Here is a 60,948-nt window from a genome sequence, read left to right on the forward strand (position 1 = left end):
TAGGACTTGTGCCTTGCGTCTGTTTGTCTTTGGTTTGGGAAACCAGTGAATCCCCTGGTGGCCACACTGCAAAGAAACTCACATAGGAAAAACTGGGTCATGACACCAAGAAGGTTTAGAGCAGGGGTCTCCAATTCCAGTCCTGGGGCCTCATGCATAAATGGTGTGTACGCACAGAAATGTTGTGTAAGAACGTTTTGACGTTCAAATCACGATGTATAAAACCTACACTTGGCCACGCACTTTTCCACGGTACCTCATACCTTGTCGTACGCAAGTTCTCCACTCAGTTTTGCAGACTGGCGGCACCCAGCGTCAAAGCAATGCTACTGTTCCTGTGTGGTTAATCTTTATTTTCCAGACGCGGCTTTATAAATACACTGAAATTAACCGCATATTGTTTATTAGTGTAATGCATCTGATTGTAATTAACTTGTAACAATCTAATGATCCAGGGAATAGCCATAGTATTCCAAATACCATAACTGCTTTAGCGTTGTTACTCTCACTGCACCATCTTCTTCTTCTTTTTCTTCTTTCAGCTGCTCCCGTTAAGGGTTGCCACAGTGGATCATCTTTTTCCATATTACTCTCACTGCAGCACTCGGAGTATTTATATCACTGTATCTGAGTGTGAATCACAGCAGCAGCTAATTGGAAAGAGAATTATTGGTATACAGCATCAAGCACACGCTGCCTCTGCCACGGCAAAACGTTTTAAAGCCTTTCCTGTACGGACCTCGAGGTTCAGAAACAGTTTCGTCCCAAGAACTATAAACGCACTCAATCAAGTACTCCTTGTAGAACGGTTTGTACTTATAAGTAAAATTACCTCACTGTAAACTTGCACTACAGTTATAATATTGCACAACCTGAGCCACTTTATAAAGTGCGTATTCACATATGATGACAATATCATTTTTAAGATGAAATGCAGCAAAATATGTTTATTATATTATACAGGTAAAACTTTAACTTCATTTAAATAATCTATATTCTTCACTGGGACTGGCGTGAAGGATAGAATAATTAAACATGTACTACGAAGATATTTCAATGTTCCTTAAACTTTTTAAAGAATCAGCGCTCTAAGTTTACAGATGGCTTAACATCTATTACAGAGCTGATTGTGTGGCAATCGGTTACTTGGAGAAAGAAAAGCAAGAACTGCATGGGCGGCCACGTCAATACATATTGAATATAAAGCAGAAAGAGAAAATAACGACACAGCTAAAAATGCAGCGGCAAATTTCGACAAAAGTTAAATGCTTGTGTCATGAGCACGAGGTGGCTAGTGTCTGCAACGGACGTGGCCATCTGCCGTGCATAAGCTACCTCACTGACATTGGCGGGCGAAGGAGCCACCGATTCTTTTTCTGCCCAGTGCCACCACAAACCTAGAGCCGCCCCTGAGTATTGCTGCAATAAATAATTTCATCAATGGTCGTGCACAATCGCTGCGCTGTAAAACCCATGTTTAATAACGTGCTTTAACTCTTAATGATATCACGGATACATCTCAGTATTTTAGTTATTCAGAGAGCTGTAATATCACGAATGTAATGGATTATGTGTACAGTCGGAGGAAGAGAGCCGGTTTAAGAAGCAAGTAGTGATTCACACACATAGGCACATAGAAGATCAAATACAAAACAAAGCATTTAACGTGCTACTTTAATTACGATGTGATTTGAGCAACTGGTTAAGTAAATGATTTTAAGATGACGTTTATGATGTTCTACTTTAATGACAAAATAAACTACGTGATTAAAGTGGAAATTTCGAGATTGAAGTTGACATTTCGTGCTTTTTTTCCCCACTGTGCCTATTTTTTCTCTCTACCCTAAAAAGCTTTCATATGACACTCAGACGGTATGCTACGACTCGCCTTTTCACGGCGACTGATATCTGAGCTTTCAAGTTTCTCCAACACGCTATGTCACTCGATCAACTAACTTCCTTTTGTTGATTATACCACGGTTTAATTAAACAAATAGTATTTTTTTCCTTTGCCTCCACTTGGTATTCGCTTAAATTGTTATATTTTCCCCCGTGCTTTTCCCATTGTCTTTTCACATAACATGGCGTAAGCACAAAAGCCGAAATGTGCTTATGCACAGAAAAATCCAGATGCAGGAATCTTTGCGTACTCCAACTTCCACGTTCTTCCGCTACATAAATCCCGATCAGCGTGAAAACTAACGCTCGTGCATGCGCTTTATGTAACGCCCCAATTCCTCCCAGAATTACGCCTCTTTGAATATGCAAATGAATATAAATCACCCTTAAACTCAGCCTTCTGTGAAAAGACAATGGGAAAAGCACGGGGGGAAATATAAGAATTTCAGCGAATACCAAGTGGAGGCAAAGAAAAAACATAGTATTTGTTCAAATAAACCGTGGTATAATCAACAAAAGGAAGTTGATCGAGTGACATAGCGTGTTGGAGAAACCTGAAAGCTCACGTTCACAAAGTTGCACAGTGCCGGAAATAAAAAAGAAGTCACATATCAAAGTCGCCGTGAAAAGCCGAGTTGTAGCCCACTGTCTGAGTGTCATATGAAAGATTATTAGGTACAGAGAAAAAAAGCCACACGGTGGGGAAAAAGCACGAAATGTCAACTTCATTCTCGACATTTCCACTTTAATCACGTAGTTTATTTTGTCATTAAAGTAGAACATCATAAACTTCATCTTAAAATCGTTTAATTAACCAGTTTCTCAAATCACATCGTAATCAAAGTAGCACGTTAAATGCTTTGTTTTGTATTTGATCTTCTATGTGCCTATGTGTGTGAATCACTACTTGCTTCTTAAACCGGCTCTCTTCCTCCAACTGGACACAGAATCCATTACATTCGTGATATTACAGCTCTCTGAATAACTAAAACTAGCCAACCCGCGCATAGCATACGCTGCATAATCAGGCCGCTTTTTAAATGATTTTTAAGCACAGAGGAAAAAATAAACATTTGAAAAATCCGTAATTTAATAAACCACCAAGAAAAGTAACATTGCAACAATGCACGCTACGAACCAACATACAATTGTCCGTGACTGAAAACCAGAGGAGCGCCGTCGCGCTTTCTCCTTCCAAAGCGAAGGATGGGGTTGAACGGCGCTCGTTCAGTACGCACTGCCCACTTATGTGCCCGCCCCAAGTCCCTACCTGAGTTGCTTTCGTCTGTGTACAGTCCACACGCACCTGTGAGTCACGTTGACTGTTAATTTTCCAAACACGTTGATTTTTCATTGTTCTTTGCGGTTCCGGCTGCTTTTTTTATATATACAGTATAATCCACCATGTCACCTGACCATGGGGGGCTTTGCAAAGGGCAGGGACGTAATCAGTGCGAGCGTATGACCCGCACGTACTGGGAATTTCTCGTTCGTGGGGAACAATTGGAAGCCACGGTCTCCATCACGAATGGGGTTCAACAGCTTACCCACGCCGGGTAGACACACGTTGATCCATTCAGTGTAGCGCGTGTGCAGTACCGGACATACAAGTGCATCACAGAACTGTTAATGCTCAATCTCACGTGGCTGAAAGCCACTTGTCCCTCTAAGAATTTGGACGCCAACCGCTGTTGGGTCATGTAACTATTTAGCAGACGGGAGTCTCGTTCGTTTTCGGAAACAGCCAGCCAAATTGTTCCACCAGGTAAGAACTGCCATGCACCACCACCCACAGAATCGAGAAAGAGCTATCAATCTGTCAATCCTGTCCGTGTTCGGGCCGGGTGAGGTTTCCTGTGTTGAGTCAAATGAAGCGAAAGGCTCCACACCTGGTGGTGCCCTACCGTCAATTCCTTTAAACTTCAGCTTTGTAACCATACTCCCCCCTGAACCCAAAGACTTTGGTTACCCAGTTGGCTGCCCGGCAGGTCATGGGAATGGCGCAGCCGGATCGCCTGTTGCGGGGCCTGCATTGGTGAAGCAGGTGAGACGGTAATGAAACAGAGGCACAGGGCTTATTGGTTTTTAAAGACTGCTTCCTTCATTGGGTTTTAACCAATGCACGGAACGAACCAACACACAATCGTCCGTGTGGCGCTTCTTGGGATGAAACTGTTTCTAAACCGCAAGGTCTGTACAGGAAAGGCTTTAAAACGTTTTGTAGTGGCTGAGACAGCGTGTCCTTGAAGCTGTATACCGATAATTCTCTTTCCAATCAGCTGCTGTTGTGATTCCCCACTCAGATACAGTGATATAAATACTCCGAGTCGTGCAGTGAGAGTAATATAAAAAAAGATGATCCGCTGTGGCAACTCCTAACGGGAGGAGCTGAAAGAAGAAGAAGGAGAAGTGAGAGTAACAACGCTAAAGCAGTTTGGTATTTGGAATACTATGGCTGTTCCCTGGACCATTATATTGTTACAAGTTAATTACAATCAGGTGCGTTACACTAATAAACAATATGCGGTTAGATTCAGTGTATTTATAAATCCGCGTCAGGAAAATAATGAGTAACCACACAGGAACAGTACCATTGCTTTGACGCTGGGTGCCGACAGTCTGCAAAACCGAGCGGAGAACTTGCACGACAAGGCATGAGGTATCGTGGAAAAGTGCGTGGCTTTATGCCAAGTGTAGGTTTTATACATCGCGATTTTAACGTGGAAAAGTTCTTATGCAACGTTTCTGTGCGTACGTTTATACATGAGGCCCCTGGTCTTCTGTTAAAAAAGGAAGGAGTTGTACTGTATATACAGTATTTCTAATCTTCATGTTAGCAAGTGGGATTAGCAATTACAATGAAAGATGCACTTGTTTTGTTGTAGAGCCCTTGAAAAGTACTGAAGTGAAAGACCTGGCTTTTGTACTGAAAAGCACTTCAAGGGCCACTTTTATTATTTCTTTAAACTCAGTATTTATTGTTCATCTGTTACAAAAGTGCTCTTTAAAATGGTTTTTCTTAAGTTGATATTGATTTTTTTCTTTATTACACTTCTGGTGTTAGCCTTCCAATGTTGCTCTGGTCCTGTTACTAGACCTCCTGCTTAAATGTTAGAATGTTAGAATGAATGTTACACTGTAATTGCAAAAAAGAGTCAACCTATATGATGCTTGCCTCACATGTTACATATATCTTATTATTTGTATGCTAATTGTGTAATAAATAGAGAAATACAGTGGCTAAGTGAAAGCACTGAGGTGCTGCAATGAAATTGTATTCACTCACTCAAAAAACACAAATAAGTTGACACACTGCCCAATCCCAATAGGAGTCTGAGCTACTGTGTGTTTGGACAATATCGTACCACCTCCAGCCCCCCATCACTGCCAACAAGAAAAACAACTATCGACAGACTGAAAGTGGAAAATAGGGAATATATTATGTTAAGTAAAGGATGACAAACAAAACATAGATATACATACATACACATATATTAAACACTGACCACTCAAATAAGCCGATCATGAGAGACAATAACTAATGCACAAAAGAAATTTCCCCACTAAAATCCTACCACTCATATACACATATAATCAATAAATCACAAAGACAAAGTCCACCAGGTATGCACAAAAAAGACAATCCGGTTTAAATGGTTAATGAAAGAAATATGCACCACTAGGGGTGTAACAGAGCCCCAAATACTAGGCACAGCTCAACCACATACACTCTCAGGTTCAAAATGAGTCCCTTTATTTAAAAGAATATCTTTGGCAGGGTTGAGGTTAGGGTTAGATTGAGGTTACGGTTATTCTCACTACAACACAGCACCTTCCTTCTGTTCTCTCTCCTCCACTTCTCCCAGATGAGTGTTGTTCCAGCTCCTCTGATGACTTTACATCCAATTTCTGATATTTCCTGTGCCAAACCATTATCTCTGGCAAGCACTTCCAGGTCAGGCAGAACCTGAGCAATCATTTCCCAATAGCGCCCATGCTGGCCTTCATGGAACCCAACAGAGAAACTCTATGAGACCTCAACTGCAGGCTTCCATATTGGCACCAACTTCAAGGAACACTGCCACACAGTATATGGGTGAACAACCTGCGCATGTGAGGCAGTCTCCCTCTGTCCCACATACGTGGCCTCCCAACCGGGGAAGGGATGTTTCTCCAACCAGTTTGTTGGTCCACTATTCTGGCCTGCCAGCTGGGTGAATGATTTTCATCCATCGTTGCCGGGATGCCCGTCCCAGTGCACCAGTTGCCACACTGCCCCATCCATGAATGATTGTCATACCTTACTTTCAGACCATCAGTTGTACTGTCTTCCAAGCCATTAAGGGAAGGATGTATATCCCAGCTGAACACCGGTCCATCCATTACAGAAGCAATGTTGGTTTGTTTGTAAAGCCAGTGTAATCCACTCTTTAACTGCAAGGGATGTAACTGTTTAAAAATGAATGGCAAATGGCACAATCCTTAGGAAAAGTAACCAGAATGATCTCACTGTGTGTGTTTTGAAGATGAGGCAAGGGAAGTCATGGGAGCACTGTTCAAAATGTTAGTTAAGTGTTAGCAAGATAAAACATTAAACAATGGCAAGATGAACAAGGGTAAATTCCTGGGCTTTGGATTGCTGATGTCTGGACATTTTCAGGATTGGAAAATAGTTCAAGCTCTCATTATTTTGGTGATCAGATAAAACAATGCTTTGCTGAGAGGCATTTTAAATCCTATTGAACAGAACAGACGTATGAGGCAAACTTGAAGTTTCATCATAAAAGAGGGAAAATGTTGTAAGTACTGCCATCCCATTCCATCTCTTCTTAATGGACAATGACCTTTACATATACATGCACATTCATATACATGCAGCTATAGGCAACATTTATACACTGGACATAAATATTTGTATTTATATTGCACTGATACAAAGTATTTAGAAAAGTAAGTAACAGCCAAGAAAAGAAGTTCAGATTTATCACAGAGGCTTCTACGTCTGTAAACTGAGAGGAAGACCAGAGAAATAAATTTGTGATGGGTGTCTGGTTGCAATTACAGATAATCTAACCTAGATACAGTTAAAATATCTGAATACACTGCACAGTTTTATTAGGACACTGAGAACACCTGTGATTTACAGGAAATGGCACAGAGGCTTCTAAAAATTGGGCAATGAGTAAACACACAATAAAAGACATGGCAGCAATTTCAGTAAAAACAACAGTAACTTTTATTACACCAGACAATATAAAATACATTAAGAGAAAAAAAAAAAAGTAGACAATAATTTAAAAATATCAGGAGTGGAAACCTTTAAAAAACAAAAATTCACAGTCCACACTCTAAAAGTCTTTTAAAAACATAACAGTGGAGGATACAACCATTAGTGTTGTGAAGTCCAGCTTGCACGCTGTGTTACTACCAGCAGCCTTCCAGCAGAACTTTATTTTTATAAAAGCTGTTTCACTCAAAAAACAAACCAACTTCCAAGGAAGTGCCCTCCATGCACCCAAAAAAACAATAACTGCCAACCCCCACAAATAATAAAAGAGCACATACAGAAAATGATCTGCTATTACGCCTACACTTGATTGCCCCCTGGTGATTTCCCTTTACAGTGCTCCTTAATAATACTACAGTAAGGAACAAAAACAAGACACTCGGTGTCCTGTTCAGTCAGCAAACAGGTATGATTTGCAGAGTAAGACTAATTTAAGCACATTCAGCTAATAAAAAAATGTCCTGTAAACTACACAGGCATGGGCCTGAAATTGGCAGTTACATTAAGTGTATAAACTTATAAATACCAAAACTGCTAAAATAATCAAAATGACTGATTCTTCAACATAAACGTAAATGTTCATGTTTATTAAAACATTGCACTTCCCAATGCATGATGATAATCAATAGTGTTATAAAGTTTTAAAGGCATCTGGCATGTAAAAGGTTCTGAACAAAGAAATTCGTTCTTATGGTCATCACAAAACTTTTCTTGCACAGATGTAAAATGGGTAAATAAAGAATGCTGGAAAAAATAATATTCTTTTCTTCAAGAATTCAGACCTAAAACTAGATATTACAAATATGTTTTCATTTTTACGATGAGTATCCATCAAAAAGGAATGCAAACTTACTGTGCCTGTAGTCAATGCCGAGTGGGCACCAAAGCAACCAAACCAGGGAGAATCAAAATGATTTTAAGGATAGCTTGCTAATGGTTTATATTACAGAAAAGAGGGTGTGAAAGATAATTTACTCAGACCTTTCTTCGTCTATAATACGCTACCGTGACTGTCCATTTGTCTGTCCAGGATTTTAAATCACCTGTAGCTCTGAAACCGTTTGAACTACTGACCTGAAATTTGGTACACATATACTACATGACCTCTACTAACTGTTTTTGGGGTAATGATTGACCTCCACGGTTATTCCTCTTTTTATTTTTATTTTATTGTATTGTAGAATGAACTGTCGGCAGTGATCAGCAGGGTGGCCATGTGGCCCACGTGTACGGATGGCGTTCTCATTCCCTACCTCCTTTGCTGTCACTTCCCAACCCTCTTCATACCTTAACTCATTCTTGAGGCAGATTGAAGATTTAAGTTCCAGCTTAAGTGAAAAATTAAAGAAAACCTGCTAAGTAATTCCAACACAAAAACTGACGTAATCAGTTTTAACGTGAAAAGATGCCGACGGAAGAGGAGAAGAAGTGGGCCGCTAGGGTGGAGAAAAGAAGAACTGCTCAGGAAGCAACAAGCGCCTCAACCTCTGAGCAAACGAATGCTAAACGTACAAAGAAAGAGGATGAGAACTATTGTGCGTTATTGTGCAGTCCGCCGTTACTGGTATTTAATAATAGGTATATGACATATGCTACAGGCAGCTGGGGTTGAGACTTGTGCCACATACTGTATTTTAAGTTCCATGAAAATGACTCACACACACTATTCATGGAGTATGCGTTTACAATTTATACATTGTTATGTCAGTACATTAAAATTTCTATAAAGTAATATACAGCAATATATGAAAGAAGAACCGTTGGATATAAAAATTGAGTCTCACTGGAGTCAACAACAAAGGTATGTGGTGCCTCTTTGAGTCATCTACAAAGTACAATATTTGGAGACCATACAGCTGCTAGACTACAAGGCACATTTGTGAAGTTTCAAATAACATTTTCATTTTAAAATGGATTCAAAGGAAACATCCAGTGGACTTTATTAGCAGTTTCTCACATTTTAGTTCTAAGATACACTGACTTTCTCTATCGTCTCCACTCTAAGGAACACCGAGTTCAACCAAGATGAGCTGTTTCATGGCCACAGAAATGATGATAATAGGTAGTCACAGGTTTGTCTAGATGATGAGAGATGGTTGCCAGTCAGATAGTGACCATGTCAAAATTCAAACCCAGATTTTTGGAGCTACAAAATAGCTCCTTTTATTACTATGTCACTGTGATTTACAGAATGAATAAACTTAATATTAACATAAACTTTTCTTGCCTGGTTCCTTGGGGACAGATTCTACTCCAGCAGCAATGGGCACAAGCCAGAAGCCAATCATGGACAGGGTGCCAGACTGCATAGGACCCACATGGTACTGCTTTGGAGCTGCCAGCTAGCCTAGCCAATAGTGACGTGGAAAGAAATAAAACTCACACATACACAGTGTCACAAAAATGGCACAAACTCATCAAGAAAGTTTGGGGCAGCCTCCCATATTATTGGTTTCCTGGCTGCAAAGTTTCAAATAAATAATAGCACTGATGTGTATAAAACTGAGTCTTAAACAGAACTGAGGGAATGGGGAAAAGGTGGAGGCTTTTAAAGGTCAGGGTAGGAAGTGATGTCAAAGGGGCCAGGATCGGAAAGGTCTTCTGGCATAGGCTTGAGCCCGGATGTGACATCATGGGGAGCTGGCAAGGCCTTCCTTTATAGGTCCGAACCTGGAAGTAATGTCAACTGGGCCAGGTGGCACTTCCCATGAATGGTCTGCAGAAAAGCGAGGAAAAGAGTCAGTGCACTCTGCCACATTCTGGTCAGATTCAGAATTGTCCTCACTCAATCCTTTTAGCTGCCTCCCAAGCGCACGTGTGTGGCAACGGATAACATGCAAAAATGAATGGGCATGGGAATGATGAAGTATGATGGATCTGTGAGCAGCAGCTCCAAGTATGCCACCAAGGCTGAATAAAGAAAACTTAAGCACATTATCAAAGCAGCTTGTACAAGACTGAATATAAAACTGGACTACCATCCATTACAGGACAGACCCATTCACCAGTTTTTAGACTGTGAGAGAGAACAATTATTTGCAGGTTATGATTTTTCTATTCCAAGAAATTCAGCTTGATTGGTAAAGTAACAATAAAGTATGAGTAATTAGCTTGCAGGTATTACCCAAGTGAAGGATATTCCAGCAATGTTTATTTTTAGTATTACCTTTCAGGTTGAGCAACATTCTTAATAATTCTACACAGAATCATACAAGCATTTTGTACAAGTTACACGCAGGAGATTTTTGATGACGTCCTCTTTAAAAGATATTTCTGTACAAGTGTACTTGTCATTCGTTTGTTAGGATATAATGACACGTCAAGCAAAATGACACATTTTATTGGCTAACTGAACAAATTACAATAGACAAGCTTTTTGACTAGAACTTGTCTGAAGAAGGGGCCTGAGCTTGACTTCTCATTGCATCCATCATGACTACATAGATAGATAGATAGATAGATAGATAGATAGATAGATAGATAGATAGATAGATAGATAGATAGATAATTTATTAATCCCCAAGGGGAAATTCACATACTCCAGCAGCAGCATACTGATAAAAACAATATTAATTAAAGAGCAATAAAAAAAAAAGCAGTGCAAGTTAAAATATGCAAGGTGGAGAGTGCGAGGTAGGTATAACAGAGAGTAACTTTATATAGTGTTAACGTTTACCCCGCCGGGTGGAATTGAAGAGTCACATAGAGTGGGGGAGGAACAATCTCCTCACTCTGTCACTGGAGCAGGACAGTGACAGCAGTCTGTTGCTGAAGCTACTCCTCTGTCTGGAGATGATACTGTTTAGTGCATGCAGTGGATTCTTCATGATTGACAGGAGTTTGCTTAGTGCCTGTCGCTCTGCCACAGATGTCAAACTGTCCAGCTCCATGCCTACAATAGAGCCTGCCTTCCTCACAAGTTTTTCCAGGTGTGATTCATCCCTCTTCTTTATGCTGCCTCCCCAGCACACCACCGCATAGAAGAAGGCGCTCGCCACAACCGTCTGATAGAACATCTGCAGCATCTTATTGCAGATGTTGAAGGATGCAAGCCTTCTAAGGAAGTATAGTCGGCTCTGTCCTCACTTGTACAGAGCATCAGTGTTGGCAGTCCAGTCCAATTTATCATCCACCTGCACTTCCAGGTATTTATAGGTCTGCACTCTTTGCACACAGTCACCTCTGATGATCACAGGGTCGATGAGGGGTCTGGGCCTCCTAAAATCCACAACCAGCTCCTTGGTTTTGCTGGTGTTCAGTTGTAGGTGGTTTGAGTCGCACCATTTAACAAAGTCTTTGATTAGGTTCCTATACTCCTCCTCCTGCCCACTCCTGATGCAGCCCACGATAGCAGTGTCGTCAGCGAACCTTTGCAAGTGGCAGGACTCTGAGTTGTATTGGAAGTCCGATGTATATAGGCTGAACAGGATCGGAGAAAGTACAGTCCCCTACGGTGCTCCTGTGCTGCTGACCACAATGTCAGACCTGCAGTTCCCGAGACGCACATACTGAGGTCTGTCTGTAAGATAGTTCACGATCCATGCCACCAGGTATGAATCTACTCCCATCTCTGTCAGCTTGTCCCTAAGGAGCAGAGGTTGGATGGTGTTGAAGGCACTAGAGAAGTCCAGAAACATAATTCTTACTGCACCACTGCCTCTGTCTAAGTGGGAGAGGGATCAGTGTAGCATATAGATGATGGCATCCTCTGCTCCCATCTTCTCCTGATATGCGAACTGCAGAGGGTCGAGGGTGTGGCAGACCTGCGGCCTCAGGTGGTGAAGCAACAGCTGCTCCATGGTCTTCATCACATGTGATGTCAGTGAGACAGGCCTGAAGTCATTCAGCTCACTAGGACGTGATACCTTTGGGACTGGGGTGATACAAGATGTTTTCCAAAGCCTCAGGACTCTCCCTTGTTCCAGGCTCAGGTTGAAGATACGCTGTAGAGGACTCCCCAGCTCCAATGCAGAGGCCTTCAACAGTCATGGCGGTACTCCATCTGGACCTACTGCTTTGCTGGCACAAATTCTCCTCAGCTCTCTGCTTACCTGTGCTGCTGTAATTGTGGGTGGAGGGAAATTCTCTCTTATGCTGGTATCAGCAGAAGGATGGGTGGAGGGTGCAGTACTCTGAGGTGAGAGTGGGTTAAGGTGGTCATACCTGTTAAAGACTAACGCGGTACAACACCCTACTACTGTACTATGTGAGGATATGAAATCAACAAATGGTGGTCTGAGCTGTGCTGCTGCAGTGCTTCATAACTTGTACAATTGCTGCAGCTGTTCTTATTATGCTACTGTAAAAAGGACAGGTCATTAGAACCCTGTCTAGTCCTAGTGCAACAATCAGTCTGCATTTCAATCCCCTTGGGTTTCCATCCACTCTCTGTTTATCCAGCAGTGTTTCAGATATGTGGCATATTAACTGACATGACTAATATTGTTACTGTTACACCTACAGCTTGTCTGCTGGTGATTCATAAACCATCAACACAAATTATGATCCAGTAGATGTGTTAAAAAAAGACTTGCTGTACTCCTAGATTTATAATTATTTTCTAATTACCATCAGCAGTGGTGTTTTTGGCAAGAAAATTATGCTGAGGCCGTACAACAATTTACATTTATGTAATATTATATATGTACATTAATGAACCAAAACATTATGACTACCTGTCTAATATACTGTTGCTCCTTTATGTGCCACCATTTCCAACCTGCTGAGGCATGGACTCTACAAGATAGCAGAAGGTTCCCTGTGGTACCTGACACTACAATGTTAGCAACAGATGTTCTAACTCCTGTAGATAGATCTGCTGCTGTGGATCAGACAGATGGTCTATTTGTCTGTGATCAGGGGATTTGGAGGCCTGGGCAACACCATGAACTCTTCATTATGTTCCTCAAACCAATGTGGCAGGGCACATTAACCACCTAATGTCCCATCCATCCATCCATTTTCTAACCTGCTGAATCCAAACACAGGGGTCTGCTGGAGCGAATCCCAGCCAACACAGGGCACAATGCAGGAACCAATCCTAGGCAGGGTGCCAACCCACCGCAGGACACACACAAACACACCAAGCCCAATTTAGAATCGCCAATCCACCTAACCTGCATGTCTTTGGATTGTGGGAGGAAACCGGAGTGCCCGGAGAAAACCCACGCAGACACGGGGAGAACATGCAAACTCCACGCAGGGAGGACCCGGGAAGCGAACCCAGGTCTCCTAACTGCGAGGCAGCAGCCCTTGCCACCGTGCCGCCCCACCTAATGTCATTTCAATGAAATGCTGTACAGTACAAGGTCTGCAACAATGTTTAAGTGCATTAAATTATCATCCACATTAATGAGTGGAGTAAGGGATTCCCAGTAGAATATTGCTCAAAACATCACACTTCATCCACAGGCTTTTCTTTTTCTTTTGCATCCTGTTGCCAACTTTTTCCTAACTAAACAATGAAGCTGTTCACATAATGCAACATAAAATGGGATTCATTTGACCAGATAACCTTCTTCCATTGATCCAAGGTCCAGTTGTGACGCTTGCATGCCCTTTGTAGATGCTTTTGATAGTTTAAAAGTGTTAGTGTGGAAGATGTCACTCTTTCAAAATAAGCCATGGTCAGGGATCTTGGTGTGACTCAGGACTCCTCATTTTCATTCATTGAACACATATCTTCAATGATGGGTGTTGGGAGGCCAATACTCATCGATGCAAAATGTCATCAAAGGCTTTCCTGTCTAGTACAAACCAACAGAAGGGCTACTGTGGCACAAATAGCAGATCATTTTAATGATAGTTATGGTAGTAATTTGTCACAACACACAGTGCCTGGAACACTGCTTCATATGAGACTGTGTAGCCGCAAAGTCAGACTGCCCAGGTTGATGCTTAGAGACAAATCTGAGGAAGGAGAATCAGAGGGCAAGTGAAAAATATCTGACTTTCATGTTTAGGTAAACTGGGGATGTCACAAGTCCCACTCCAAAATGTGTCATTTGCACTCTGGTTTTGGCCAACATCTTTCACAAGCATCTTTGATTAACAGTAACACTTCTTAATGGCTTCTTTACACAATTTGAATATAAACAGAGAGGAGCCCACTATGACTCTTACGTCATTCTCATAAGGTGCAGTTTTAGGTTTCAATCAAACATGATTGCTTCGCGTGTGTAATACTTTATATTTACATTAATTGAGTTTTGCAAAGAATGGACAAGATGCCTGGGAGTTCACATATTGATCTGCTTCTTCCCTATAGCTCTAAAGCCATTGACCAGGATAAAGAACCATGACATCCGGCTTGTTCCACCTATCAGACATACACAGGTCATCTAATAATTACCGTTAGAAGACAGTAAATTTACTTTTCAGTTGTAATAATGAGACAAAGAGAGATTAGAAATCTTTGGGACACCACACGGGCCAATCCCATATTTAAATAAAAGAACCATTGGATATGTAAACCGAGTCTCAGTGGAGTCAACAACAAAGATATGTGGTGCCTCTTTGTGTCATCTACAAAATACGATATTTGGAGACCGTACAGCTACTAGACTACAATGCACATTTAAGAAGTTTCAAATAACATTTTAATTTTAAAATGGATTTAAAGGAAACTTTATCAACAGTTTCTGACATTCGAGTTCTAAGATACACTAACTAGGATACATTATCAGTGATAGCTCCTGGAGTCATCAAATGTTTCGGGTCTTTTAGAACTATCATACACCCTGCTCCAGACAGGACGATCAAACCTCTGCCTGTGTCTAAGTGGCATGTTACACCCCACCGTCGCCCTCTTTCCTACCAAAGTTATCTGGAGACTCGTTCTGTACCCTTTATGTTGCTTCTAATTGTTCTTGCCCTGCTTGCCTAGATGATGCCACAAATCCCAAAGGCTTTACGCAGCAATTGACCTATGAATCTCCCCGCTACTGACAACCATCTTGTCCACTAGCAGCCCTCAACCTGCTCTTTGTATTTTGCCTCCTTTCTCTGTCGTCTCCTCCCAAGGAACACTAAGCTCAACCAAGATGAGCTGTTTCATGGCCTCAGAAATGAAGATGATAGGCAGTCGCAGGTTTGTCTAGATGATGAGAGATGGTTGTCAGTCAGTGTCAAGATTCAAAACCAGATTTTTGGAGCTACAAGACAGGGCCTTTTATTACTATGTCACTGTGATTTACAGAATGAATAAACTTGACATTAACATAAACGTTTCTTGCCTGGTTCTGTGGGGACAGATTCTACTCCAGCAGCAATGGGCACAAGGCAGAAGCCAATCATGGACAGGGTGCCAGACTGCATAGAACCCACATGGGACTGCTTTGGGGCTGCCAGCTAGTCTAACACATAATAGCAATGGGGAAAGAAAAAACTCACACAGACACGGATAACATGCAAAAATGAATGGGCATGGGAATAATGAAGTATGATGGATCTGTAAGCAGCAGCTCCAACTGTGCCACCAAGGCTGAACAAAGAAAACTTAAGCACATTGTGGAAACAGGTTGTGCAAGACTGAATATAAAACTGGACTCCCGTCCATTACAAGACAAACCTGTTCACCTGTTTTTAGGCTGTGAGAGAGAACAATTATCTAACTTAGGATTTTTCTATTCCAAGAAATTCAGCTTGACCGGTAAAGTAACAATAAAGTATGAATAATTAGCTTGCGGGTATTACCCAACTGAAAGATATTCCAGCAAAGATTATTTTTACTATTACCTTTCAGGTTGAGCAAAATTCTTAATAATTCTTTACAGAAGCATGAAAGCATTCTGTAAAAGTAAAATGTACAAGTTACACGCAGGAGGTGTTTGATGACGTCCTCTTTTCAGAAGATATTTCTGCACAGGTGTACTTGTCATTTGCATGTGAGGATATAATGACACGTCAAGCAAAATGACACATTTTATTGGCTAACTGAACAAATTACAATAGGCACGCTTTTTGACTACAACTTGCCTGAGCTTTATTTCGCATTGCATCCATAATGACTAACACGGTACAACACCCTATTACTGTACTATGTGAGGATATGAAATCAACAAATGGTGGTCTGAGCTGGGCTGCTGCAGTGCTTCATAACTTGTACAATTGCTGCAGCTGTTCTTATCATGCTACTGTAAAAAAGGACAGGTCATTAGAAGCCGGTCCAGTCCTAGTGCAACAATTGGCCTAAATTATAAGCCCCTTGGGTTTCTATGTACTCTCCTTTCACCCAGCAGTGCTTCAGATATGTGACATATTAACTGACATGACTAATATTGTTACTGTTACACCTACATCTTGTCTGCTGGTGATTCATAAACCATCAACACAAATTATGATCCAGTAGATGAGTAAAAAAAGACTTGCTGTATTCCTAGATTTATAATTATTTTCTAATTACCATCAGCAGTGGCGTTTTTTGCAAGAAAATTATGCTGAGGCCATACAACAACTTACGTTTATGTGTACAAACTACTGTAATGTACATTAATGAACCAAAACATTATGACTACCTGTCTAATATACTGTTACTCCTTTATGTGCCACCAGTTCCAACCTGCTGAGGCATGGACTCTACAAGATAGCAGAAGGTTCCCTGTGGTACCTGACACTATAATGTTAGCAACAGATGTTCTAACTCCTGTGAGCTGCAAAGTGATGCTGCTGTGCATCAAACAGATGGTTCATTCAACTGTGATCAGGGGATTTGGAGGCCTGGGCAACACCATGAACTCTTCATTATGTTCCTCAAACCAGTGTGGCAGGGCACATTAGCCACCTAATGCCATTTCCATGAAATACTGTACAGTGCAAGGTATGCAACAATGTTTAAGTACATTAAATTATCATCCACATGAATGAGTGGAGTAAGGGATTCCCAGTAGAATATTGCTCAAACCATCACACTTCCTCTACAGGCTTTTCTTTTTCTTTTACATCCAGTTGCGAACGTTTTCCTAGCTAAACAATGTAGCTGTTCACATAATACAACGTAAAATGGAATTCATTCGACAAGTAACCTTCTTCCATTGATCCAAGGTCCAGTTTTGATGCTCGCATGCCCTTTGTAGATGCTTTTGTTAGTTTATAAGTGTTAGTGTGAGCGGTCTGACTTTGCGGCTACACAGTCCCATATGAAGCAGTGATCCAGACACTGTGTGTTGTGACAAATTACTACCATAACTATTGTTAAAATGATCTGCTATTTGTGTCACAGTAGCCCTTCTGTTGGTTTGTACTAGACAGGATTGCCTTTGATGACATTTTTCATCGATGAGTACTGGCCTCCCAAACCCCATCATTGAAGATATGTGTTCAATGAATGAAAATGAGGAGTCCTCAGTCGACACCAAGATTCCAGACCATGACTGATTTTGAAAGAGTGAGCTTCCAAGTTGATGCGTAGAGACAAATCTGAGGAAGGAGAAAATATCTGACTTTCATGTTTACGTAAACTGGGGATGTCACAAGTCCCACTCTAAAATGTGTCATTTGCACTCTGGTTTTGGCCAACATCTTTCACATGCATCTTTGATTTAGAATAACACTTCTTAATGGCTTCTTTATATAATCTGAATGTAGAGAGAGAGGAGTCCACTAAGACTTCTAGGTCATTCTCATAAGGAGCAGTTTTAAGTTTCAATCAAACATGATTGCTTCACGTGTGTAATAGTGTATATTTACATTAATTGAATTTTGCAAAGAATAGACAAGATGCCAGGGAGTTCACATATTGATCTGCTTCTTCCCAACACTGTAAATCTATAGGCCATTGACAAGGATGAAGAACCATGATGTTCCGGCTAACTCCACCTACCAGATATATACAGGTCATCTAATAATCACCATTAGAAGACAGCAAATTTACATTTAAGTTGTAATAATGAGAGAAAGAGAGATTAGAAATCTTTGGGACACCACAAGGGTCAACCTCATCTTCTTATATAATACGCTACAATGGCTGTTTGTTTGTCTGTCCAGGATTTTAAATCACCTGTAGCTCGCAAACCGTTTGAACTATTGACATGAAATTTGGTACACATATACAATGTGACGTCTACTATCCGCTTTTGGGCTAATGATTGACCTCCAAGGTTATTCCACTTTTTATTTTTATTTTATTTTACTGTAGAATCAACACTTGGCATTGGCCAGCAGGGCAGCCATGCAGCACATGCGTACGGGCGTCGTTCTTATTCCTACCACCTTCACCATCACTTCCCGTACCTCTTTATATCTTAAATCATTCTTGAGGTAGATTGAAGACTTAAGTGTCAGCTTAAGTGAAAAATTAAAGAAAACGTACTAATTAATTGTAACACAAATGCTGACTTAATCAGTGAAAAGATACAGATGAAAGAAGAGAAGAAGCAGGCCACTAGGGTGAAGAAAAGAAGAGTTGCTCAGGAAGCAGCAAGTGCATCAACCTCTGAGCAAACTAATGCTAAATGTACGGAGAAAGAGTATGAAAACTATGAATACTCAAGTCAAGTGTATGGTGTACTGCGCCGTTACTGTAGTTAAATAAAATGCATAGTATAAGCGCTATGAAAAACATCAAAACAATGCAAGTTTCCATCAGACTAATTCAAGATGGTGTTGATTCCAGAGATAAAAGTCCTGAGTAAGAAAAGGTGGGTCTAGGTGGGTGGAAACCGGAAGTGACGACAGAAGTGTCATGGTTGTCAGTCTTCAGGCATGCAGAGAGAGGAAGAAAAAAGGCACTAGTCAACAGTGCCTCCTGGCTTTCCAGAGGAATAGTACAACCATCCATGCCCTTAAACTGTCTCCTATTCACACACGTGTGACACAGTGTGTGTTTTGTTAAACATTGATGGCTTCTTTAAGCACCTTCTACAAATAAGCACTACGTCCCTGTCACACTAAATGACTTTTCCAGTGATTCCAGCCTTCAATTACCTGGTGTGCAAATAAAAGCATAGCGTTTGTGAAAAATTGGGATGATTTTTGGGAACGGCCTCGATTTTTCAAAAGAGATGGCCTTTATCATAACTGGACGGGATTTTATGTATTATCCCAAAATATGGCAGCAAAACTGCCTGGTTGACTGATCAGAGCTCCATTCAGGCCGCAGTCATGTGATCTTAAATCAAAGGCTGTTGTTTATCCCACCTGTTACTATCCTAAAACTGTTACCCATATTCCCTGTTGTGGGGCATCCAGTAAATTTAGTCTTGATGTAATCCTTAAATTACTTGATAACCAAAAAATAAGGTGTATAATTAAACCAAGAGATATAACCAGACCCCCTACCAGGTGCATCTGTAATAGAAATTTACTTCAAATTAAAACAAAAAATATATCACCAGTTCAGAAAGAAGCATGCAGTTTTAAATGCTGCTTATTGAACATTCGCTATCTTGGCAGTAAAGCTGTTTTGGTAAATGATATCATATTAAGTACAAAATCTGATCTGTGTCTTCTTACTGAAACCTGGCTTAGCAAATGTGACACTGTTCCCTCAGCTGAAGCGTCACCAGATGGATACTCTGAGAGAGATTCTGGTCGAAGAACAGGCCATGGAATTCATTGTAGCAAAATGCAAATCACGTGTAAAAATTTAGGTGACTTTACATCCTTTGAGGCAATTATTTTATATATTCAAACAGATTCCAACACAATTATAGTGCTAGTCTACAGACCACCAGGGCCATATTCATTGTTCATGGCTGAATTTAGCAACCTTTTATCTGATTTGGCTATAAATTATGATCACGTAGTACTGATTGGGGATTTTAATATACACATTGATGTGGAAACTGACACTTTTAGCAAACGCTTTACTTATTTGTTAAATTCAGTAGGATTTTGTCAGATTGTCAAAGGTCCAACTCATAATCATAACCACACATTAGATTTAATTATAACTTACAAAGTTGAAATTCAAACTTTAAATATTACTCTATTAAATGAAGTTATTTCCGATCACTACTTAATTACATTTGATTTAGTCCTGCCCATGCCAACGCACTCACAGATTAAAACAAAGACAGTGCAACATCTAGATTGTAATTCTGTTTCAAAATTTATAGATCCTTTGAGAAAGTTGAGTGTAATGATCAGTTAACATCAAATGTAAATGTGGAAAACAATTTAGATGAGCTAACATCACATCATGATGTGACCTTGAGAGATGCTCTGGACACAGTGGCGCTTTCTAAATAAACAGGATTCTGAGAAATTAGTTCATGCATTTATTTCTAGTAGGATTGACTATTGCAATGCAGTGTTCACTGGATGTTTAAACTGTTCTTTATACAGCCTCCAGTTAATCCAAAATGCTGCTGCAAGAATTATTACAAGAATAAGAAAATACAAACACATAACTCCAGTTCTTAAATCCTTACATTGGCTCCCGGTTAAGTTTAGGACAGATTTCAAAATCCTCCTTTTAACATATAAAGCATTAAATGGCCAAGGTCCGGCTTACTTGTCTGAACTTATCATGACTTACAAACCAGAGTGCACATTAAGATCTCAAGATGCCGGTCAGCTTATGATTCCAAGAATTAATAAAATAACAGTGGGAGGTCGAGCTTTTAGTTACAGGGCCCATAAACTGTGGAATGGTCTGCCTGCTACTCTAAGAGATGACCCTTTGGTCTCAGCCTTCAAATCCCAGCTGAAGACTCACTACTCCAGTTTAGCATATCCTGACTGGAGCTGCTGATTAACTGTTCTCTGTTGTTAGTCATTAGCACTAAAACATAAGTAACATGATTGTTATAATTGGATAATAACCCTTACCTATTGTGTTTCTCAAATGTGGCACTTGGTGCCATGGCCCACCTGCCAAGTTGTTTTGCCTGCCTAAGGTAAAGTCATCTCTGATGGAGGATCGCTGGAATTGTCGGGTATAGGGGTCCTTTCATCGGATTGGCTGTTTCAGTTGTGGAATGGCCAAATGGGGGAGGCAACTTGATGGTTGAGGTCTCCAGGACTCTAAACAAATCCAAATCATATTATGTGATATCATCTAATGTTAAATTCTGCTCCGTACTTCTAAAATGTTTATTTTTATATTGTATTGAGGATTTGTTCTGTTCTGTGTATTGTATTGTATTGTATTGACCCCCTTCTTTTTGACACCCACTGCACGCCCAACCTACCTGGAAAGGGGTCTCTCTTTGAACTGCCTTTTCCAAGGTTTCTTCCATTTTTCCCTACAAGGGTTTTTTTGGAAGTTTTTTTCTTGTCTTCTTAGAGAGTCAAGGCTGGGGGGCTGTCAAGAGGCAGGGCCTGTTAAAGCCCATTACGGCACATCTTGTATGATTTTGCGCAATACAAAAATAAATTGTATTGTATTGCATTGTATAATCTTAGTGAGTCGTGGCAAGTGACAGCGTATATGTGACCACCAGTCATGTTCCATGACACCGCCAGCGACTGCCCACAACAAAGTCGTAGGGGTGGGTTCTTGTGTGTACTAGAATTGACAGCGAATAAGCATTCAGCCAGAAGTAAAGATGGAAGGAATGCAGGCATTTTGGACGGCATATACAGCAGACATGCTCACCTGTCTGATGTAGTTATACCTAAAGAGTGTTCCTCCCCTGGCTCGGATCCAAATTCATGTTTTATGTTCAGAATTGATTCTGTATGTATCAGTTTTATTTGTGTTTATTTACTATTGATTTAGTTTATGTTCCAGTACTTCTATAATGTTTCATGTATGTTGTGGGTGGTCCCTCAAGAAGCAGGGCAGATAACTGCCATGAAGTGCCCTCTGCCTATAAATCTGGAAAGGAAGCAGGTTAAGATGATTGCACAAAAGAAAGAAGTAGCCTGTTCACAGTTAGAAAACTTGTCAGAGAGTTAAAAGCTTGTACTAATCCCCCTACCATTGGCCTCAGATACTAGAGGCAAGAGTTAGCATTTAAGTCGCAGATGCAAGGGCACTGCACCCTGAATGACAATTGATTGCTATTGGGCCGGAAGTTTCTGGTATAAGGAAGTAGACAATTCATGTACATTTCAAAGCCAGTCATTGAGCTGTCATTGCGTCATTTATATTATACTAACCATCCCACGCGGCTTCACCTGCATATTAGTGAAACAGGACTGTGAAGAGGGTCTCGCCCAGTTCTCTACTCCTGACGTCACTCTTCTTCCTCCCCTTGACCTGCAGCCTCTGTCTCAGATTAGCACAAATGTATCACTCCTGCAAGCGAACTATGATTCTTAGCGCAATGAGATTAGTCACAAAATTAACCAGAATGTTCAAGCAAATTATAGGAAAAAAAAGAACTAAACCTGATGAGCAGTTCTCTCATTCGCTAACTAAGCGGAGTTAAGGTTATGCCCTGAGGCAGACGCATAAGCCCTCATCCCTTCAGCCCGATGAGTCTCTCTAAGTTTCACGCTAATAAATCGTTACCGCATGTGAACTATGATACTTAGCGTGATGAGAAAGTCGTAAAATCAATGGAATGTCCAAGCAGATTATAGAAAAAAACCAGATCTAAATCCATTAAGTAGTTCTCTTGTGAAAAGTGGACAGACATATAAATGGGTCTATAAACTATAAGAAATTTCGCACTTGGACCACAAAATGTTTAAAACGATTTCTTAGCGAGCACCTATGGTCAAGGGTTACCTACATTCCAAATTTCAAGTGCCAAGATCTCATGGCTCGGGAGATTTTGTGATGAGTGAGTCAGTGGTATTTGGCATTTATATATATAGATTGTTACTCCACTATATTAGACCCATCTTTTTAACCGTTGATCACCTAGTGAAGCTCTTATGGCTGATTATTTCCACTTTGTATAATGTGGGCTCCTTTAAGAACACCAGCACAATAAAAGCAACTTTGTAAGTAAAAAGAGCCAAGAACCATATGAAACATGGCAGACAACAGACTGGAAATAAACACTCCCCATTATTCTCATCTGCATTTCACGCTGAGGTGGTGGCCCAGAGTGTGAAGATACACGTGACGGAACACTAACACATCTAAGACTCATTTAACAAGTATGAAAAAAAGTGTTTAATATAGTGCAATCTGAGGCAGATGAGAATGTGCTATCTTTGGCTAAAAAATGAATTGATTTCTGGAGCTAACAATGATATTTTTTTCATTTACATAAGCAATTAGAACATTAGTCGATGCTATAGCATCTTCTCTAACACAAATGCACTACATGTACATAAAGCTGACCTCAAAATGATAATTGATTCATTTTTTCATGTTTTCATTCTGGTTCAACAGTTGTCACTCTGTTATCTGGCAGCCGTTCAAAGGATTCTGATGCAGTCAAGTGCCAGTGCTCAGCTACTGCTGCCAACCAGTAACAGCATCCAGACTCAAGTATTTCTTTCAAAAGCCTGCATTTCAGTTTTTTACCCATCAGGTAACTCCATTACTCCACAGTCCTTAAATATGCGTCATCAAGTTCAGGGGTATGTGTTCCTTTACTCACTTCTTCACAATTCATAATGATGCATGTAAAATGTGTTGCTTTGGGCTGAATTTTGCACTTATTCATCTAAGATCTAATACTGATAAATGTCACACTGAGTGAAAAAAGTGTGTGGGCATAAAATATTCAAAAATCTATGAGTGCGCCAACTTAATAAATAGCAACCCCAGTTTGGAAAGTATAATGGAGGTGGATAGTATTATTTGGGAAAATGAAAAGCTGCTCTAACTGATGGAGAGAAGGCTATTACCAGCTCAGCCAGACCAATTCAGGACGATTTTTTTATTATTTGTTATTTATAATTAGGGTGGCATGGTGGCACAGTGGGTAGCGCTGCTGCCTCGCAGTTAGGGGACCCAGGTTCACTTCCCAGGTCCTTCCTGCATGGAGTTTGCATGTTCTCCCCATGTCTACGTGGGTTTCTTTTGGGTACTCCGGTTTCCTCCCATAGTCCAAAGACATGCAGGTTAATTGCATTGGAGATCCTAAATTGTGTTTGTGTGTACTCTGCGGTGGGCTGGCGGCCTGCCCGGTATTTGTTTCCTGCCTTGCTCCCTGTGTTGGCTGGGATGGGCTCCAGCAGACCCCCATGACCCTGTAGTTAGGATATAGCAGGTTGGATAATAGATGGATGGATGTTGTTTATAATTTGCATTTTCTACCTTTGTCTTTATGTGTCATTGAACCACTTAGAATTTAATAAAAAGAATGAAGTGTTCATTTAAAAGGTGAGACTGATGGTGGTCACATTTAAATTTATAATATAACTCCTTAAACTAAATCAGAAATGTCCATCTCATCACACTCACCCAAGGCTGCTGTGGTGGAATGATTGCTTAACACCCATTTCATCCATCTTACAACTCAAAGTCATGAAGATCCAGAGACTATCTGGGCAGGAATAAGCCCAAATGGGGAGGCCATGTTACTGTTGTAATTATTGCCTTTTTAAATCACTTGTAACCAATATCTTTAACTGCACTAGTTTTCCCAAATTTGTATAAAATGTTTATTTTGCCCTCACTGAAAGTACCCCCTTTATTCAGTTAGACAGAGATGGATACAGTCAGGTCCAAAGGTATTTGGACAAACTAACATAATCATAAATATAATGATCATTTTTCATATTTGGTTGAAAATCCTTTACAGTCAATGACTGCCTGAAGTCTAGAACCCCTGGCCATCTCCAAGTTCTGAGTTTCCACCATAGTGATACTTTGCCAGGCCTTTACTGCAGCTGTCTTCAGATGCTGCTTGCTCGTTGGACTTTCTACCATCAGTTTTGGCTTCAGCAAGTTAAATGCATTTCCAATTGGGCTGAGGTTAGTTGATCGATTGGCCATTGACGAATATTCCACCACTTTGCGTTGAAAAGCACTTGGTTTGCTTTCACAATATGTTTTGGCTCATTGTCCATCTGTACTGTGAAATGTTGTTCTATCAGTTTTACTGCATTTGGCTGATTCTGAACAGATAGTATAGATCTGTACACTTCAGAATTCATGCTGCTACTTCTGCCAGCAGTCATATCATCAATAAACACTAGTGACTAAGTCCATTCGCAGCCATGCATGATCATGCCGTAAAACTGCCTCCACCATGTTCCATAGGTGATTCATTCAGGAAGTGGTCCCCTGAGGCAGAGCAGGCTCTGAGAGACTGCTTTGGAACTGCAGACTGGCGGATTCAGCGGATTAGAAAATGGATGGATGGATGGATGGATCTTATAGTGAGAACATTGAGGAGGTTGTTGACTGCACTACTGACTACATCAACTTCTGTATGGACATTGTAGTTCCAGTAAAAACAGTATGCTGCTATGCTAACAACAAGCCATGGATTACAAGTGACATCAAGGGCCTTTTGAACCAGAAGAAAAGGGCTTTTAAAGGCAGTGATCAGCATGAGCTCAAGCGTGTGCAGAAGGAACTCCGAGTCCAGTTCAGGGCAGGGAAGGAGCAGTACAGGAGAAAGCTGGAGCAGAAGTTGCAGAATAACAGCATGAAGGCAGTGTGGGATGGGATGAAGATCATTACTGGCTGCAGCTCAAAGTGGGGTGCCACCATCAAGAGAGACGTGGAGAGAGAAAACCAGTTGAACAACTTCTTTTACAGGTTTGACCACCCTAACCCACTCTCACCTCAGAGTACTGCACCCTCCACCCATCCTTCTGCTGATACCAGCATAGGAGAAAGTTTCCCCCCACCCACAATTACAGCAGCACAGGTAAGCAGAGAGCTGAGGAGACTTTGTGCCAGCAAAGCAGCGGGTCCAGATTATCGCCATGACTGCTGAAGGCCTGTACTTTGGAACTATGGAGTCCCCCATGGTGAATCTTCAACCTGAGCCTGGAACAGGTGAGAGTCCCAAGGCTTTGGAAAACATCTTGCATCACCCCAGTCCCAAAAGTATCACGTCCTAGTGAGCTGAATGACTTCCGGCCTATCGCTCCGACGTCACATGTGATGAAAACCATGGAGCAGCTGCTGCTTCACCACCTGAGGCCACAGGTCTGCCTCGCCCTTGACTCTCTGCAGTTCGCATATCAGGAGAAGGTGGGAGCAGAGGATGCCATCATCTATATGCTACACCAATCCCTCTCCCCCTTGGACAGAGGAAGTGGTGCTATAAGAATTATGTGTCTGGACTTCCCTAGCTCCTTCAACACCATCCAACCTCTGCTCCTTTGCGACAAGCTGACAGAGATAGGAATTTTTGTGAATTTCCCCTTGGAATTAATAAAGTATCTATCCACAGTGGAACCTCGGTTCACAACCATAATTCATTCCAAAACTCTAGTCGTAAACCGATTTGGTCATGAATCGAAGCAATTTCCACCATAGGATTGTATGTAAATACAATTAATCCATTCCAGACCATACGAACTGTATGTAAATATTTTTTTAAAGATTTTTAAGCACAAATATAGTAAATTATACTATAGAATGCACATCGTAATAGTAAACTAAATGTAAAAACATTGAAAAACACTGAGAAAACCTTGAACAACAGAGAAAACTAACATTGCAAGAGTTCGCTATAGCCTTACGACCTGATCACTGTAAACACTATTTTTTAAAAAGTTGTAAGCACAGGGGAAAAAGGAACATTTCAACAAATCCAAACTTTATTTAAAAACAAAACCATAAGCAACCACGAAATTAACATTGCAGGAGTTCATGCTAATAGCCTTACAACCTGATCGCTGTAAGCACTTTTTAAAAAGTTGTAAGCACAGGGAAAAAAGGAACATTTGAAAAAGAGAAAAGTAACATTGCAACAATTCACGCTACAAACCGAAAAATGAACATTTGAAAAATCAGTAATACAATAACTAACAATAAACCACCAAGAAAACTAACCTTTCTGGCATGAAGTGAGGAGGAACTGGGTGGAGAGCAGGTTACAATTTTGAGGGAGAGTCTGGCTCTGCGATGGAGGGATGTTTTCCTTCAGGTGTTTTTCTCTGTTGTGATTTCTTGGGTTTCTGGTTTTTAGCTGTTTAGCTGGTGGATCAGATTTGGAGGGTGTGCCGTGCATTGTCCATTAGAAGAAGGCATTTTTAGGCAGGTTATTCTCTTTGAGAAATTGCTTCACGCTGGGAGCGAAAGCCTTGTGCAGCCATTCCAAAACAAGGTCATTGTGACCCAACCCTTCGTGTTTACCCTCTACATCACAGGCAGTCTGGCTGCTTGAAAGCACGAGGGTTCTCAAATTGGTAAACAGTAGCGCTTGCTTTTTATGTCGCCACTAGCGTTAGCACACAGCAAAACAGTTGACCTGTCCTTCATTGGTTTATGGCGGGCATAGCCTTCTCTTTCTGGGTAATGTAGGTCCTTTTCGGCATCCTCTTCCAGAACAATCCAGTCAATCGCAGAACAATCGCAGTTGAAGACTTGTTGCGGGATGTAGCCTTCATCCTCCACTAATTTTGTGAAATTTTTCACTAATTCTTTCGCAGCTTCAGCGTCAGAACTAGCCGCCTCTCCATGCCTTACCACACTATGAATGCCACTTCTCTTGTGAAACCATTCAAACCATCCTCTATTGGCTTTAAATTCCTCACTTTCACTACTCGTAGAAGGATAGTTTTGCAGCAAATAGCCATGAATCTCCCTGGCTTTCTCGCATAACATCGCCTCGCTTACGCTATCCTCTGCAAGTTGCTTCTTGTTCAGCCACACTAGCACCAGTTTTTCCATCTCTTCCAGCACTTGAGGCCTCTCCCTGGTTAATGCTGTAACTCCTTTTGCAACATCAGCTGCTTTAATAGATTCTTTCTGCTTTAGAATAATCGAAATCATAGATTTTGATTTCTTGTACTCGGCGGTAAGATCAGTAACACGAACGACACGCTCATACTTTTCAATAATTTCTTTCTTTACTTCGATTTCAATTTTCTTCAAAACTTTCTTCTCACCACTCTTCACTTGCTTAGAAGCCATGGATAACTGCGAAAGCACACAAAATACTGTAGCGCACAAAGAGTTCACAGGTAAAGCACACACGTCAGACTGAGAAAAATGCACAGGGAGTGGCTGAACACATGCTTAAATACAGTAATCTGTGCATACAAACTGGAAGGGAAATGAAATAGAGCACAAATAGTTCACAGCGAAAGCATACACGTCTGATCGAGAACAATGCAACACGTGAGGAAATCATCAGTGAGCACAAGCTGAAAGGGAAACTGGCTTGTTCATATACCGAGTGTGTGATTGTGAACCAAGGCAAAAGTTTGGCAAACTTTTTGGTTGCAAACCGAGTTGTACGTGTATTGAGACGTTCGTGAACCGAGGTTCCACTGTATCTATCTAGATTCATACTTGGTGGCATGGATTTTGGATTATCTTACAGACAGACCTCAGTATGTACGTCTCGGGAATTGTAGGTCTGACATTGTGGTCAGCAACACAGGAGCGCCACAGGGGACTGTGCTTTCTCTGGTCCTGTTCAGCCTATATACATCAGACTTACAATACAACTTGGAGTCCTGCCACGTGCAAATGTTCGCTGACGACACTGCTATCATGGGCTGCATCAGGAGTGGGAAGGAGAAGGAGTATAGGAACCTAATCAGGACTTTGTTAAATGGTGTGACTCAAACCACCTACAACTGAACACCAGCAAAACCAAGGAGCTAGTGGTGAATTTTAGGAGGACCAGGCCCCTCATGGACCTCGTGATTATCAGAGGTGACTGTGTGCAGATGGTGCAGACCTATAAATACCTGGGAGTGCAGGTGGATGATAAATTGGACTGGACTGCCAATACTGATGCTCTGTGTAAGAAAGAACGGAGCCGACTATACTTCCTTAGAAGGCTGACGTCTTTCAACATCTGCAATATGATGCTGCAGATGTTCTATCAGATAGTTGTAGCAAGTGCCTTCTTATACACGGTGGCAGAGCAACGGGCGCTGAACAGGCTCCTGTCAATCATGGAGAATCCACTGCATCCACTGAACAGTATTATCTCTAGACAGAGGAGCAGCTTCAGCGACAGACTGCTGTCACTGTCCTGCTCCACTGACAAACTGAGGAGATCGTTCCACCCCCACACTATGCGACTCTTCAATTCCACCCGGGGGTTAAACTTTAACATTATACAAAGTTATTGTCTGTTATACCTGCATTTTTATCACTCTTTAATTTATTATTGTTCTTTATCAGTATGCTGCTGCTGGAGTATGTGAATTTCCCCTTGGGATTAATAAAGTATCTATCTATCTATCTATCTATCTATCTATCTATCTATCTATCTATCTATCTATCTATCTATCTACAGTGCATCCGGAAAGTATTCACAGCGCATCACTTTTTCCACATTTTATTATGTTACAGCCTTATTCCAAAATGGATTAAATTCATTTTTTTCCTCAGAATTCTACACACAACACCCCATAATGACAACATGAAAAACGTTTACTTGAGATTTTTGCAAATTTATTAAAAATAACAAAATTGAGAAAGCACATGTATATACAGTAAGTATTCACAGCCTTTGCCATGAAGCTCAAAATTGAGCTCAGGTGCATCCTGTTTCCCTGATCATCATTGAGATGTTTCTGCAGCTTAATTGGGGTCCACCTGTGGTAAATTCAGTTGATTGGACATGATTTGGAAAGGCACACACCTGTCTATATAAGGTCCCACAGTTGACAGTTCATGTCAGAGCACAAACCAAGCATGAAGTCAAAGGAACTGTCTGTAGACCTCCGAGACAGGATTGTCTTGAGGCACAAATCTGGGGAAGGTTACGGAAAAATTTCTGCTGCTTTGAAGGTCCCAATGAGCACAGTGGCCTCCATCATCCATAAGCGGAAGAAGTTCGAAACCACCAGCACTCTTCCTAAAGCTGGCCAGCCATCTAAACTGAGCGATCGGGGGAGAAGGGCCTTAGTCAGGGAGGCTACAGACTTTATTGTACAAAACAAAAACAGCCCACTAGACACTCACATTTTAATTTCTCTAGTGATTTCACACAATAGCACAGAGAACGTCTCATCCCTCTTCACGGACCTATCACAGATGAGCATTTGAATTTTGGTTCTGGTGCTCAGACATGTGCTGATATGGTCATGACATTGGACAGAGAGGGGTTAGGGTGTTCACCTTGGCCTTGAAAAGCTTTAAAAAGTCAGCTTCAAGCAGGAATGGACACTGAACAACCAGGAAGGAGGAGATGTAGGATGAACACAGCCATGGAGCAATGTAACCTTAAGAGAATTAATGTAACATTAAGACTATGTAAGAAATGTTAAACTATCATGATTTAATGAAAGTTTATTGCCTGCTCTCCTTGCTTGCATTTAGTAGTTACCTTTTTAGGTTGTGGAAAATAAACCATCCTTTTGAAAACTTTGGTATCCTTGGCATTATACCATGTGGTGCATGAAAAAGCAGCTTGCAAGTCAAGTAAATGGTGACATCACCTACATGACAATGTCATCTGTTGTGACTTATGAGGACTTCTTTCCATATGACTAGTAATGGGGTAAAGAAAGCAGTATGTCTTGGTTTCAGTGTGCTACTCCCTGAACCAACAGTATGCCACTTTTTCACCAGTTGCTGAATTGTACACTTCATGAATCGATCGCTTGTCAACTTCAAGGAGCCTGTATGAACACACAGCTCCACAATCAAAATATGCTTTGCAGTAAATATGATCTGTATTCTATCCAGCAAGCAAACACAGATAGCAGAACTAACAAAATGGTAAAACACACACATGGGGACTTCCTGCTAGCTTCACAACACAGTGGTCTAAAACTGGGGCATAGCTGCTAAATATATATAGAGCTTCTGTTTCAAATGCCACCCCATAGAGTGCCCCCTTCAGGCCATATCTCTTATATAGTGACTTTTTTAACGTGTTGAAATGAACGATTTTCAGAAACAACAGGGCAATGAATATGAAATGGATGACTAATACTTCTAAAAAACAGTTTAAAATATATCAGATTGCTGGGACAGATCATCCATTGACATTTAAAACATTTACCCGAGTCAGTAATTACAGTGAAAATAAAACACCAAGTGAGGTACATGGGTCAAGATTAGAAAAATTCAAATAATTTCAAAATAAAATAAAACTATAAAAAAAGAAGGTTTTGCCTCTGCCAAAAAACAAAAAAGCCTTCAGAGAATGATAGAGATGATTTGCCTTCTTTTTGAACATACTGTTGAGAATATCAATCACTTCAAGTACTGATCATGGAGAAGCAAGCAGGGAGAAGCCTTGGGTAATAACACCAATTCATCAGATTATTTTCCTCTGTTGAGCTTTCATTTTCAGATTCATTGCTTCAAGCATTACAAAAATATTTTTAGTACTCCATAAAATAAGATTATAATGAAAAATAAACAAAACTGCAAGTCACCACCCTACTTGTTTTCATAAATAAAAAGAGCTGATGTGTTCTCCTGAAGCACACTTACATATGTGCCATCTATGGAGGGAGGGGGCATAGGGGTAACTGCTTCCATCCAAATGTTGGAGGGTGATTGGCCTCTCAAACTCCCAGCAATGCAAGAGAAAATTTGTAATGGTAAAAATAAGTTGAATACATGTTTGAGTCCTTATGTTGCCACAGGCTACTAATGCTACATTCAGACTGCAGGTAAAAGTGACCCAATCCTGATTTGGCTCATATTTATATTTTGTGTTTGACAGTTCAAATTAATTTTGCAAGTGATTCAAATCTGATAGCACTGTGTAACAATATGTATCCTAAATTAGCAAAATTAATAAAAATGTATTCATCTGGCAGATGTAACCTAATAAACAAACACGATCACCAGCCCCATGCAAACACGCTGATTTCATTCATTAGCTCATGACAGCAAGAGCTCAAAAATCATTTGAGAGTAATCATCACTGTTGGATCAGAACATAGAAACCTGTGGAAATGAGAGAGGAGATTGAATAAAATATGTGGAGGGGTTTTATGCAAAATAGCAGTTTGACAGATTCAGAATGCTGAGGGGACATTCAATTATTTATGACAACATCTGTCTGCAAGACTCTCTTGGAGACATGGTGGAATTAGGCTTGATTGGTGGGGTCTTCTTCTTTTCTGCAGTTAACATTTCTGTAAAAAATATTTAATTTTGTGTCATATGAGTGATAAAAGTCATCTTTGAGCAGTAGTATAATGGCATTTTTAAAAAGTTAGCTCTTCATTTTACCTGCTAATCTAACGTTGTTATCAGTAATCATAATCTTACCATGCAGCCCCTAGAACATAAACATATAAGTTAAATTTAGATCTGTAGAAAAAACTGACTAGCTCAATATAATCACAAAATTCAATGAAATCAAGCTATAATAATTGGCAATCTTTAAAATTAAACATTAACAATGAATGTAATTTACTGTATCCTTGCCAAATTATGCAAAAAACACAATATTACCTTTCAATCAGTATAGAGCGTCAGAGATTTTTCAGTGAGATTGTGGAATTTTTTGTTAATATATAATAATATTTTACATGAAGCCATAACACAATTCATTTTTAAACATAAGGAAAGGGATTGACTGTAACTTAAGGGTTAACTAAATTCAACTTAAAACTGAAAACGTGTTAGTGAAACTACTAATGTTGTTTTTCAAGGTGAGAATAAAGTAAATGAGCAATGAACACACTTCCAGAAAACAGGGATAAACTGATGGGAAATCCCATACATCTCCTATGAAGCGATGCTAAGATCAATAGGACAATCCCGCTTAAAAAAGCACTCTTCAGAATAATAGGATAATCTACATAAATCAGAAATTTTTGGTAGTGTTAGTTGATTGGGGGAGGTAATAAAGTTCTGCATATTAAGAGTCAGATGATGTGATGTGTTAGATGAAGCAATGGTAATTAGAAAAAGTATAAAAGCAGATGAATTGTTTAATTGATTGGATTGCTGTACTGGGACTTTGCTATGAGATGGTGTTTATTTTAAACTAGCAAAGTACCCACGCTTCGCAGTGGCGAAGTACTGCCTTAAATTTTTTATTAAGAAGAAAATTAAACTTTTTTAAATTGAGAGAAAATGTACCAATAATTATTTGTTAAGGATCTCTTTGTATACCACATTGTCAGTTTGGCCCTCCGGTTGTAATATGACCAAGCTGTGCGCTGAGCTTACTCTTGAGCATGCAACATACAGTTGGCCATGTGAAAAGTAATCTTGTTTCAAATCTCACAGCTTGGATTGCTGCTGTCATAATCGGTTTGAGTTTCATGGTTTGTTTCAATTACGATGGTATTTGCAGGATTCGTTGTGTTGAAGTGACATTCGGCATCTGCCAAGCGTTGTAAGCATAAAACAGGTTTCATCGATAACTTCACACACAGCTTTTGAGAGTTTAAACATTCATGAAAATCAAAGTGTCCACTACTGAAATCATCACCTGTGAATCTAAGATGTTTAAGAGGCATTGGGGGTTGTCCAAAGGTGTAAAATATTTGGCTATTTCGGTACACTTGAAAGCGACAACCGAACAATTCAGCTGCAGCCATCAACTCACATGCAGAACCATAGGTGAAAGGCTTAAGCATTCCACTCTTATAGTGCTCCTGTGTAGTATAATTATCTCATGTACCGTCATCAGTCCACACCTTGAACCTGTCCCAGTCATTCAATTCATAAGGCAAAATGTTACTTCGGATATCAAGAGTGAGCCTGATATGGCCGTGCAATATGTAACAAAGAGAATGGAAAAGGCAGGTGCCATCTATGGGCATGGCAACCACTCGGTAAGTGACAGTTCTTTGATTGATGGTGATCACCTCGATAGACATGTTAATAGGGGTATGGATGGAACAATAAAGGAAATGGGTACCTGAACAATGTAAAGGAAGTCTAAAATACCTACACAATAGCTATAATCGTAATAAACGAACAATAAAACAGCGGAGAAGCCGTAGATTAAATAAAAATGCTGTAGTTATCAGCAGGGAGACGTGAATCCCGTGGCGAAGCAAGGAAGGGAATGTAGAGACCGGAGCGACGGACGGCCTTATATAGGCAGGCAGCCAACAACGTGGGAGGCGTTGGGATGGGGAACCCAATGCTGCCTCACACGGTGACCGAGCTGCAGGCTTTGGACGTATATATGTACGTAAGTAGGATTCAGTTAGCGTTGGGAACCTGCATACCAAATTTCTTGAAGATGGGCTGATATGTAACAAAGACCGTTGGAAAGTTCAATATGGCGGCTGACAGTGGCGTCATACCACCGAAATAAGTACGTACATTGGTTTCGGTTAGCGCAGGGAAGCCGCCTACCAAATTTCGTGAAGATGGGGCCATAAATAAGAAAGTTCAACATGGTGGACGTTGTTGACCGTTATGATCGTTACGCGTAGAATTTCTAAATGAAACCTGCTTAACTTTTGTAAGTAAGCTGTAAAGAATGAGCCTGCCAAATTTCAGCCTTCTACCTACATGGGAAGTTGGAGAATTAGTGATGAGTGAGCGAGTGAGTGAGTCAGTGAGGGTTTTGCCTTTTATTAGTATAGATAACTCCATTTGCCTTTTGTTCTGTATGGTGCTGTCTTTTGTTACAGAGCATTTTTGTATCAATAAGTCTTCTTATTTATGAAGATTCAATGTGTCCCTCTGTGTTACTAGAGTTTTGACAGTGATTCCTCCTCTAGTGGGCATTTTTTGAACTGTTCAGGACTCTCAAGTACATAACACATTTCCACGACTTTGCCAAACTCAAGTGAATTCGGCAGGGTTTGCTCATCATTATATAACTATTAAAAATATGTTCCCTAAACAGGTGAAAACACTTGCCAAATATACTCGCACTGGAATACACTCTCCCACGGATAAGTCGGGCTTGATTTTACTGGACAATTTCCGGTATTTTATACTGTCGGTCGTATAAGTCGATTGCGGAAAACTCAGCTGTTGGTCCAAGAGATTATGATATGCTAATGCCCACCTGAGAGAGTAACCACGGAGCACACTGCCTTTTCTTTCTATGTATTGTGCCTACGTGACCACATGGTAATACCCAAACTATTCCGAAGTGACGTTTGCACCGTTTTGTGTTTTTTGTATCTCACACCCTCATACACCTTTATCATAAGAGCATCCCTTATCTACGATGGTGCGTTCAATCAGAAGAAAATATGAAGTTGGTTTTAAATTAAAAGTCATTGAAGTGGCAAAAGAAATTGGTAAATGCACTGCAGCAAAAAAATTCAATGTGTCTGAAAGACTGCCGCGAGATTCGGGGAAGCAAGAAGATGTAAAAAATAAAAAAAATTTGAACAGGCATATAAGTTGGGGTCTGATTTTATGATTGATTTTTCAGGTTTCAAGACCCGACTTATGTGCAAGCATATACGGTATTTCCAAATCAGCAACTTCGTCACATTAAGGGGCCCCAGATGACCAGTCTGTTCTCAAACCCAAACCTTAATATTGCCCTTGGGTCAACTTCCAGTCCAGAATGCTATCCTATGATTGGACTTGTGTAATGCCATTCAGGGTCAAGGACAGGGTCAAGGAAATGCTACGTATCCAAACAGCATTGTGTTCAACAGGCCCATCCAATTCAAGACACTTCTCTCACAGGGGGCCAATTTAGAGGCCGTCAGGAAACAAAACATGCAAGTATTTGGGATATGAGAGGAAAAGTGACGCTCCCAGGGAAAAAAAAAAACTCATGGGAAGAACATGCATATCCTGAATTTTAGACTAAAACTATGGAGCTAGGAAGCAGAGGCAACCACAGCACAACTGTGAATCTATATTATCTGCCATGTTGCATTAAATTAAAATTCTTCACAATAAAGCTAATGCTAACAAATTCCAGCTTACAGCAGAATCACTTCAAATTATAGTGTTGCCATTATTTCTATTTTTTTTGTAGTCGAGAATTAAATTTGGGAGATATTCTATTGTATCGTATAGTTGTGGTCACCTTCGTAAAAGACACTCTACCATGTACTTGAATTTTATCAGCACTGTACTCTATAAATCACAGAAATGCTTGGAACATTTATATGAATATTGACCTTAACCATCCATCACACCTTACAAAATATCATAATTTGCCTATGTGACCATGATAAAAATGCAGCACTGGAAAGGATTAATTAAAGTGGTCTCCAAGAAGATGGAGAATAAGTGGTTGAAGGGTTTTGTAATTATTATTATAATTTGCTGTGATCTGTCTGGAAGCTGGAGAGAATATTAAACAGAGATGCGATATGCCCTGCTGCCTCATTTCTGTATGTTTGCCAATTACACTGTGCTTGAGCAATTCAACACATGTGATCACGTGTTCCTGGGCTCGCTAAACTGCCGCTGCCATTAATCATATAATTGTCTCTCAGAGTGTTGTGTGGTTTATAAATGGGCATCGAAAAATAACATTGGACAGCTCAGCTCTCCCTTCATGCTGAATTGTAAACATGTGTTTTACTTTTTTTGCTAAAATATCATAGAACCTTCACAAAGATGTACTAATTGTACAACGTTCTACCTTCTGTGAATCAATACTTTTAAATACAGAACACTTTGATTTCTGTCATTCACATGTATGTCAGCAAGTTTTTGGCTTATTCTTTGCTTTGTTCACTTTGTCATTATTACACAAACTTCTTTTCTCTTGGTCATCTTAAATATTATAATCAGTCAAGATCTGTGTATACTATTGATCTCAGCTGTTAACATTTGATTAATATTATGTTTTAGCTTGCATGTTTAATTCAGTTGTGGATTTCAGGAATGGTTTTCTCAAAGAATGTTTGGCTCATTTGAAAGGCTTCTGTTACTGTACAATGCCTGTCACATTTTTACTGGCTTTTACAATTTAGCCTTTATGTGTTTTGATAGAAAGGCTAGATTTTAAATGTGAAGGAGGCAAATTCACTCTTGACATTCAGCTTTTCAAAGATGACTAAACATGTCAGTCAATTTTCTATTGGCACTACGTGATCCATTCATCCAATTATGCATTTTTGAGCCCTCTTAAATATGGTGTTGGCTTTAGACGGCCTGGAAGGCCTCATTAAGTGAATTAAGTGATCTAGTAATAAATAATTTTCATAAAATCGTGCTTAAGTAAAGCAATACAACACTGGAAAATAAAAATATTAGCATCACAGTTGCAACAGCCATTAGAGTAATTAAAAGATTCTTCATCAGTTTAAAGAAAAGATCCAATTATTACTCTTAACAGATAAAACTTCTCATATTTATTAGACACAAAGAGGCAAAATTACAAAGCAGCATGATGGACACTTCAAATGACACCCCAAAATTATCAGCTTCAATACTTCTCAGTGGCAATCTGAAATATGCTAGTTACTCATTCGACTGTTGACCAGGTTGTTTAAGATTTAAGATAAACTAGCCGTTTATCTTTTAGGATTCAAAATAATGCTAATACAAAAATGAAAGTGTTTACATTCGTTTTAATAACCCAATTATGCACAAAAGCCAGATTTCTTATATGCCATGTACATGCCACGGAAGTATCCACAAATATAAATTTCCTGAGACAAATGCTTGGATTTCAACTGGTTAAAATAATTAATCTCAATATTTCAAAAATAGCTAAATTTATGTTGATGAGCTGAAAGTACAGTGCTAAGCTCAGTAGCACAATCTCGAGAGCAGTGTAGGGGGTGACACATTGAAAGTAATGTGCGTTAAGTAGGCTGATTACTTTTTAAAGTAACAAGTAATCTAACAGAGTACTCATTTTAGTGAATAAAAATCTGTGTTATTATTATCCCACTTACTTATCTTACTGGGTGTAAGACGATAAGCACACATACCGGTACATCACTTCTATGTAGGGCTCAATCGCACAGTCAAGCAGAAAAGAGTGTGCTGCATGCCATCTGGTAAAAAAGAATCCTCATAATATACAGTTAGGTCCATAAATATTTGGACAGAGACAACTTTATTCTAATTTTGGTTCCATACATTACCACAATGAATTTTAAATGAAACAACTCAGATGCAGTTGAAGTGCAGACTTTCAGCTTTAATTCAGTGAGGTGAACAAAACGATTGCATAAAAATGTGAGGCAACTAAAGCATTTTTTAACACAATCCCTTCATTTCAGGGGCTCAAAAGTAATTGGACAATTGACTCAAAGGCTATTTCATGGGCAGGTGTGGGCAAGTCCGTCGTTATGTCATTATCAATTAAGCAGATAAAAGGCCTGGAGTTGATTTGAGGTGTGGTGCTTGCATGTGGAAGATTTTGCTGTGAACAGACAACATGCGGTCAAAGGAGCTCTCCGTGCAGGTGAAAGAAGCCATCCTTAAGCTGAGAAAACAGAAAAAACCCATCTGAGAAATTGCTACAATATTACGAGTGGCAAAATCTACAGTTTGGTACATCCTGAGAAAGAAAGCAAGCACTGGTGAACTCAGCAACACAAAAAGACCTGGACGTCCACGAAGACAACAGTGGTGGATGATCGCAGAATCATTTCCATGGTGAAGAGAAACCCCTTCACAACAGCCAACCAAGTGAACAACACTCTCCAGGGGTAGGCGATCGATATCCAAGTCTACCATAAAGAGAAGACTGCATGAAAGTAAATACAGAGGGTGCACTGCAAGGTGCAAGCCACTCATAAGCCTCAAGAATAGAAAGGCTAGATTGGACTTTGCTAAAGAACATCTAAAAAAGCCAGCACAGTTCTGGAAAAACATTCTTTGGACAGATGAAACCAAGATCAACCTCTACCAGAATGATGGCAAGAAAAAAGTATGGAGAAGGTGTGGAACAGCTCATTATCCAAAGCATACCACATCATCTGTAAAACATGGTGGAGGCAGTGTGATGGCTTGGGCGTGCATGGCTGCCAGTGGCACTGGGACACTAGTGTTTATTGATGATGTGACACAGGACAGAAGCAGCCGAATGAATTCTGAGGTGTTCAGAGACATACTGTCTGCTCAAATCCAGCTAAATGCAGTCAAATTGATTGGGCGTTTCATGATACAGATGGACAATGACCCAAAACATACAGCCAAAGCAACCCAGGAGTTTATTAAAGCAAAGAAGTGGAAAATTCTTGAATGGCCAAGTCAGTCACCTGATCTTAACCCAATTGAGCATGCATTTCACTTGTTGAAGACTAAACTTCGGACAGAAAGGCCCACAAACAAACAGCAACTGAAAGCTGCTGCAGTAAAGGCCTGGCAGAGCATTAAAAAGGAGGAAACCCAGCATCTGGTGATGTCCATGAGTTCAAGACTTCAGGCTGTCATTGCCAGCAAAAGGGTTTTCAACCAAGTATTAGAAATGAACATTTTATTTCCAGTTATTTAATTTGTCCAATTACTTTCGAGCCCCTGAAATGCTTTAAAAAACTGTTAAAAAACGCTTTAGTTGCCTCACATTTTTATGCAATCTTTTTGTTCAACCCACTGAATTAAAGCTGAAAGTCTGCACTTCAACTGCATCTGAGTTGTTTCATTTAAAATTCATTATGGTAATGTACAGAACAAAAATTAGAACAAAGTTGTCTCTGTCCAAAAATTTATGGACCTAACTGTATGTCCTGTTTAGTTTTTATCCAGCTGTTTGCTACAGATATGTTGAAACAGTGTGATTGGGTGACACAGCAGATAGTGTCCATATATCAAAATCTTTGAGGGCTCAGGTTGGGGATGTAAAACAGGGTTGGATATTATTATTATTATTATCATTATTATTATGAAGAACTACATTTATTTATAAAGCACCAAAAATTGTCACTTTCTTCGCACTTTATTGGAAAGGAAGTTAAGAAGGCAGACTCGCAATTCGCTGTAGTCGCTGGGGTGTGTTGGTTAGAACACAGGAACTAATCCAACCATTGCAAGAACATTGCTTTAATGTTGAAATGCCAGAAATTCACATGAAGTAGAACAACTGTACAGGTAGGTGAGTATGTGTGTGGTTCTAACAGGCAAATAACAAAATAAGACATTTAGTACACATATAAATGTTATTTCATTATGCACAAATACACAAATGTCCAATAGATGGCACTATAGCTACAAACTATCGATCAAAGTATTTGCAATTACAATTTCAATGTGGTAATGTAACAGGTTTATATCCATATTAATACACAACATCTCTTAAAGATTTAATGCAATATCCCAATAATTTACAGGCTGATTTTTTATATTAAACAGAGTGCATCCTCTATTTTACTGAATGCTTCTAATGGGATCTATAGTAATAATAATAAACACTAAGTAACATAACATATTAACTTAACTACTAATTCGGAACAGTTTTCTCTCTAACATTTAACACTTGACTTCTAAATATGTACATAAGAACTTACATTTGGTCAACAAATGCACAAACTTAAATTTTCTCTAGCAGCTCCAGTAGTACCGGCTTTTACGTGATACATCTCTCAATCACACATGCTCACTGCATACTCTACGGTTTTCCTGTGGTCATGCTTCAGCGCCTTAAAGGCACACAAGCTTTTTTTACAAGCTTGTTTTTAGATAGATAGATAGATAGATAGATAGATAGATAGATAGATAGATAGATAGATAGATAGATAGATAGTGTAAAAAAGCGCAGAGACACAGATAAAGGATTGGGGTGCACTCACACAAATGCCGCATATTATGGTTTTGAAAACAATAAACACAAATCAATGTGTCGTGCAAGAAACATCTTTTCCAGATGCGAATATCTGATCAGACCTGAGAAAGATGGTCACAGTGCTGGTAATATAGTCAGTGTAGTCAGCGAGGTGGAAAGGGCAGGTCCAGGACCCCAGGACCGGAAGTAATGTCATAAGCCTGTGATATGTTTGTTTCAGAGAGAAGGAGAGGTGAAGCATTATAAGACAGTGCCAGCCCCTGGCTTGGAGTGGAATTACAAGCTGACGTGTCCTGAAGCTGTTTCTCAAGCACATGTCTGTGACAATAGATAGATAGATAGATAGATAGATAGATAGATAGATAGATAGATAGATAGATAGATATGAGAAACACAGATAGATAGATGGATGATTTTATTTTTAAAATTACATTATTAAACAAAAGAACAACAACAGCAGTTATACAGTACATCAAATTAAACATAAACAACAAAACAGAAGATCATCACAAAAACATTCAACCAAAGAACAAAAAAAAATTTCAACATTCAAAAATAACCCCCATCATCACTTCATGATTAATTCCTTTTTATCCACAATGTACAAAACTTCCTAAGTACCCCATATGCATTTGAAAGTGTTAAGTCTTCAATACATTCTTAAAAACCCAAATCCCCTCTTAATTTTCTTTTAACTAAAACTTTAAACATAACTAACACATCCGTAGCCAATACATTTTTAATTTTCATTTCTCCTTGTTTTTAAAATAGCTAATTTAGCCAGCGCTATCAAAAAGTTGGTAATTAAATGCTTATTCTTTAATTTTTCTGAGATTTCCACTACTGTAATAAAATAATTCACAGAAAAATCTAAATCAAACTTTTTAAACAAAGAATCAAGGAACTCAAATACAGGTGTTAATCTACAGCAGCATTCCAAAAAATGACTGGTTTCTTTTTAAGAACAGAACGGACAAGTATTGGTATCAGAAGACCCCAAAATAGATAATAAAGAACTTGTAACAACTGCTCAGTAGAGCCACATCCATTGTAATACGCTACCCTTTTTTCTGGTGGGAATTTGTACAATATCCCCCAAGCAGGTGTAGCTTTGATGCTTGATTATAAAATGTCTCTCCACTGAGTGTCTTTCAAGGCCTTTAAAGCATGAATGTGTGATAATTTAACACAAATTTCACATAATGATTTCTTCCCTAAGTAGAATAAATAATATACTATCCTTATCAATTTGCACCATTTCCCTGGGCAATTTTCAAAGTCTACAGTGTTAGGCTTCACAAAAATGTCAAATTCTGAACCTTCATCTAATGTGGCGAACTCCTCAGACATGACCTTTTCACACATCAGTCCAGTCGCTAGATTTTTAAGTGCCAAATGTATTTGGCTTAGCAGGACGCCTATCAGGAGCTCTGACCTCACACACATCACAGAAGCTAAATAAAATGCAGTTTTCCACTTTTGTTCATTCTGATCAAACAAATGACCAACCTTAATAACTCATATTTTAATTAGTGATAAGTTAAACTAACTGATTCCAAAACTAGACACTTTTAAACATTATTTCATATTAAAGGCTCTTCTAAAAACCAGAAATGAGAGGTCACATTTATAGCTACTCTCTGCCACTTCATCTGGCATATTAAAAAGGATATTAATATAAAAAAATGATAAAACTGATAAAGCAAAATTGTAGATATTAATAAGGAAAACATGTCTTTCATATTTTCACCTACATACATACATACATTTTATCACTACACATTCATTTTCTATACAATATAAAATGTACCATATGTAGATGATTAAAAGGCACGATAGATAGATAGATAGATAGATAGATAGATAGATAGATAGATAGATAGATAGATAGATAGATAGATAGATAGTCATACTAATTTTTTAAAATTATAAATGACAAATAAATCTAATTAAAGAAATGTTGTATCTCATGATACTTCAATTAAAATGCATTCTTTTACTAGGAAAATGTAATTTTCCATTTCAGGAGATATGAGACCTGACTCTTGCAGTCAGCACCAGTTGTCTGTTTCCTGGTAACCACCAAGAGTCCTCACTGAGATCAGTGCTCATTGGTTCATTTCAAATTATAATGGATTAATTGCACAACTAGTAAATTGTGTGCTGAATGAAAACCTTTTTGTTAACAATGAAATGCACAGGCAAAAGAAATGTTCTGAGCTGAATTATTAAAAGTAAGAATATATATGACAATAATACTAGTTAATTAAAAAGTAACTGGTTATCTATGTAAAAATATTTATCTATGACAGCTATTTGATTATTTAAATATATACATATAATAGTTAATTCCACCCTGGCAAGTAACCATTAAGTTAGAAATCTATCTATCTATCTATCTATCTATCTATCTATCTATCTATCTATCTATCTATCTATCTATCTATCTATCTATCTATCTATCTATCTTATTCCCATCTGAACAAAGCTGGCAGCACTGTGAGGATTTTGTTTTTTGATTTCTCCGGTGCCTTCAGTACCATCCAGACATCCCTATAAAGGAGATATGCAGGTGGGTCGGCCTATGGTGTCCTGGATAATGAACCACCAGTCAAGCAGACTGCAATTTGTGAGAATGAAGGACTGTTCTGATATGGATGTGAGCAACACTGGAGCCCCATAAAGAACAGTCCTGTCTCCTTTTGTCTTCACTCTGTACACCTCAGACTATAAATATAATACCAGGTCATGTCACTTACAGACATTCTGCAATGATTCTGCACTTATGGGGTACTTTAACAAGGGGTATGAAACAGAGGAGAGGAGTCAGGTGGAGAACTTTGTTTCCTGGAGCAAAAAGAATTATTTACAATTTAACTCATCAAATCCAAGAAACTGGTTATTGACTTTTGTCACAATAAACATTCTCTACACCCAGTTACTATTCAGGAGGTGGATGTGGAGATGGCACACTTCTACAAGCAGTTGAGGATCCATATTAATGACAGGTTGGACTGGTCTTGAAACACAGGGGAACTATATAGGAAGGGGCAGAGCAGGCTGTTTTTTCTTTGGAGACTGCACTCCTTTAACATGGGTAGTGACATCCTTCACATCCTCTACATCTCTGTGATGGCCAGTGCACTTTTCTGTGCTGTGGTGTGGTGGGCTGGTAACATTACTTCAAGAGAGGCCCACCGAATCAACAAGCTGATTAATAAGGCAGGCTCAGTTATGGGACCCACTCTCAACCCCCTGGAGGAGAAAATGAAGACAAAAGTGATAGCCATCATGAATAATGCGGCACATCCTGACACACTAGCATTTATTCAGCAGAAGCATGTCAAGAAAAGCTACTTTTGCTCCTTTATATAAACAACAATATGTCTTTGTAATGTATCACTGTGACTGTGACTGCTCCTTTTATCATTAGCAAAGTCTGAAGTTTTCTTTCCTTTTTAGCAGTTCTATTGTGTATTTGAGGTGAATTGTTGATCTTCATTATTATATTTATTGAGCTTCTGTAATAAGCCAAATTTCCATCTTGAAACAAATATCTATCTATCTATCTATCTATCTATCTATCTATCTATCTATCTATCTATCTATCTATCTATCTATCTATCTATCTATCTATAATAATTCATACCCCTACAGAAATATCAGTTTTTGTTGATGTAAATTTTGAAATAAATTAAGCTTTTGTTAATGTAAACCTAAAATCAAGACAACTCATGTAGGAATGTTATTCACCTTTAATAAGTTAATGTAACCAACTCTACCTAAAGGTATTACAAATGAGCATTTGTGTCCATACTTTGATTATATGATTATATCCATCTGCGGTGGGCTGGCACCGTGCCTGGGGTTTGTTTCCAGCCTTGCGCCCTGTGTTGGCTGGGATTGGCTCCGGCAGTCCCCCGTGACCCTGTAGTTAGGATATAGCAGGTTGAATAATGGATGGATGGATTATGTCAATGCTTTGTGATTAGGGCTGTATCAGTGTTCATATTTCACCAATCGCATTTGAAGTCGGGTACAATAAAAAGGAAACTTTGCTCATGCATGGCATTTTCTGAAATCATTCTGAATATCACTAAATAAAGCCAACTGACCCTGTAAGATGCTCCTGAAAGTTCTTAGTTGCTTAGTGCACAGATAATCACAGTCCACAAGAAGCCATCAAAAGATCTACAGGATCATATTGCTGAGAAGGGCAGATCAGGAGAGGGACTGAAATAAATTGTAATGGTCATTCTTAGGAGCTGCAGGAAATATGGTAGCACCTTGAAATTACAAGGAAAAATGATAAGCAAGTAAGTATAAATCTCATGTGAGAGAATACCAAGAAGCCTACAATAACCATAAAGATGCTGTAAGGACCTCTTTCTGTAAATGAAACTGATTTTGGTTCTTAGAACTTTTTAGGTTTTTCTTCCAAAAGAGGAATTTGGTGCAAAGATAAACATAAGTCATCTCTTAGATACACAGCACTTGTTGTTACAAACATGGCATGGGCAGCTATAGTGCTGCTTCTAATTTATGGGGGCATGGGCTCTAATCAAGAGGAACTAAAAATATTCAGGTATCAAGATTTTAAACCTAAGGTCCTCTAGTATAAAAATCATGTTTATGAAGAATTTTTGCTTTTCCTTTAACAGTGATTTCAAGCACATGGCCAATTCAAAAAGAGAATAAACTTAAACTTGAGCAGTCAATGTCCTGAAATGGACCTCAGTATAACAGTATAACCTGATCATAACATTCTCATACCTACTTAACAAAATTTAGAACTTGAGTCTGTCCCTGGGTACAAGGGTGAAACCAGTCATGAACAGGGTGCCAGTCCATTGCATAACCCCCTCACACACAGATGGAAAATATCAATTAGCTTATGTAAGGAAAATTAGAGTACCTAGAGAAACCATGCAGACACAGCAAGAATACAGACTTTCAGCCCCAGGACATCAGATCTGAGAGGCATCAAGACTGAGAGGCATCAAGACTAACCATGGGTCACACTTGCTCCTCAGTCCTATAGAAAATCTGAGAACTCACCTAAAGAAGGCTGTGAACAGGGAAAAAAAAACTCACAATCTAACTGAGATGAGTGCATCAAAACACAAAATCCAGGTGTGACCTTATCAAAAGAGTGTTGTGGAAAAAGTTTTCCTCCATTTTCACGGAGACCGGATGAGAATGCAGAACAATTCTTTATTTACACAAATGTCTCAGTTCATGGAGTGAGCAATCAATCATACCAATTATTTGCTTTTATGCTTTTCTACTACCACTTACCTCATCTAATGCATCAATATGAATAGCTTTATCATTTCACCTAGTCAACCAATAATGGTGCCACCAGTATTTTCTGACTAGTTTCGACTCTCCGTTTACTTGAATTTTGCTTCGCTAATACTGGTAATTTAAGGATTGTACTATTGAAAAGGGAGAGTCCCAAGGCTTTGGAAAACATCTTGTATCACTCCTGTCCCAAAGGTATCACGTCCTAGTGAGCTGAATGACTTCCGGCCTGTTGCTCTGACGTCACATCTGATGAAGACCATGGAGCGCTGCTGCTTCACCACCTGAGGCCACAGGTCCACCACGCCTCAACCCTCTGCAGTTCGCATACCAGGAGAAGGTGGGAGCGGAGGATGCCATCATCTATATGCTTCATCGATCCCTCTCCCACCTGGACAGCGGCAGTGGTGCTGTAAGAATTATGTTTTTGGACTTCTCTAGCGCCTTCAACACCATCCAACCTCTGCTCCTTAGGGATAAGCTGACTGAGATGGGAGTAGATTCACACCTGGTGGCATGGATTGTGGACTATTTTACAGACAGACCTCTATATGTGCGTCTTGGGAACTGCAGGTCTGACATTGTGTGCAGCAATATAGGGGCACGAGGGGACTGTACTTTCTCCAGCCCTGTTCAATCTATATACATCAGACTTCCAATATGACTCGGAGTCCTGCCACATGCAAACGTTCGCTGATGACACTGCTATTGTGGGCTGCATCAGGTGTGGGCAGGAGGAGGAGTACAGAAAGTTAATCAAAGACTTTGTTAAATGGTGCGACTCAAACCACTTACACCTTAACACCAGCAAGACCAAAGAGCTGGTGATGGATTTTAAGAGGCCCAGGCCCCTCATGGACCCCGTGATCATCAGGGGTGACTGTGTGCAGAGGGTGCAGACCTATAAATATCTGGGAGTGCAGCTGGATGACAAATTGGACTGGACTGCCAATACTGATGCTCTATGTAAGAAAGGTCAGAGCAGACTATACTTTCTGAGAAGGTTGGCATCCTTCAACATCTGCAGTAAGATGCTGCAGATGTTCTACCAGACAGTTGTGGTGAGTGCCCTTTCTACGCAGTGGTGGGCTGAGGTGGCAGCATAAAGATGAAAGACGCCTCACGCCTGGACAAATTTGTTAAGAAGGCAGGCTCTATTGTAGGAGTAAAGTTGGACAGTTTAACATCTGTGGCAGAGCGACGGGCACTAAGCAAACTCCTGTCAATCATGAAGAATCCACTGCATCCACTTAACAGCGTCATCTCCAGACAGAGGAGTAGCTTCAGTGACAGACTTTTATCACTGTCCTGCTCCACTGACAGACTGAGGAGATCGTTCCTCCCCACACTATGCAACTCTTCAATTCCACCCGGGAGTAAATGCAAACATTAATTTTATTTTAATTTTTTCATTTTATTACTATTTAATTTAATATTGTTTCTTTGTATCAGTATACTGCTGCTGGATTATGTGAATTTCCCTTGGGATTAATAAAGTATCTATCTATTGATCCTAGCACCACTTAATAGGAGGGGTCTTAGGACTTTCACATTAGTTTATCCTCACTTTGAAGAGGTGTCCATTACTCATTTAGCTTATTCTAACCATGGAAAATCAAGCTGCTGGTTTCTCTAAGGCAGGGATCCCCAACTCCATTCCTTGAGAGTCATAGTGGCTGCAGGTTTTCATTCTAACCCTTTTCTTAATTAGTGACCTGTTTTGCTGTTAATTAACTTCTTTTAAATTTATTTTAATTGACTTGCTCTTGAAGACTCAGACCCCTTAATTGTTTAATTTTCCTTAATTAGCAGTGAGATATAAAATGAGCCAAAACATGACCAGCAAACTGTGTCTATCATACAATATCTGAAAATAAAGAAAGATGAAGGTCTCAGCTATGTTGATCTACTCAGGTCTCTAAAACATTTCAACAGTGCTCTCTGAAAAGAGAAAATTAACAATTTTGTTAATGTATGTTATTGCACAATTAGAGCAGCAACAAGCCATGGAATTAAAGAACAGATTTAATTAACAACAAGAATCAGAGCCTAATTAAGAGACTGGTTGGAATGAAATTGGTTGGAGTTTGAGGCCCAGACTTAGTTGCTCTTCTGTTAGCTCACTCACTTCACAATTCATTTCTATTTGGATGCTATTTAAGGAAATAAATGAAGCAATTCAGAGGAACGATGAAGAAATTCAGGGGAAAAAATCTTAAAAAACAAGTCAATTAAAATAAAAGGAAAAGGAGTTAATTAGCAGCAAACACTGGTCACCAATTAAAAAAATGGTTAAAATGAAAACCTGTAATCACTGCGGCCCTCCAGGCTGGAGATGGAGACCACTGCTCAAAGGCAAGGCAGACCTCATGTGCTCAAGCTTTAAGTCACGTTTAGTTAACCCTTTAGTTTCCTTCAGTCCTTTTCCTTATGTTTTAATAATTCTTTGTTACAATTTCATTTAAGGATACACTTGTAATAAATTGTAAAAGATTCCATATTAACTAAAACTTCCATAACAGACTGTCACATGTGTGCTCTTGGGGAACAACTTACAGGCTTATTTGATGACAATATTACCCTGGGCCACCTGAGAGCAGTGTGCAATAACGGTATCTCTTCTTCTTTCCCCTCTGTAGAAAGAAAGACTGACCCGGGTACCACCCAAATATACCCACCTCTTCCTCCCAGAAACCATCATATCTGAGGACATCACCATCTTGGAGCAGACTCAATCTCCCCACAGGACTAGTCAACATCTAAGTGCTATACCACGTGTTTTCTTTTGCGCACCCTTCAATATACGGGGGTTGCCTTCAGGTGCCCCAGACCCTTTATGACCTTTTGTGTTTTCTCTTCCAAGATGTACTGCTGTAATAAGAACAAAAGGAGCTGGCACAAGGTATTAGTTAGTGTGCACATTTATCCAACCAAGACATTCAGAGCTTTCTGTTTTGAAATAATCCATTATCACTAATTTTTATTTTTTATTAGTTGAAATTAAGTTCTGTATTTTAACACATTCTTGATTATCATGGAGCCAGAGAGTGGCAATGTGTTGCATGTAAGGTGAACATGCAGAAGACAGATTGCACTGCATTCTGCACATGTGACAATATGACTACTGCTACTGCTGTTACTACTGATATAAATATTATTGATTACAAGACATTATTTTTGTTTACCGTAGGAAAAGATGAATTGATCATGCAATGCTGGTAATTAATTAAGTAACTTGCTAAGGCACCCACTTTTATTTTCCTTACCTCTTTCTTTAGAAGGGAGTCTACAGCTGTTAGAAGTGTATCAAGGTAACTGGAGCACACTTGTTTTAAGAAACAGAATAACTCAGTTTATTCATAACCACAATGATTATAGAAACTTGACAACTGCATGTGTATCAACATAGAAGACAAGAAGCCAGACAAACAAAACCGACAAACACATAACACAAAAGAGGCTGTTTAAAGAGCTAATTTATCTTGGCACAGATAAACGGTTTTATGATACCAGGTCTTTGACAATGATATCTGATCTAGTTTGAAGTTGTTGCTTTTGTTGCTCCATTTTCAAGTGACAGACTTTTCTTTTTCTTTGCTACATGTTGCTTTGCTCATCGTGTGGTGCTAACTTAGCTCGTGTTTAGGCTCCTTGCTGTGTTCCCATCCTGTAACTTCTTTTTTAGTCTTCTCAGACAGGGCTCAGTTACTGGCACAGAGCCTGGCTTGACACAGTGGAATCTTAGAGCTACTTTGGGGTGTCCAGCTCCAAGATTCAATGGAGAGAAGCTTTCAGTGTCAATGTCAATTTATTTATACAGCACATTTAAAACAACATCATTAATGTTGTAGCCAGAATCCTTTACATTAAAACATACAATACACAATAAACATAAAAAAAATACAATAAAATACAATAAAACACAATACAACCAGCAGTAAATTGAAACAAACAACTGACTGTGAGGAGGGAAACATCAGTATCACAGAAAACTAGAGAACAGAAATGCGTCTTCAGTCTAGTTTTAAACAGTTCAATTGAAGGTGACTCCTTAATGTGATGAGGTAAAGAATTCCACAGATGAGGTGCAGCAGCTGCAAAAGCCCTGTCCCCCTTAGTTTACACTTAGTACGAGGGACCATAAAAGACAACTGACTGGTAGATCTAAGCTCTCTGGATGGCTGGTGTATAACACACAATTGAGATAAATAAGTGGGAGCATGCCCATGTAAAGATTTTAAAACCAGCAGCAATTTAAAATCAATTCTAAAGCTAACTGGCAGCCAGTGTAAAGAGGCTAAAATTGGACATACAGAGGCAGACTTTTTTGCCCCAACCAAAAAACAGGAAGCAGCATTCTAAACCAGCTGCAAACTTGCATATCAGTGATTTATTGATCCCATAATGCAATGAGTTACAGTAATCAAACCAAGAAAAGATAAAAACATGAGTAACTTTCTCAAGATCCTTAGGAGATAAAAAAGGCTTAACCTTGGCTAAAAGACGAAGCTAGAAAAAGCAACTCTTCTCAAAAGAGAGGTTACTATCAAAAATAACTCCAAGATTTGTAATTTGAGGTTTGCAAAAGTCCACGAAAGAGCCAAGAAGTGCAAAACCAGCTTGAGCTTTGGCTGCAGGACCAATTTTCAGCACTTTCATTTTATTATGATTTAGATCGAGAAAATTGTCAGCCATCCAGGATCTTAATTCTTCCAGACAATTGTGCAAGTGATGCATTGCAAAATTGCACACAGCAATATAAACAGACGTGTCATCAGCATGACAGTGAAAAGAAACATTGAACTTCCTAAAAATACCTTCGATAGGATGAAGATATATAGAAAATAAAATAGGACCCAAAATGGATTCCTGAGGAGAACCACATTTAACAGGAGCAGTAGAGGATAAAGAGGAATTGAAAGTCACTATGAAATGTCTACTAGTAAGATATGAGTTAGGCCAGTTAAGAGCAGCACATTTAACAGCAAGATCTCATGATTAACAGTGTCAAAAGCTGCAGAAAGGTCTAGGAGGACAAGCACTGCTGCTCCACCTAAGTCAGTAACAAGAGAGATGTCAATAAACACTTTCAGGTGGGCTGTCTCAACACTATGATAACACCTAAAGCTAGATTGGTAGATCTCAAATAAATTATTGAAGTTAAGATGATCAACCATTTCATTATAAGTAATTCTTTCTAATATTTTAACGTCAATCGGGCAAAAATTAGCTAATACTCTAGGATTTAACTCTGCCTTTTTAAGACAAGGTTGTACCACCGCATGTTTAATAAATGATGACATAGCCCCGTCACTAATATAACCAGCTTTCAGGCTAGAGAAAGTTTACCAGCTTTTCACTCCACAGAGAGTGGGTTAATTCACAAAGAGTCCTTAGTTTTTAAATAGATAGATAGATAGATAGATAGATAGATAGATAGATAGATAGATAGATAGATTATTCTATTGTATTTTAATACATATATATGTATGTACAGTATATATATACAGTATATACTGTGTATATATATATACGAGGTATGACCAAAAAGTATGGTGAATGTTGATGCAGAGCACCATCCAAGAGCAACACAAAACAATTCAATGCAGGTTCTGACATGTCCATCCTAGAGCCTCGTTTGTGACAAGTTTCAACCTGCTTGATACTGTCAGTCGTTTGTGAGCCACTGTTGAGTTCAAGTGTGTTTTTCAAGTTTGTCATTAATAATGGATATCGAGCAACGTGTTAACGTGAAATTTTGTTTCAAATTGCAAAAAGCTCAGGAAACCCATCAGATGTTGAAATTGGTTTATGGTGACACCGACAATTAAGACTGTTTACAAATGGTTTGATCGATTTCATAATGGATCTGACTCAGTTGAAGACAAGAAAAGATGAGGACGTCCTTCAACATCAATAACTGAGGTAAATGTTGAAATGGTTTCATTTTTCATCATGACAACGCTCCTTGTCACATATCCCTTCTAGTATGACAATTTCTGTTGAATAAAAACTTTACGCTGTGTCCACATCCACCTCATTCGCCGGATCTGGCGCCATGCAACTTCTGGCTGGTCCCTAAATTGAAAATGACCATGAAAGGCAAACGATTTCAATCCATTGAGGACATCCAGGCAGCCACGACAGCACAACCAAAGACACTCTCGAAAGAAAACTTCCAGAACTGCTTCGCAATAGTGGCAGGAGCGTATATATATATATATATATATATATATATATATATATATATATATATATATATATATATATATATATATATATATATATATATATATATATATATATATATATATACCATCCATCCATCCATTATCCAACCTGCTTTATCCTAACTACAGGGTCACGGGGTCTGCTGGAGCCAATCCCAGGGCAAAAAGGCAGGAAACAAACCACGGGCAGGGCATCAGCCCACAGCATATACTGTATATATATATATATATATATATATATATAAATGTAAGGGTAAGTCAATACTCATTGCACTTTTATGATAGTTTTGTTTCAGCTGACTGCACAGCTTTCCCCATGCCTATGTCACGTCTGTGGTGTGTCTGTGGTCACATTGGTAAAAGTTTTGTTGTTTTCTGGAAGTAAAATTGGCTGCTCCATTCTCCATTTCTACCAGTATGCAGTAATCAATTTTTTTATTGGGTGAAGTTACAGTATACCAGGTACTGAAATCTATAAAAGGGTTTCAACATAATATGGAGAAAGTATTTAATTAGAGCGTTAACAAATAGATTGCAGATGTTAAAAAATGAAGAAATATTAAACATGCTCATCCACGTCCACTACTGACAACAACATTGGGTGTGATTCTAACAAAACAAGAAGGATTTTGGTACCTGGCACACCTTCTGACCTTAAAAAGCAGATCATTGTGTCCTGCCCTTTTTTGGTGCGAACAGAGAGTGATGCAGCCATGCTTACTTCTGTAAAACAACAAGAGAAACTGAATGATCAAGGTTGAAACTTTACCGCTGTCACCACAGACACACCACTTTTCCACATGCGTGTGAGGAAAGCTGTACAGCTGACACTAATAAAATGATCACAAACGTGCAGATAATTATTTAACTTATAATTATCTGGTAATATTAATACATTAATTATATATAATATATTAATATATTTATAAAGTAGTACTGTTACTACATGTTGTGTACATTGTTCCAGTGCCTGTGGGGATTTTACTTGCACATCAAAATGTAAATCTTAGGTTACTGGTAATTCCGAACTGACTTGTGAGTGGACCCTGCAATGGACTGCTCCCCATTTTTAGTGCTGTCTCCTGCTTTGTGTCCAGTAAAGAGACACTCTGACTTCCTGCCACCCTGTAACTGGATGATTCGGATGTTGAGGTGGGAATTTATATGTACAAATAGTACCAGTCAATAGTCTGGGCACACCCAGAAGTGTTCATGTTTTTGACAGTAATTGATATTTTTTTATTAAGACATCATTAAATTAATTTAAAAAAAATAACCAAACCAAAACATTCCTAGTGTTGCTAATGGCTATTACTGCTTAAAATGACAAAAAGTTACTTACATATGGCTGCAAAGCCCCTTTTTCAGCAGTCATTCATTTAATGCCCTAATGGTCAGCTCCCTTAGCTTATCCTTAATTAGTTCTGTTTAAATGCTAGATGACTAATATTGTAACAGTAAAAAGATGACTCCAGGATGCTGACCTATGAGACAGAGTTGCAAAGAAAAAGCCATGGCAAGGAAAATAATAAAAAAAAAAAAATTAATGTTGACAAAAGATCACAGATGGAAAATGACTGGAAATGCATAGTATGCTCAGTATCCTGGAGTTGTCTTTTCAGTGGTAGAGGTGACACAGGTATTTGATATTTATTTAAGGAAAAAGCCAACTGAGGACCTTTAAGGTGTTTGTTTTTCACACTGCACACTCTGATGTCCTTATCCTCTTGTGCTGTTGCTCAACTGTTCCTACCCCTTCTTTTTCTATCCTGGCTCAGTCCTGTTTACCCTCTTTTCTGAAGACAGTAATGGACATCTTAAAATGTTTCTTTGGAATCTCTTACATATATTACCCTTCATTTTCAATTAGACAATGCACTGACACAATTCTTGAGAAAGCTGTTTCATTTTGGCCATTTTTAAACCCAGAACTGAACTTTAGGAATGCCAGTACTTTGCAACCCAAACAAAATAACATGTTTCAGCAGTGCTAATGCAATTACAAAAGTTTTTCTAATAACCAGTTAACATGTAAACAGGACCAAGTAAGGATAAGCTAAGGGAGCTGATCGTTAGGACACTGAAGAAATGGCTGCTGAAAATGGGGCTTAGCAGTTATTATGTGAAAAATACATTAAAAATCAGTCATTTCAAGCAGTGATAGCCATTAGAAACAATAGCAACGTTTTGGCTATATTTTAAAATCAGTTTAAGGGCTTGTATACCCTTAATCGATTTATACATAGGAGGGATGTTCAGTTATAAACAGGAATTTTCATGCTTTATTCTTATATAGAGTGCAAGGTATACATGACTCATTGGACAAGCACATGCACGTTTGAATTTGTCGTTACTAGTGCTAGCTGCTCTTTCCCCGTTCCTGTCAGTTGTAATCAACATGTCAGAGCAGGAGGTACACAGTGGTGTTGCGCAGAAAATTTGTATAAAAGTTTTGGCAAATGAAGAAGTCATTCCATCTCAGATTTATTCGAGACTTAAAAATCAGTTTGGGGATGAGTGTCTCTCTCAGTCTAGAGTGTATGATTGGTGCAAGTCATTCAGAAAAGGACTATCATCTCTTCAGTCAGCTTAAGGAATTTTTAGGAAGAAAGGAATTCAAGTCGGATTAGGAGGTTATTTATGCTGTGCAAGAATGGGTCAACATGCAGTCAAAAGACTTCTACTCTTTTGGGAATACGCAGCCTCCTGAGCACTGGTACAAGTGTATTGCAGTGGCAGGAGACTACATAGATAAATAGTGTGTTTCATTGTATTCAATAAATAAAGTGTAGCTCATAAATTCCTGTTTATATCTAAAAGCCCCTTGTATGTAAATATCTATCTATTATATAAAAAAATTTGGGGTCAAGACATGATCATCTCAGAGAGACACTTTGAAGTCCCGTGAGACTACTTGCACATCATGCCCTACTTACAAACAATTTTTCAGAGACACTTTAACGTCCTGGGAGACAAGGAAGTGAGACAAAAGGACAGCTGCTGTACAGGCTTTTAAATGATCATCGCACAGCGCAACATGCAGAACACGCAGCTCAGTAGCAGCAGCCTCTATTCAGGCTTTTAAATGATCATCACACAGCGCAACATGCAGAACACGCAGCTCAGTAGCAGCAGCTGCTGTACAGGCTTTTAAATGATTGTCGCGCAGCGCGACATGCAGATCACGCAGCTCGGTAGCATCAGGTGTTGTACAGGCTTTTTAAATGATTGTTGTGCAGACTGACATGCAGATCACGTAGCTCATTAGCATCAGTTGCAAGCCAGCATCTGATTTGTCCACATCTCCTTAGTGTGCGTATATGTCATAGAGTTCCTATCAAATAATACAAACAGTATATGACATAATGAGTAATAATCATCCATAAGTGTTACCTGGTAGATGACCAACCAAATTATCACACTGCGATTCAGAAATATGGCTATATATATATATATATATATATATATATATATATATATATATATATATATATATATGTGTGTGTGTGTGTGTGTGTACTATATGTTGGCACAATGATGCAATGTAGCACTGATGCCTCATAGTAAGCAGACCAGGGTTCATGTCCTTGGTCCTCCCTGTGTCTCAATAGTTTTCCACCATTCAATTCAAAGACTTGCAGGTTAGGTGGACTGGCGACGCTAAATTGGCCTGGTCGGCATATAACAGCGTGTACTGTATGTGCCTGGGTGTGTTTGAGTTCGTTCCCCTGATATGGACTGGCCCCTCGTTCAAGGGATTGTTCCTGCCTTGCTCCCTGTGCTTACTGAGATAAGATCCGACCCCCTACAACTTTTCCGGATTAATTGGGTTTAGAAAATGGTATGGTTGGTAGATAGATAGATTGCATATTGATTATTTACATCACTTTTTTAAAATTTAATGGGGCATATTTATTATTTAGTTATAGTCACGATCACTATCTGCATTCCTATTAAAAACGAAACGTATATTATGTATATTATGAACTAAAAATAATTTTAAAAAGTGGTGCACAGCAGCACAAGTGCCTGGACTACATGAATCTTGTCTGAATGAGCGGCACGGTAGGGAAGGTCACAGTAAACACACACACACAAAAAAGATTCACGTTCGTCAACACATAGAATTTTCCAGCACTTGTTAATTAACAGTATTCAACTGTAATAAATCACAGCATACAGTACTTCCTTCTACAGGGAGTGAAATGAAAAGGCAGATTCAGTAAGAACTGCTTTGTGCCGATTGTACAGCAAAATCCGGCGTTGCTGGTCACACTCAGTGTCCGCTCTTTCGCCAGTCTCAAAGCACAAAGTCCTTTTAATGCGTGTACTCCACCCAGCGGTCACATATTTTATCAGACGTAATGGACAATTTTGAAACTATAGTTTACATTTTAATGGAAAGATGCATAGTTCAACATAGTTGAAGACTTGAAGCAGAAACATTAAAACATATAATATTTGAACATACCATAGTTTACACACAGATTGCAGCAAAATGAATGAACCGTTACCGGCGATCTGCGGGACGAGGGCTTCCCAGTTAAACACACACGATTACTGTCGAGCGTCTGTGTTCACTTTATCACACACAATTAAGGCGGAAAGGTGTCCGTTGTTTTTTGGGTTTTCCTGGCCGTTGTGACAGCCCAGATCCCCAGACCTGCTGCCTCAGGTGGAACTGTCACACGAGTTAATGTCACTAAGGGAGCCTGTGGGCTTCGAGCAGCTCATCGATGGCAGTGTGGAGGTATCCGTGTCCGAATTGGTGGCGCCCGCCGACTGCTCTACTTTCCTCCATGGGTAGGCTAGTAGCTCCCTGTGAAAGGTGTTCTCTCGGTAGTCCTTTAAGCAGGAGAAACACAAGTTTTTTTCCACCTTCCTCAGGAGGACGTTGTTGGTTTTAAAGAAGAGGTACACGTACGGGTTCACAGCGCTGTTAGTGACCACAAATATCCCCAGAACTGCTGTCACCACTTCGTCCAGGTGCGTGCTACTTCCAAAAGCAACTTTCATTTCAATGATGAAGTACGGCAGCCCACATATTATAAACAGAATAATGATAACCAGGGTCATTTTGAGAGTCTTTATTTTAGCCCTGGGGATAGAGCTGTTAGTAGCTGTGATCTTCACGGGTCTCCTTAAATACTTGGGATCGGCGCACCTGGACTCCTCATAGGCGCTTTCCACAGGTTGCTCTTTCCTCCAAATGGTCCATAGAATCCGTGTGTACGCCACGCACAAGATGCAGAATGGGAGGAAAAACACAGTAATAGAGCCATAAATGATGTACACCTGGAAATGCCAGGTTGGCAGGTTGGCGAAGACACTGACGCATTTAGCTTTATCTTTCGCCTGAATCACTTTGAACACAAAAGCCTGGGGAATGGAAAGAAGGAGAGCGGCGAGCCAGCCCAGGGATGCTAGCAGTTTTGCGGGCAGAGGAGATTCCAGGGGGTGCAAGATGACATGGTGTCTCTCGAGCGCGATGATGGCAATGATATTGGACGAGGCGATCAGCCCAAATACCTGAAAGATTTTAAAAACTCTGCAAGCCAGGTCCCCTGCCACCCATTCGTCCTCCAAAACTTCCCAGATTATCTGCGAGAGCAAAGTCATTACTGAGACGCAGACGTCAGCCAGCGCCAGGTTCGTGATAAGAAAGTCAATTTTCCTCTTTTTGGTTTTCCCACAGCAAATCTTATGCAGCACTGTGGAGTTACCTACGAGCGCGATGGCAAAGATGACAGTCAGAGAGATAATTCGGATCCTTCTGTTGTAAATGGGCATCTCGGTGACGTTTCCCTTTAGGATATGCGTGCTTAGGTTCCAGCTGGCCACCAAAGTGGATACATTCGTGTGCCCAGAACTGCTCAAACTACTTAACACCTCCATCGGGGCATTCATAAAACAGTAGTATACTCCAGCACAAAAAAGATCCAGTAACTGTATTTCAAGCAACGGAGGATGAGTAGAGACAACGAAATACTGCGCAGCGACCCCGAGCTGTCAGGTACATTGTCGTGAGTGAGTAACAGGGTCGGGATTTACGGTTTATATAGAGCCCACCGCACGTCACGTCACAATTCAAAGGCATCGACAGGTGGGGAGTCGTGGAAAGGAGCGAGCTTGGCATTGACGCGAAAGCCTGAGCACGTATTCAACAGGATGCCGCTATCTCCGTCTCCCGAGCGCCATACCGCTAGGGGCGCAACAAAAAGTCCGAGATGGGCAGGACAGCGAGATGCCAACCTGGCAAAGCGGTCGGGGTGCACATTTAAAAACGACTGAGGAGAAAAATCTTCATGCTGTTTCAGCTGCATCACTTCAACGAGAGAGACCTTTCGTTCAAATCCTTCACTCCTTTAATAGACAGCGATAGTTCCATTAGCAACGTTAATGCATTCCAAGCACAATTCTTTTGGAGTAAAATTGTAAAATAGGAAAATAACAAAGTTAATATATGCATCACGTATGAAATGGGCACCCTAACACCAAATCAAAATAAAATCATAAGTTGCCATCTAGTGGTATTAAAAATACAAGTCGGTGTCATTCAATTGGTAGCCATGCTTTTTAAGATCTATCTATCTATCTATCTATCTATCTATCTATCTATCTATCTATCTATCTATCTATCTATCTATCTATCTATCTATCTACCTATGTGAATTTTAAAAAATAATATAGTGATTCTTTAATCTGTTCCTTCCTTCATTCAAACCTAATCATTGGTATTTCATTAACTCCTGTTTTTATTCTCAGTTTTTGTGTGTATTTTTATAACTAATTTTACCAGAGCAAATTTCACAATTATTTACATCAATTTATAATGTTTATTACCCATTTCTTTCTTATAGTTGCTCATAAGAGGGCTTTTTTTCGAATTTTGGGAAACACAAAATATTAAAACATTAAACCATTTTGACAAAACAGGCTTTCTCTAAAGTAACAGCAATTTGCACTTTGAAGGTGCCCAGAGTCACACTGTCTACAACACCACTGGCACTTCATGTGTGTTTAACTATAGGCATTGTGGACTGAGCTCAGTGTGGAGCTGTGGAGCCCACGGTGACTGCATGATTGTTGTATTGCAAGACTTTATTATTAACATGGGATTGCCTGCTTGACATCAATATGAAAAGATTAGTACAAAACAATACAATACAATTTATTTATATATAGGCCAAAATCACACAAGAAGTGCAATAATGGGCTTTAATAGGCTCTGCCTTTTGACAACCCCTCTAAGAAGACAAAGAAACACTCCCAAAAAACCCTTGTAGGGAAAAAAAATGGAAGAAATCTTGGGAAAGGCAGTTCAAAGAGAGACCCCTTTCCAGGTAGGTTAGGCGGGCACTAAGTGTCAAAAAAGGGGATAAATACAATACAATACAAAGAACAGAACACAAGTAATCCTCAATACAATATAAAAGTGCAATAGAAATATTACAAGTAAAGAGCAGAATTCAACAGTAGATGATATCACATAATATGATTTGGATTTGTTCAGAGTCCTAGAGACCTTGGCCATCAAAAGCTGCCTCCCAATATTGGCCATTCCACAGCTGAATCAACACTGAAACAGCAAATCTGAAGAAAGGACCCCTCTACTTGATGATTCCTGTGATCCTCCATCAGAGATGGCTTTACCTTAGGCAGGCAAAACAACTTGGCATTAGGGCAGTGGCATCAAGAGCCACATTTGAGTACTGCGAAGAGAAACAGAATAGGTGAGGGTTAGTAACAAATTATAACTATCCTATTACTTATGTTAAAGTGCTAATGACTAACAACAAAGATACAGTCTGTACAGTTAATCAGCAGCTCTAGTCAGGATATGCTAAACTGAAGTAGTGAGTCTTCAGCCAGGATTTGTAAGCTGAGACCGAAGGGGCATCTCTTATAGTAGCAGGCAGACCATTCCACAGTTTAGGGTCCCTGTAACTAAAAGCTCGACCTCCCACTGTTATTTTATTAATCCTTGGAATCATAAGCAGGCTGGCGCCTTGGGATCTTAATGTGCACTCTGGTTTGTAAGTCATGATAAGTTCAGACAAGTAGGCCAGACCTTGGCCATTTAAGGCTTTATATGTTAAAAGGTGGATTTTGAAATCTGCCTTAAAGTTAACTGGGAGCCAGTATAAGGATTTAAGAACTGGCGTTATGTGTTCATATTTTCTTGTCCTTCTAATAATTTTTGTAGAAGCATTTTGGATTAACTGGAGGCTGTATAAAGAACAATTTGAACATCCAGTGAACAACGCATTGCAGTAGTCAATCCTACTAGAAATAAATGCATGAATTAATTTCTCAGAATCCTGCTTATTAACAAAAAGCCTTAATTTCCCAACATTTTTAAGATTGAAGAAACACAATTTAGACAACTTTTAATGTGCGCTTTAAATGACATGCTAGAGTCAAAAATAACTCCTAGATTGCGGGCTGATTCAGTAAAATTAATTGGGATTCCAACTGAGTTAAATGATGACAAAATATTGGTGATCAGTGTCATTCCCTCCAATAATTAACATTTCTGTTTTATCTGTGTTTAAAGACAAGTAGTTCTCATCCATCCACTCCTTACTTCACTAACATAACTAATTAAGGACAACTTTGGAGAAACTTCATTTGGTCTTAAAGAAAGTGTCATCTGCATACAAGTGAAAATTAACATTATGTTTTCTTA

The 60,948-nt window shown here is 39.5% G+C and overlaps 1 protein-coding gene across 2 annotated transcripts; it reads right to left on the reverse strand.

The window, feature by feature from the left end:
• Window positions 1-32,081: 32,081 nt before the first annotated feature.
• LOC120532894 (probable G-protein coupled receptor 150) lies at window positions 32,082-58,649 on the reverse strand. 2 transcript variants are annotated; one of them, XR_005634404.1, is made up of 3 exons: window positions 40,827-41,051; window positions 32,322-32,370; window positions 32,082-32,224 (listed from the first exon to the last, which is right to left on the reverse strand). XR_005634404.1 is itself a non-coding variant. In XM_039759367.1 (3 exons), exon 1 carries the CDS (start codon window positions 58,164-58,166, stop codon window positions 56,931-56,933), a length of 1,236 nt encoding a protein of 411 aa, XP_039615301.1. In that variant the 5' UTR covers window positions 58,167-58,649; the 3' UTR covers window positions 32,082-32,224; window positions 32,322-32,370; window positions 56,731-56,930. The 2 variants fall into 2 exon arrangements, 1 of the variants encoding a protein (XP_039615301.1); XM_039759367.1 differs by lacking the exon at window positions 40,827-41,051 and adding an exon at window positions 56,731-58,649.
• Between the last annotated feature and the right edge of the window lie 2,299 nt (window positions 58,650-60,948).

This window comes from Polypterus senegalus, chromosome 7 (genome assembly GCF_016835505.1).
Source record: "Polypterus senegalus isolate Bchr_013 chromosome 7, ASM1683550v1, whole genome shotgun sequence".
In the NCBI taxonomy this organism is placed as follows: Eukaryota; Metazoa; Chordata; class Cladistia; order Polypteriformes; family Polypteridae; genus Polypterus; species Polypterus senegalus.

Coding starts and splice junctions, on each gene's coding strand:
- LOC120532894 (XM_039759367.1), bottom strand. CDS start 58,166: ATGAATGCCCCGATGGAGGTGTTAAGTAGTTTGAGCAGTTCTGGGCAC.